The 69793-nt window shown below is 43.1% G+C and overlaps 6 protein-coding genes across 8 annotated transcripts in view; 3 read left to right on the forward strand and 3 right to left on the reverse strand.

Moving 5' to 3' along the window:
* Nucleotides 1-9861, reverse strand: part of ptger2a (prostaglandin E receptor 2a (subtype EP2)) — a 12813-nt gene extending 2952 nt beyond the window's left edge. Inside the window, exons 1-3 of one of the 3 annotated variants that reach the window (XM_034098555.1) lie at nucleotides 9712-9861; nucleotides 9288-9335; nucleotides 7328-8238 (exon numbers count right to left, since the gene is read on the reverse strand). In XM_034098555.1, coding sequence (XP_033954446.1) covers nucleotides 7328-8152 — 825 coding nt within the window. In that variant the 5' untranslated portion in view covers nucleotides 8153-8238; nucleotides 9288-9335; nucleotides 9712-9861. Of the gene's footprint in view, nucleotides 1-7327; nucleotides 8239-9287; nucleotides 9449-9711 lie in introns of all 3 variants that reach the window. The other 2 variants (XM_034098546.1, XM_034098536.1) reach the window with 2 other exon arrangements.
* A 4179-nt stretch (nucleotides 9862-14040) lies between these two features.
* Nucleotides 14041-51908, forward strand: nid2a (nidogen 2a (osteonidogen)). The gene is made up of 44 exons (XM_034098567.2): nucleotides 14041-14308; nucleotides 15631-15816; nucleotides 16226-16342; nucleotides 24675-24776; nucleotides 24902-25041; nucleotides 25556-25688; nucleotides 25782-26114; nucleotides 26639-26750; nucleotides 28949-28988; nucleotides 29197-29306; nucleotides 29393-29526; nucleotides 29670-29781; nucleotides 30408-30608; nucleotides 30695-30925; nucleotides 34662-34808; nucleotides 35234-35362; nucleotides 37007-37132; nucleotides 37242-37375; nucleotides 37457-37562; nucleotides 37717-37850; nucleotides 37948-38053; nucleotides 38245-38372; nucleotides 38460-38565; nucleotides 40811-40944; nucleotides 41040-41145; nucleotides 41296-41429; nucleotides 41510-41615; nucleotides 42211-42344; nucleotides 42440-42545; nucleotides 42696-42829; nucleotides 42910-43015; nucleotides 43442-43575; nucleotides 43665-43770; nucleotides 43945-44078; nucleotides 44170-44275; nucleotides 46384-46513; nucleotides 46597-46697; nucleotides 46790-46962; nucleotides 47117-47246; nucleotides 47323-47494; nucleotides 49237-49394; nucleotides 49608-49731; nucleotides 49952-50064; nucleotides 51331-51908. Exons 1-44 carry the CDS (start codon nucleotides 14102-14104, stop codon nucleotides 51339-51341), a joined length of 5826 nt encoding a protein of 1941 aa, XP_033954458.1. The 5' UTR covers nucleotides 14041-14101; the 3' UTR covers nucleotides 51342-51908.
* A 350-nt stretch (nucleotides 51909-52258) lies between these two features.
* rtraf (RNA transcription, translation and transport factor) lies at nucleotides 52259-54820 on the reverse strand. Its single transcript, XM_034098597.1, has 8 exons — nucleotides 54664-54820; nucleotides 54061-54185; nucleotides 53871-53970; nucleotides 53178-53258; nucleotides 52976-53064; nucleotides 52814-52882; nucleotides 52651-52699; nucleotides 52259-52560 (listed from the first exon to the last, which is right to left on the reverse strand). The coding sequence occupies exons 1-8, from the start codon at nucleotides 54722-54724 to the stop codon at nucleotides 52406-52408; spliced, it is 729 nt and encodes a 242-aa protein (XP_033954488.1). The 5' UTR covers nucleotides 54725-54820; the 3' UTR covers nucleotides 52259-52405.
* Nucleotides 54821-58073: 3253 nt separating this feature from the next.
* sap18 (Sin3A-associated protein) lies at nucleotides 58074-59882 on the reverse strand. The gene is made up of 4 exons (XM_034096885.2): nucleotides 59696-59882; nucleotides 58676-58785; nucleotides 58474-58596; nucleotides 58074-58364 (listed from the first exon to the last, which is right to left on the reverse strand). The coding sequence occupies exons 1-4, from the start codon at nucleotides 59765-59767 to the stop codon at nucleotides 58208-58210; spliced, it is 462 nt and encodes a 153-aa protein (XP_033952776.1). The 5' UTR covers nucleotides 59768-59882; the 3' UTR covers nucleotides 58074-58207.
* Nucleotides 59883-63357: 3475 nt separating this feature from the next.
* On the forward strand, nucleotides 63358-65706 carry LOC117457234 (gap junction beta-2 protein-like). The gene is made up of 6 exons (XM_034097186.1): nucleotides 63358-63439; nucleotides 63925-64096; nucleotides 64176-64328; nucleotides 64683-64831; nucleotides 64909-65115; nucleotides 65442-65706. The coding sequence occupies exons 2-6, from the start codon at nucleotides 63926-63928 to the stop codon at nucleotides 65527-65529; spliced, it is 768 nt and encodes a 255-aa protein (XP_033953077.1). The 5' UTR covers nucleotides 63358-63439; nucleotide 63925; the 3' UTR covers nucleotides 65530-65706.
* Nucleotides 65707-69547: 3841 nt separating this feature from the next.
* LOC117457048 (gap junction alpha-3 protein-like) overlaps nucleotides 69548-69793 on the forward strand; it is a 1649-nt gene continuing 1403 nt past the window's right edge. Inside the window, exons 1-2 of the mRNA XM_034096920.1 lie at nucleotides 69548-69616; nucleotides 69704-69793. The exon at nucleotides 69704-69793 is cut by the window's right edge and continues 470 nt beyond it. Coding sequence (XP_033952811.1) covers nucleotides 69548-69616; nucleotides 69704-69793 — 159 coding nt within the window. The remainder of the gene's footprint in view (nucleotides 69617-69703) is intronic.

The raw sequence follows: 69793 nt of genomic DNA on the forward strand, positions 1-69793 counted from the left end.
TCACTAAACCCTCTAAAGCAGCATTAGCACATGAAGACTAGAACCAGTTCATGGTGATATGGGAGTTGAACAATAGAAGTTGGAACCACTTGTCTGTTTGAAAGGCAAAGCTAATACTCGTCCTGAATGTTTAGATACTGAGAGAAATTTCATACCACTGGTCAATCTTAGCAAAGCGTACCACGAAGGGACACGAACCCTTAGGGTCAACTATTGTCAACTCTAAACAGAGTGCCGGATGGCAAAAAATGTCTTCAAAAACTCAACAGCAGTTGGTGGTCTTTTTCCAGAAATCATTGTCCCGATAATCAACTAAGTTCAAAGACCATGTTTGGAAAGAGTCATGCAAAGACTATTTTCTTTCTACCGAACTACATCAAATCAGAAAGAAAGCGTGCATACTGGCTTTTTTGTCTAATTATAAGGTTTTCTAGCGGCCCTGTAATTTATCATCAAAGCGTTCAAAGACTGGCTGGTATTGCGAAATAGTTATCAGGGGAATTGTACATGTGCAAACCACACAAATGTTGTTTGGGTGTTAGCCTTTGCTCAAACTAACTGTTGCATAATAAATATAGTAGTAAAAAGTTGATTTGGCATGTTCACTATTTGTATCCTCTTCTACGCAGTAAGCGTTAGCACTTGTCCTAGAACAGGATGTTTGCAGATGTTTGTCCTAATGCCAAGAGGATATTTCAATTACTCTCAGGATTTTGTTTGCTCAAACACAGATCGCTTATAAATCATCGAGTGTGTGAACATGTGTGTAATGAGAGGTGTAATGAGAGGATGAGCGGCAGATGTTGAATGTTGTGGCAGATTCACATTTCAATTCCCATGTTTATATATATATATATATATATGGGTTTTTGGATCAGACAAGGAAGACCACAGAAGGAAATTAAATTGTAAGCATCCATATGCAAGGACTACTCTTAAACAAATGTGTATTTCGGTAGTTAGTGTACAATTGTGGAATTCTCAACACAAGGATCTAAAGAATTGTATATGTATTTTTCAGTTAAAGAAGTTGTATAAATTAAGAAAGATGGGACTATATGAAGCAGAATGTGAATAAGTCTGTACTCTGGTCCTTCATGTTTTTGATGTCTTTGATGTGATGTCTCCTCTGTATTTGCGGGTCTCATTGCCATTGTTATTGTTGTTATTGTTATTATTATCATCATGCGTCGCTTTCCACCTTCTTCTCCAGTAGGATTCAGGTGAGGGTGTTGCACTTTTCCTTTCTTCTCCTTATACATGTGATGTTTTGGTGTTGTTTTGTTTCTTTCCGTTAACCGTCAAGTGGGAAATAAGTATTATTTTTTTTGTGTTTCCCTTAGTATCCTAAGATACTGTTATGTTTGGCTGTGAAAAAAATAAATAATTATTATTATGAATTATGAATTTTTTTTAGAAAGGGGCAGGTCACATAAGATGTTATTCTTCTCCCTGCTCCTTTTTGCTCAATGGTGGAGTCATGTTTTGTGGCAATTATTTTACATTTAGTTTTGCGTACCATGAGCGGGACAAATAAAAATGAAATGAAATATATATGTATATATATATATATATAATAATAATATCTAAATATAATTTATATATCTACCAAATTGTGACTTGTCTCCTTGGAAAAGGAAACAGCTTTTAAATACGGCTGTTTTTAGTAGCACCATAGAGGCCAAGAATGAGCAGCTGATTTCATTCATTGTTTCCCGTCTTTGGTTCAAATATGAGCTCATGAAGTGAGTAGCAGAAAACTCCCAAGGCTGATGTCCACAAAGTTGGGAACCAGCGCATTATTACAATCCATGGAAGCCATGACTAGCTCCAAGGTTCAGAAATCCCTGCTGCTGCTGCCTCTGGGGTTCAGACAGGAACAATATCCAATGAAATGTGAAGGTGAAGTGACCCAACAGGTTGTCAAGTCAATGAATGCATTATTTGATGCCATTAATTATATTAATGTCCAAATACTCCTTTACAAGCAAACATCTGTATAATATATATATATATAAAAATAAATGTTTAGTATATGTAAAATGTTTCTCTTAAATCTGCACCATCTATCCTCACACTTATCTCTCTTCCATGAAATCATTTTCTTCTTAGTTGACTTGAAAATAAAAGCACCTAATTTTGTGAAAAGCAGTAGTTGGTTGCCCCAACGTTTTTGTGCCAATGTCATAAAGCTAGCTTCCTGTTGCTCAGTCTCTCAACGCGGTGGCTCAATTGTTTCCGGGAAGCTGAGAATGGCACTTAGAAAGTGACTTCTGCAACCTCATCTGGGAAGTGGTTAAAGATACAATTATCTCATCTGCATATAGTTAAAATATAACTCTACTTATCAAGCTACTGAGGTGTGCAATGTCGTTTTGTATCTTTAAGTGTTGAACAGCTTCATGCTAATCTCACTTTCGTTTAAAACCTATCCGCATGAGATCATGACTGGGATTGACTGGCCAGGCGTTGGACCAAGTGTGCGTGTGGAGACAGATTTTTTTTGTTTAGCCAGGCTCTACCGTGAAATCCAACTCGCCCTGTGAAACACATTTTCTTCTCGTCTCTCAGCAGCAGGAAGCATAACACTAGTGTTAATGTGAAGTGGGAGGCGTGTGGTGCAGTGGTACAGGTTCAAACCCCACTGCAGTCAGCATGTCGTTGTGTCCCTGAGACGCTTCACCCCAAATTGCTCCTGTGGGGATCGCCCACAGTGTTGAGTATGTAAGTGGCTTTGTATAAAAGCGTCTAACAAGTAACACGTCATGTAAAGTGTTTGTCAGGGTTGATCCTCACAAACTGCAATGTGAAAGTGATCTGTGTGCTGAGCAAATATGCCAGTCAGAGATGACAATCTCTCTAAATCTCTGCTTGCGCCTGTTTTTCATTAAGTTTCCCACAATGTGAGAGTAGTTAAAATATTCCATTTCAAAGATGCATAATTGAACCCACATGCCTTAAACTCATAACACTGGTAGGAGGTTTAACTTAACAACTTATTGAGGGTTTGTCAAATATGCCTAACATGTCCTAGTGTCTATGACCTTATTCTTCTTAGAAAGGCCAAAATTCCCCCAAAATTGTTGTGGGATTTAACTGCAACATTCAAATTCCATTACTGTATTTCCAATGTCATCTTTCCACTCTCTTCCTGGTTCAATGTGCGTTTTTTTCTGTCCCAAAGGGGCTATTGTTTGGCCTTTTCAATTAGTAATGCACTCCCAGATAACCAGAGGCACATTATAAAGAAACACACACACACACACACACACACACACACACACACACACACACACACACACACACATATAACCAGCTCCCAGTTTAAACTTGAGAAGGCACTGAACGTGTGTGTGTGTGTGTGCGTGTGCGTGTGCGTGTGCGTGTGTGTGAACTCTACGGTATCACATTGCTGGTTGGAAACCAATGAATGTTTATATAAGGTTCGTAATAAATAATGCATTCATACTCTTTGTTAGTATGATTGAATGTGTAGCCATTGAAAGTGTGTGACCACAAAGCGGATATGAAACACCTTCAACATTTTTGGCAGTCGCCATCTTGTTTTTTTGGAACCGGCAGTGGCACACGTCAGTGGAGTCAAACTAATAAAACCATCATAAAGTTAACATTTTCTTTCATGACGTTAAATGCACAGTGAAGGTCGCAACAAACAGCAACAAAGTCAGACTCAAACCTGGTAGTGGCCTGTCTATCACGAGTCGGCCCCACCCTTCTGGCAATGTAACTCTAAATTGGGCGATACCTTACTAAATGAACAACATGCTGCATAGATAAGGACTCCAAACGACGTTTATTAAAATATGAGACCGCAGCACCATCAGCACAATCACTAAGTGTGCTCTTTGAGTGAAATATGGTAAAAGGTTTTCTTCATCTTCCCGCAGGGCAGCAGATGGAAATGTCTTCCAATAAGTTAATGCGGCCATTCTGTGGATATATGAGGAGAGGAGAGCCGAATGTGCCTGGCGCAAGTAAGTGATTTCCCAGTGTGTGCGACACAGGATTCCCATAGGAGGAATGAATCATATATGAATGACGTTAATGTCATGACGACGGTTTGCCCGCAGTGGGGAAAGGTCTGCTTCCCGTCACTGGGTATCTGATAGAGAAAATGTAAGACAGGCTATTAGCCGGACACAGACAAGATGCACATCAACAGCCTAACGAGTAAAAGGACCTATGCACTGACTGGTCATCAGTGGGTGGAAAGATAAAGGAAAGGATCGGGGAGTCTCTGCCAAATGTAGAACTCATTTTCACTACTGCCAAAGTTGAACTCAACAGGGATTTAAACAAATAAGGAAACAAAAGCAAAGTTATTTCAATTTCAAGTTGATGTCACACAGTTATGTCAGTGTAAGTCCCTCCCTCCAGACAAGACAAGACAACACCACATGCTGATTCAATATAAAATGATGTCTGATATTCCCTGGTAACATTTGAGCATACGTGTGGAAACAGTGTAAAGCTTCTGAGCTTGTTTTTAAGTATCAATGCATAAGGCCTGTTGTAGGTGAACAAAATGACCATGGGGGAAGGTGGGTCATTTTCAGAGAAAATAACTATTTCAAATCCTGGTGTTGCTGGCAAGCACGCTTTATAATAAGGTGTTTTTTCCACATAGTTTCACTACTATGTCCACACTGTGGATAACAGTAGGACTGAAATGAATCCTAGCCTATGTGGCTGATGAGTTTAAGAGATATAAAAACAAAAATGCATGTCTCCACTAATGTAGGGATGCCGTCAACTACAATTAAGACCAAATAAGAACACAGGTAAAACAGATGGTTTTAGTGATTTCTTAGAAAAATTGAAATCAGTTTGACCTATGTTCAATGTAGGGCCTCCTGTCTCCTTCCTGTGTGTCCTTGTTTCACCTCACTGTACTGAGTCATCTGTTTTGCTCCTGATGAGGCCGTGAAGACAGCTAATGAAGTAAGGTGATACCTACTGTGTCCTTTACCTGCCTGCAGAAGTCTGCACCTGATACACGGCGCACAGAGGAGGGCGATTATAATAAGCCACCACTTTCAAACGGACACAAATGCTTCTCACAAGATCATCTCGAGGCGTACGTACACTGTACTCATCTCTGTCAGCTTGCTGCTATCGCCTTGGGGATAGTTTGGACGTTTTTATACTTTTCACTTCAGGCAGAAATAGCGTGTCAAATACATTTTCTTTACCATAATAGTAGGCAGTGGAATAAAAGTGAATGGCATTATTCAGCACTGATTCATGTGATACATTTTCTAAGAATTAGAGATGATTCAAATCGGCCCACAAAAAAGCACCTGAAGCCAGTAGCTGCCTTATGATCTTTATCTTTTCTTTTTAATGACTGATTTTAAATGCCATTGTCTTAATGTCTTTCGTAAAGCACTTTGAATTGCCTTGTGTTGAAAGGTGCTATATAAATAAACTTGCCTTGCCTTATGATGCCATAAGTCCTTTCAGAGGCATAATCAGCTACTGTTTGCTTTGCTTGGTTCAGTGGCTTAGTGTGAGGTGAAATAGCTGTAACACTCAGCAAAAAGTAATACAAAGATTTGCACACACTTAATTTACTTAGATACCCTCAAATGAATTAGTGTGTGTGTTTGTGAAGTTGTGGATGCTATTATATGAAGCGTGATGCAGGAGCTGTCAATCATAGCAGGCATGCAGGTTGTGACTCTGCATTTAAGGCCACAGCGGACATGCAGACCACGGCACGTTCATTAGTGCCGTCTGTGATGAAGTGCACAACAATATACACGGCTAGGGAAGTTCTTGATGTAACCTTTGAAATCCAAAGTGACACTTTCATACCAGAGGTGCTAACAGATTGCCCAGGAGTCTTACAGAGACAAATGATTGGATGATAGGTCAGCTGTGGGTTTAATTTGTACTTACGTCCACCCATCTTTACTGTTATAGTCTCCAAAATCTACTTCCTAGCTTCTGTTGTGTGTTTTTCACGAGCCAATTCAATTAGAAATATGTCAAAGTTCACTTCACGGTCTGCCAGCACTGCCGTTAGCTAATCGCAGTCCTCCCTACAGTATGTATTTATCCTATTGGCTCAGGATCATAGTATACAGTAACCCAGCAGGATGGAGGACAAGGAGAAGCTTAAGGACCTCTGAAAAGGTGGTCTTGTATTATCTTCTAATTACGGCCTCTGTCCAAATGACATCCTGATAACATAGCTGATTGCATTCTGGACCAATCACAACAGAGCCGGCCAGCTAACCAATCAGAGCAGACTGGGCTCTGGTTTCAGACAGAGGGTGAAAAGAGGTGCTGCAGCACAGGCAGTATGAGAACAATAAAGAGCTTTTTGAACATTAAAGCATGAGACGTGTATACCAGTCATCAAAAAGAAGTAGCTAAAAAGACAAAGTCTATTACTTGGCATCAGAGCAGCCCAGAGTCTATTGTATTATTTATGAATAGCTGCAGGTCAACAGAATGCCACAATATGCAGACAGTCATACAAAGATATATATCAGATTGCATTACATATACGGCTAAATGTATATGCTCTGGGTGATATGTTGATATACTTTGTTACTTGTTTTGTTTGAAAGCCCGTAAATGTGTTCCAACACAATGTATATCACTTACAGTACAGTAGCTACATTTCACTCTCTGTAATGGATATATCCTAACAGGAGATGCTCCACTCAGTATGATATATTTCTGATTCCACACACAAATATCATGCATACTCATTTTCCTTAATATTATTTATTTAAATGTGTTCTCCATTTTGAATATGCTTTTATCTTTCTTGGATTCAAGAAAATTACCCAATTTCAAGATATCTCATGATGTACCATAATGTAATTACATTTTCATATATTCTCTATTTAAGTTCTTCGTCTCTTCTTTATGCCAAGTTCTTTGCTATTTTATCCATTCACTTATTTTTGTTATTTATACTGCACAACTATCATTCTGTCCCCTGTAGGGATGGGCCTGCGGGCGGGGGTTAAGGGGGTTTTAAATCAGAAAAAAACAGTGCTGTGTCTTCTTAAATAAAGCATTGTTTAAAATACAAAAGAAAGACTTATGTATCAATGTCAGGTAAGACCCTAGTCTGAGTAATCAATATCTGACCCAACTCCTTATCTGACCCATTAAGCTAATTAACACCAATTAAGTCAATTAAGTGCTGTTGCTTTCAATGACGAGTCCTTAGTAGATTCAATTTAGCCAAACATGAAGAAACAAAGGTCAGCTGTCAGCAGTCAAATTGGACATAAGGGTGTATTTATGATGAACGGGTAAAAGCATGCATGTGCTGTCATCTTACCACCAGGGGCAGCGTGCAGATGATGAAGATGATGGTCATGAAGACCAGCAGGATGAGATGCTCCACCTCCTCCGCCATGGACATGGCCTTGCGTTCGCCGTTGGATCTTGTGGTGCCCATCACAGACCCTCCATTCCTCCTCCTCCGCTGGTACATCCTGAACAGCTGGTACACCACGAACCCATTGCACGCCACTATAGCTAGCACCAGCACCAGCATCAGGGTGGCGTACAGGTTAGCATACACCCGGTCCTCCGGTTCCATAGGGTTCATGTCGATGAAGCACCACGTGCCGGGGCAGTATTGTACATATTCACCGAACCCAGCGAAAGGGAGGAGGCAGAATAAAATACATAGCAAAAACACCACTGGGATTGATATGTAGGCACATTTCTTGGTGACGTGCCGGCTGTACAAGAAGGGGTACCCAATAGCGAAGCACCTTTCTAGAGCCATACAGAAGAGGAGCGACATGGTGGCCAGGCTGAAGAAGGTCATGCTGATTCCAAAGTACGAGCACACGCTGTGAGACTCAGGCGACATCCCTATCAGGGTGGTGTTGCGCGCATACGACAGCTGCACCAGCGGGCTGACGAGGCAGGTCCCCGCCAGGTCCGTGACCACCAGCGCCGTGATGAGGACGTGAAACAACGAGCGCCGCCAACCATCCCCGGACCTCATGGCCCTGCGTCTTCGGATCTCCAGTATCACCAGGGCAGCCACGTTTCCGAAGATGCCCGCGGCGAACATGGTGGCGCTGATCAGCGGGCTCATGATGCCGTCGATGTGGTGCTTGCTGTGGCACAGATCGGTATCTGTAGTCATCGTGGCTGAATACGAGCTAGATGTAATCAGAAAAACTCGCCCCAGGGCGTCAGAAATGTGTTCTTAAAAAGTTGTCTGCAGCCATCCTGATACAGAAAGGGAAAAAAGGAACATTTATTTAGATTTGCAGCTTTTAAAATCAGTCTGTTCTTAACTTCCTTTACCCACAGAAGATTAATTGTCAACTCCTACATTTAATTTAGTTGCAGCTCTAAGAGAAACCTAAAGTGAAAACATATCACAAGTGATAGCAAGTTTCAGATTTGTTATGACATTGTTACTGCTTCCTAATTTGTGGCCAATTTTGAAACCAAAGCTAAGCAAACATCTGTTGGCCACATCTGCCGATTCATCAAAAAAAACATAGATTAGATTGCGAGTCAAATTTAGAGAAGGCTTCATATGAGTGCTATGCTCAAGTAGTTCCAAATGAACCCTAACTTGCCTGAGGAGATTTGTCAAGGATATTGTCTCGTCTCCCGTATGTGTAGACTCTGTTTGGACTCAATGTCAACAAAGTCCGCTACACACGCCACTCTAATTCCATGTTTGCAAGTCTAGTGTCTAGTGAACTGATCCCATGCAGAACATCTTCTTCCTCTCATAAAAAGGAAAACGTTGTATACTGAAAGACTCAAGGCACGAACTGAGCTGCCGTATGAGATGTGAAACCCAACATTGTTCCTCTTCTGTCCCACCACTTATTCAGATATCGGCTGAACGGTCTGCTGCCAAGTGTTCTCACACAATTTCATGCTCTTATTCCCAGTGTGCTTAATCTTGAGACATGTTGCATGACAAGCTCTCTCATGAAAAATGTGGAAACCTTTATTGATTCTAAATTCATGGATATATAATATGATTAACGGATAAAAAGCAGAGACAGATCATAACCAGGATCAGACCCAGTGACCACAATCGAATAATGACACACAAATCATAGCAACGGGATGAATAACAAAGAAAAGAATAACAAAGAAAAGAATAAAACGCATTGTCTCTACAAAACATTCAATGACATAAGAAACATTTACTTGACAAGTCTTTGATTTCAGAATTTAAAGTAGTACTCCACCCTTAAAATCACTATTTGCATATCATGTACTGACTTTTTTTGGAAGGATAAGTAACTCACCTACTTGCTCTGTTCAGTGTCCACCCTGAAGCTGTAGTGTAGGGCTCACTGAATCGGTGAGAAAAGACACCAACAACCGTGGAGATGTTAGATGTTTGCCACACAGCGGAGGAGACAGGTGTTGGGTCCGCGTTTTGGAGAAGTTAAGGGCACGAATGATACTGTAAAGTCAGTAGAGAAAAGTTGTAAAGTTTAGCTTTATTTGGGGGAAATGCTGTTGCATGCATACAATGTGTGCCGAGTGTAAGATTGATTACAGACTTACAAAATGACTTAAGTTCAGCTCTGACAGAATGAGCGTTTTTCTGTGAGAAAGGACATTTCACATTTGCGAGTTTTCTTAATTGAGTTTCGCAGTAGAGCCGCTGTCACATCCGCGTGGACTTATCAGCGGTGAAACTCATCCACATAATAAAGTTCTTACCTATTTGACAACCTTCTCCCCGTAGTGTAGACCTTAAAGTCAGTATGTTAATCCAGCTTTAGTCGCACGGCTGATCAAATGTATCCCAATGTGTCCTTTGTTCCACTTAAAGAAGCTCTAGTGTAAAGGTGAGCTGTGCAGAGGGCGAGGCGCGCGCGGCACTGTGCTGCGGCAGGGATGACTGGCCCGGGTTACAGGGAGCGAGGCGGTGACGTCACAGGGAGGGTTACACCCACCCCAAGATTCAAGCCTCCTTCAAAATATACTAGATAATAACAAAAGCGCAACCTGTAGTCAAATGTCATAATATACAACAAATTCAAGAATAGTATAGAAGCGCTATATAAATTAAATATATTATTATTATTATTATTATTATTATTGTTTCTTTGAATCAATTAAGGATTTAGTCAATAGAATGTAGTAAAATAGTAAAAGATTGAAATTGAGAGTACACAGAGCCCAGGATGCTGTCATCAAATCAACAGTTGCAAATCCTGAATATTATATTCACGATGATAGGAAACAATAATCAGCATATCTGCTTACTGGAAGACTATATTTGTATTGTCTTATTATATTAGCCATCCACACTGTTGGCAGTTCATTTCCTGTTTTAAAAGGAATTAATCATTAATCGCCTCATTGTTGCAGAACACAATGTTATTCTTTTGCCCTGTAATCCTGATGGACACAAGAAAACTCCACATTGGCAGCAACCTCAAAACTATAGAAAAACTACAGTTGTAGGAAGTATACTGTACACTAGTCATTTACATATGTATAACTTTGTTTGTTTTGGATAATAACAAAATCTATATTAAATTGTTAACAGGGAATCTGTCTCCCAAATGTGCATGGCTCTGTGCAGAGGTCCTGGGCTGTTAATATTACAATTATAACAACAATATATGATATCTTGGGAATGTCAAGGAATGTCTTGTACAGTATGTGAGGGTGCATGCGGCAAACTGTACAGTATGTTGACATAAGTCCTGTTTTCCTCCCCTATGACTATTGAATTCAAAGGACCCGGCATGAAAGATGTGTGTTTTCCTGTGTGTCTTCATGTGTGGAGATTGCCTATTTTCCTGGGTTTCCTCCCACATGCACATACAGTAGATATGAGGCTTTATTTCCCATTGGGATCAAAGTGTTTGTTTTTCTATATGTGTACTTCCTGCACCATTGACACACTGGACTGTATCCGTGTTTAAACAATGTTGTGTTTTTCTCTTCTTTGCAGGCTTGTGCCAGGCTTCCTCTTGGGGGATAACATTAACCGTAAAGGCATACTGCAACTAAATGCGATTAAATGATGTTGTAATTGCCTTATTTCACCCATTCTTTTCAATAGAAAAGGCCAAAAAGGCCATAAAAAGGGCCATGATGAATGCTGAAAGCTCTTGAGTGCTGTTTCAGACCCATTGATGCACGCTTAACTGTGACATACTGCCATTATGCCATCATTGCTTCCTTACATCTTTCTATCTTGCAGTGCTTCGGTTGTTGAGGTATCCATTGCATGACACAAACACGCAGTAATTCATATACAGTACATTTTACTGCCTGACAAGTTTATTTCTAGTTTCGACAGCTCTCGTCCCACAGGAATCCTACTCGCTTTTTCTTCCTTCGCCTCCCTACCTTTTTATCTTCCTGTTGCTTCTCTTTCTTTGTTCTTCTGTCAATCTCACCCTTCACCCGTCTCTCTGCCTCTTGTTACCATTGCTCTATTTTTGTTTCCTCACCCGGCAGAGGCCTCTTTTACCTTGTCCTCTGCCCTCGCTGACGACAACATACCTTCCATCTCCTTTGCCTTACTTTACCCTTGTTTCCTTTCCTCTTTCCTTTAAAAAAAAATAAATCCAATTAGTTAACTTCCCTTTTCCTTCCTTTCTCCCCCTCCTTTCCTTTGCTCCCTTTTCCTTCCCTTTTCGTTTTTCTCTACTGTCATTTTATGTTAATATCAAGTCCTCTCCACTTTTGCATTCCTTTCTTTTTTCTATTAAATTCCTTTTTACCATTTTTTTCTTAAAATGTATTAAATCACTATTGTAACATTATTTGTCTGAAAATTGGCTTTTAATCAAAAGTGTTCTAGAAGATAACTTTAAACAGAATCAGAAAACCAGTTGACTCGTGAATACTAAATCCACACCCTTAGAATTCTGCTAACACTCCAGATTTGTGAGACTTCCTGATCCACCCTTGAGTCAATATGGATCCAGGTATCCAGGTGATTATGGAAATACTCTACTGAGAATCTTAAAGTGCTGAACAGTGCTGTATCCCCCCCCCCCCCCCCCCCAACGCACACACACATACAGGGTCCCACAGCGAGGCTTCATTCCTCTCATCTCTCCTTTATGTCAACATGATACATGGCGTTGTGTCTGTCCTGCTGATGGCCCTCGTCTGAATTATTGATGAGTTCATTGATTGTTGCTGAATATCTGATGTCACAAATGAAGCCGGTCAGCCTGTAATTACACACTGAAACCCAGAAAAACATACCAGAGAATAAACATCAACACCATTACTTCTCAAACTGTGTGGGTGACATTTGATAAATTGTGTATTCACACTACTATCCAAATGTAAACATGATCAGTCTGTGTATTCTACTGAATGGTAGAAATGGTAGACTGACTGTTAACACGTTTCACATATTCAAAACAATACATTTCGGTTTTCACAGGCTAAATTAATATAGTAAGATATATTTGATCTCACGCTGACCTTTGGCGCCACCTACAGGTTGCTCTGGGTAAGTGCAAGCATCAGCTGTGATTGATTCATGAACATTAGATGGTAAAGTGTGGCTAACCTGAGAGTTAGGTCCTAGGAACGTCTCAATACCTTTCAAAAATGTTTGTCTAATTTAGCAAATAATGTGTATATTCTTTGGGTTATTGTGTGTAGAACCATTGCCAAAGGTATTATTATTTCTAATAAACACCATTTAGCATGCAAAAAGTAATTGTAATTGAATGAAATAGGAGTTGTGCGTATAGTTTTAACAGATATGTTACATTTAAAAAAGAGATTCCTGGCAGACATGATTTAATGCTCGGCCTGGCCTGGGCTATATCCATCTGCCCTCAGTCTGCTCTGCAGCATGCTCAACAGTTTCAAATTCAAGTTCCCTGAATTTTTGTTTGTTTTCTTCCCCCTTGTCCCCTGTAGGAGGCTTTTCTCTCCTCGGACCCTTCTTCCCTGGATGTACCTACCCAGTCCAGCCGTCCTGTCTTTCACAAGGCTCTCCTATCTCTGCTCCCTCTGTTTGAATGTGTACTTTAGCATTGCCTCCTGTGTTTGTGTATCTATCACAGGTCTTTGTGGTGGAGAGGAGGTTGTGTGGCTCAGGAGCTTCCTGTTTCTACAGCACCTGGAAGTTGCTCAATGTCCTCCTGTAATTGTCCCAACAGTCAGGGTCCAACATTATATTTTGGACGCTTTTCTTTATCCAAATGAATGGATAGTGTAAAGAAAAGCGTCCAAAATATAATTAAACAGGTTAAAAAAAAAGAACTGTCCAAAACCCCAGGAAGAGCATCAGAGGAGGGAGGAGCTGCCATATTTTTAAATTCCTTCGAACATATGTTTATAATTACAAAGAAAAATTATTGTACGTTTTTGTTTTCTCTTACAAACAGACCAAAACCAAAAGAAGTTAATTTTACATGGATACAAAACAGAGAGAAAAGCAGTAAATCCTCACCTTGAATATGCTGCAAGCAGAACATTATTATTTTGTAGCTTTAAATATGACTGGAATACTAGTTTAATATTAATATTATTAAAACATTTATTTAAATAATACATTTTAAGCTTTAGTTTTAACCCTGTACGTGTTGCATGCTGCTATATGCTGTTTCGGCCAGTAGAAGGCGCCCAAGTTTAAGTATTAGAAACTTGCAGCCATTGCCTTTAATGAGAGAAAAATCGATTTCATTAAAAAGTAAGTTTTAAATGTTAAGTGCTAAAAGAAAAAGCCTAATCTTTGGTGATTAAAATATTATTCTTGATATGTATCTGTGTTAAGGAAAATATAAAGTGTACAGGCGTTTTCACTTTTATTTTGATAAATGTCTTTCAAGGAAATTCCCACGTGTGCGTAAAAATTAAACAATGTCTCTTTTTCATTGTTGTGAAACAGATAGAGTTACATCCGGATTAAAAACACTATTTGTCTTTTCTCTAATACGAGCCAGATGTTGCGTGCATGCTGTCACTCAACCCGAGCCCGACCAATCAGAGCGCGCCTAAGCTCCTCCCTCCCTCCTCCTCCCTGCCGAGGCTCTGCGGAGAGGAGGAGAGATCTCTCTCTTTCTGCTGGCCTCTCTCAGTCCATCGGAACCTCTCAGAGTGTCAGCCCGGCTCTACAATGGAGAGAGGGGCAATGCTGGCGGTGTGTGTGCTGTGCTGGAGCGGTATGGTGTGTGTGGTGACGGCCATCCAGAGGACTGACATGTTCCCGTACGGCTCTCTGAGCGGAGACCAGATCCTGGCAGAGGGCGACGATGAAACCTCCAGAGTGCTGTCCCTGCCCAGACCCGTGTACTTCTACGACTCCCTGTTCTCACAGCTATATGTAAGTTCACTTCATCCGCACTCATCTGCATGCTCGGTACTCTCAGAAAGTTATGCAATCAAAGCGTGAACACTTTTTGCAGGAGAGGTTTGCAGCTGTTGGATATTTTTATAGAGCGATTTATTAGCATGTGTAAATGAGAAAACTCTAGTTTTTCTTCTGGTGTAAAGTCTGTCAATCGATCATAAATTAATCCCCTATGCAGTATGTTAGAATAGTAATATATAATATAAATTTCTCGAGCATGTCTTAATTTGAAAATAAATGGATTCCACAACTGTCAAAATTGATTGATACTTAACAGATGTTGATCTGGTCAACTGGTGGTGATAAGAATAAATCGTGCTTGTAAATGATTCCCACTGCACTATGTATCAATATACACTTCTTGAGAAGGTTTCATTTAGAAATAAGTGAATCTCATGTCTGTGATTGATGGATTGATGGATTGATGGATTGATTGATTGATTGATTGATTGATTGATTGATTGATTGATTGATTGATTGATTGATTGATTGATTGATTGATTGATACATACATAACAGATGTTGATAGTCAACTGGTGACATTGACAAATCGTGCTTGTAAATGATTCCCACGGCAGTATGTTTGATTATAAATGTCTATATTGGATTTAATTTGAAAATAATATAATCTCATGTTAGAATAATTGATACACAATGTGATTAGGAATAAATAGTGTCTGTATCAAATTCCAGCTAATTGCTGTTAGCCCAGTGGTGGAAAGTAGCTGTACTCAAGTATTGTTCTTGAGTACTAATTCAAGATATTTTTCCATTTCAGAGGGATGGATATAACACATTTAACTTCTCTGCATTTATTTGGCAACTATAGATACAGATTCAAACTACTTATACAAACAAACAAAAATCAACTAATACACTATGTTGTAATACTATAGGCTTAGTACAAACCGCTGAGTGTCGCTTTGAATGACACTTGCTATACACATCACCGCTTCTTCATCATTCTTCATTACACGGAAAAATACACCAAGAGGAAGTTGAGTTGAATGTGGTTTGAATGTTTCTACATCCTTGAAGTCTAGGGGTTCATTATGTGGTTCTCGGGGTCCCTGAGGGGCCTCCAGCGGTGCCAACGGAGGTTCCAGTGGTTTATGAGGGGGTGCGGGTTCATTGGGAGGTTCTTTGGGTTCATGATGGTGTTTTACATATTTACAAGAAGATTATGTGTATGTAAAGACGTTCACTTCTTATTTTTAATGGGCTATTTCAATCAATACCTTCTAGTATTAAACTGCTTGTGGTGATTATTAATAATTGTCTCTCTTTGTCTATAGGTGGCTACCAACGGTATCATATCAGGCCAGGACCTGCCGATGGAGAAGCAGTACGTTGACGATGGCTTCCCAACGGATTTCCCCGTGGTGGCTCCATTTCTGGCTGACATTGACACCAGCGGAGGGCGAGGACAGATCTACTACCGCGTGACCGAAACTCCCAGCGTACTGAACAGAGTGGCCCAGGTCTGTGTGTCTATTGAATATCCATTGTCTTCATGGCGTTAATGTTGCTCCCTCGACTATCCCTTTGCAATCTGGTGTCATATTTGACGTGGGGGTTATTCCATCCGAAATTTGTATTTCATAATTCAAAATGGCTGCTTTCCGGGCATGCATTGCTAATGAAAACCAATTTCAAATATGTTCGCAATCATAAGAGCAATGTGTGTACCAAATTTCAAAGATGGGAGAAACTTTATGTGAAAACTCAGAAAATGACATGTTGAGATGAATACGTTCTGAAAAATAATTAACCACGGATCTGAATTCTTTCCTTTTGTCAGTTCATCCATTAGTTCAATCCATTGTACACTCCATCTTGTTTCTTTTTTTACTTCATTTCCATCATTCATTCATTCATCTGCTCACCCAGGAAGTGCATCGAGGGTTCCCAGATGCCAAATTCACGCCCACACATGCTGTGGTTGCAACATGGGAGAACGTGGCTGCGTACGAGGAGCCGACCCGAACCAATGGACCTTCAAACAAGGTAAGATGGATGGAGGGGTTGAGAGTTTTAGCTCCAGCCCCCCCCCCTGTCTCTCTGTGTCATGATTTATGACTGGATGAGTTCATCGTGTAATCCCACAACTATGTTTTGGTCATTGTGAGAGACACAATCCCAAATTCCTGGAGGATGTGCATCACTTGTAATCAGCCTGGGGTGGGGGGTCTATTTGTAATTCCCCTTCCCCTCCTAATCTGCCTCTTAACCTTTTCAAAAGGTCAGAGGTCATCTTAAAGGGTCATCAAAGTGCCCCCTCCCTGACTCGTTATCCCCTCACACACAGGTAGACACAAACATGCCTGGACCATTAATGCGTTCATGCTCTGTTGGACTTCACTTCCCTGTCTGTCTGTCAGCCACTCAACAGTTAATAACCTGCTTGACCATTAAAGCGCTCCTCTTCAGCTACACACATTACACTTAGTTTAATTAAACGTTTTACATTCTAACACAATTCGACTTTTCTTTTTGCTGTGGATGTTTTACGCAGTATGGCAGGAGAATCTTATTCCGACTAAAAACGAGCTAATGCAATACACAATAAACAGAAAGTAAAAAATCAATAATAAGATTAGTTATATTCGTGAGTACCAGTTTTAATGAGGCTAAAGCAGTGCTTTCTGAACAGTAATAAGCACCTGTCCCTTTCCCTTCAGGCAGCTATTCTCACTCGACATCCCTCTTTAAACTCTCCCGCGGCCCCCTGGGGAGGCACGCCTTACAGGAGGCGGGTAACACTTCAATTTACACATCCGTAATGTTCTAGGAATTCTCCTGGAAAAAGGCGTCTGATTTGTCACTAATTATAGGGGAAATTGGAATTTTCTTGCACTCAAAGCACAAGTAAACGCTTGCTTGTAGACATATGTCGCATTTTTAACATGTTTAGCTTACATAAAGGGGGGTGGCTCAATGAGACTAATAATCGTCATCACGATGAACATTAGCCGCCTTTAGCTTAGCCATGCCACCGTGATGCAGTTTGTTTATCGCCTAACGGTACGTTTTACTAAGAGCGATTGAATGTACACTTAACATGTATGCTATGTTGCTACCTTCCAGGGTTGGCCTGTGCAAACATGTAATCTCAACACACATCTTTCAAACTTAAACTTACCGTGTGCAATGCAGTCTTGACCAAACACTGTTACCCTGACGACATCACAATGACATTTTTAGGGTCATTTGTGGACCCATGGAAAGCTCCCTCCAAAGCGGCAGAGGACATTGTGCAACTGTCTTCAAAGGCTGGATTCATTTGAAGTGTATCAACTAACAGTTAATCCACGTTCTTTCTAATGAATACTACATGTGTTGTTCGCAGAAAAGAAGTGTCACCGAAAGCAGCACTGAAGACTTTGTTTGCCTTAGTCTTTAGGAGGTCTCCAAGTAAAGCACTGGACTTATCGATTAAACAAACAGTGCTTTGTTGTTCCTGGTTCGCAGCAAGTGGGAGGGAGGGATGAAGGGAGTGGGAGACTTAAGGAAATACCCCCAGGAGACCTCTGGGTCCTCATCTGTTTGTCCTTCTTCTTTACTCTCTTGGTCTGGTTTCTTTTATGCCTCCCCCTTTCTTCCTGATTGATTAAAAGCTAAACATTCAAACAGCATTGAGCTTCTTAAGACGCTTCTCAGGGGCTCTTTTTGATGGACTTTGAACCTCAAATATTGGAATCAAGTCCAACCAGTGTTCCTAATTCAAGACTGGTGTCCACCTACAGTATAGTATAGAGCACAATGTATTTCCATGTGCTAAGAAAGAGTGGTGTTGTTGTTCGAAAGGCTCCATGGTGCTTGTCAGATCGCAGCAGTCTGGGATTTGCTTCAGCGGCTCTTTCTTCGGACTGATAGCATCTTCCTTTGAAGCGATTAGCCAGAGGTGCTGGGTGGGGTGCTTTGGGGGTAGAGTGGTATGTGTGTGTGAACTGATTAACCTGAGGTGTGTGTGTATGAGGGGCTGGGGGAGGGGGCAGGCTGTGTGGTGTTTGGGGGTCGGATGTGGAGGTGCAGGAGGGAAGAGAAAACAGGGAAATAGAGGAGAGAAAAGTTCACATCCCCAAAAAAGAGTTGGATGAAATTAGTCCTAAAGAGGCTATTATCGTAATTGGAAAGTAATTGCTTCATTTGAAACCTATAACACACACTCTGTTGTATATCCTACCATGTAGCCCAATTTGCTAATGACCAGAGGTATTTACTCAGAGAATCTGGCCTTCTGTGTGGCGATGCTTTTGGAAGTGTCGACAAGGCTTTACTTTGAGCAGCATATTGCTAATCCTCCTTCACACGAGCACACCTGTCATGTTAGTGGAGCAGCAACTTCCCCCACCGTTAACGTCATTATTCTCAGCAACAGAAAAGAACCTCTCCATCCACCGAAAGACAAAGAGAATGTGCAAGAATGTCCATGTTAAAAAAAAACACGCTAACTTGCTTTGGTTTATGTTCAAAAACCTGCAAAACTGAAACCACTTCAGCATATGTGTGATAACATGATGACAAGTTGTAATCATAAGCCTGTCCATATCATTTTGAACATGTTAGTATGTTGATGCTACGTTAGCATATAGCTTAAAGTAACGCTTGTCTATGTATTCCCTACAGAGCTGCTAGCATGTCTGTATGCCAAATCGTAATATATTTATTTTACATCGGATAACTTGGAATATAGTAAGAAGGACGTTTTTAGGTTATGTTTATCTATGTTATTTAAAAGACAACGCAGTACAAATTAAACTTCATTAAAGAAAAATGTATATTAAATATACCCCTCTTCGGATCCAAAATAGCTACATCTAATGCAATAGTTGCAACATTTGAAAGGAAATAGTACTGAGTGATGTAAAAGGAATGCTACAACATACACATTATTGCACATCTAACCTCAGGTGCCCTTCCTGTGAGACATTCTTGTATATGAGCAGCAATTTCAAGTGGAATGTGATTTTAAATTTGACCACAGTAGACCATTTAAAAAAAAAAAAAAGATTTGTATCTAGCTTCCCCTGGAATTCCCTACAAAGTTATTTGTGCAAATAAGGAAAGTGTTGTAGGCTTTGCAGCATGTTACGCATTGGCTGTGGGAGGGTCAGGGGAGAGTGGATGAATGAATAAATGGACTCCTCTGTTAGATTCTGCCCTCTCTGCCTCTCATATGGCCTCCTCTCCTCTCTGTCTTTCTTCTTCTCCGTCTGTTTTCTTGTCTGTAGCACAAAAGGAACTTTTGTTTCGATTAGTGTTATTTGTTGTTTCTGGGGCCCCCTTGCAGTGACACAGGGGGCATCCCTGGAAATATGCTCATCCGGGGTTCAGAGCGGAGTCTTACTGAAATGCAGCTCTCATAATGTGTTGTTCTGAGCTTTTGCTTCGGGATTGATTTGTTTTTCAGCCAGATTCTGGTCTTTTTACAACATATGCAAAAGAAAAGGGTTTATAGCTCCATAATAGCCACTAAAACGAGTCAGAGTTTGACTTCTAAGACTTGGGATCTTGACGGCATCCTAATCACTAAGCCATAGAGCTCTGGTTTGTAGCTGCGGGAAAGACATTCATGTTCGCAAAACTTTAAGGATCTAAGAAAAGCAGCTCTGGTTTTATCCACCATGTGTTCTGGAGTTGATCAAAAAGGCTTTGCAGAGCGCTCATAAGCCCTGAAGTTGTACAATTTCCTCAAGCTTAAGACGAGCAGGGAATCCTTTTGAGCGCAGCGCTGAAGTTATAACAGGAAAGCCACCCCAAAAGATTGGAGCAAACGACAACAGTGAAAGACTGACCGGATTGTTCCTTGCCACAAGCCTCAGCCGTGTGTGTGTGTGTGTGTGTGTGTGTGTGTGTGTGTGTGTGTGTGTGTGTGTGTGTGTGTGTGTGTGTGTGTGTGTGTGTTGTGTGTGTGTGTGTGTGTGTGTGTGTGTGTGTGTGTGGTGTGTGTGTGTGTGTGTGTGTGTGTGTGTGTGTGTGTGTGTGTGTGTGTGTGTGTGTGTGTGTGTGTGTGTGTGTGTGTGTGTGTGTGTGTGTGTGTGTGTGTGTGTGTTTTGTGCCAGTTCCCACGCTGTAGGCAGTTCCGTTTGTAGCACTCTGGTGAGGTTGGCAACTGGCCTGCAGCTGCTCTCTGTTTCTTTCTCCCCGTGCAGCTGTTTTGCGGCCAACTAGCTGAAAAACCGGCAACCAACAAACAAGTGTTGCACATTCGCCCGGACCTCCCTCAACCCCCGTCTTTCCTCGGGATGTTCCTGCCTCACCAAAGTGGGATCCAGCTCGAGATAATTATAATGTCATTTAGAACATTTGTTACAGTGATGAGTCACTGATTCGAAACACAGGCACGATGGGAAGTCAATTAAACCTTTAGTAGTGCAGAGTAGACTAAACTATATCAAGGCGGAGCAAACCAGACCAATAAATATACAGATACTAAACACGACCGTACTAAAGTAAACTGAAAGAGAAATGATACACGCCTGCAGCTGCTGTAGGGTTTACAAAAAGTAGAATTAAGTCATGTTATGTTATATATGCAATAGTGTTATATATTTTATGTTATATACTTCCCAACTTCGATTGAACTAAAATGACCCCTTTTTAATGGGTATAAGTTCATATTTGTAGCAATACTTGTCCTTATTGTTGTAGCAATGACGGTATACCCAATATAAAAGCCTTTTAAATTAAAAGTCTGAACACAAAGAACGGAAAACATGCTTGGAGGCATTAAGGCTTCTATTTGAGTTTGCTACAAAAAAAATAGACATAACTTTTTACCCATACACTTTAATAGTTTTTAAAGCCATCAATTAAGGATAACTTTAAAAAGAAAAGATTGTGTTTAATTTTTTACTTTATTGGGACATTTTTGATAAAAATTCGGTGCCATACTCAAATGTAATCTAATATTGACTGAGAGAGTACATATTTATTTTGGATGAACTGTCCCTTTAAGCGGTTGGGTATTACCGCCCCCCCACCAGTTAATCCTAGCAGTCTGATGATGTTACCACCAAAACCTTGAAGGACCCCGACAACAAACATGTGTCGGTCCCGGAGACCATTAAGGCCTGTGCATGTGTCTGCTCTGCTAGGAGTGTGAGGACACTCTTAAAAAAAGGTGCAACAAAATGCCTTTCGGGAGGTCGAAGGTTGTGTGTGCTGTGTGTGTGTGTGGGGAGGGGGGGGGTTGCCGGAGCACACACACATTCTGAGCTACACACTGTCTGAAGGTCTTTGATGTATGTTGGCTGCTAGTTGTTGTCTTCCAGCTGTGAGTCTGTAAAGCACACCGGGACAGACTCGCACAGCAGATGACCACACAGAAAGAGAGAGCCTGAGTTATAGTTTGTCATATTGGGAAATTTGATTATTTGGTTTCTTTCCAAGACTTAGATGAGTGGAATAACCAGTTTCAAGTTTGTATGCTTAATATTAAGATAGAGCAAGCTTCGTAATGAGTGTGCAAATATGAGATTCTCCTCTTGTACTAAAATAAGCACATCTGCCTTAAAGTCAAGCATTGCATCGTACACACTTGAAGGCAACAGTCTGAGGTGGTCTAGAAAACTTCTTTGTCTTGTAAACACTACAATGGAACAAGGCCATTCTCAAATGCAGCCACTACATGTGGCATAAACATCATTTAAAAAACATTCTTAACGTGTTCTGAAGGTGTCTGTTCTTCTCTATCTGCGTGTCTCTTTGAATGAGTTTCAATCTGGCTGTGTCATGAACAATATGAAAAGTAACCCGAGAGAAGCAAAATATTGCAAATCATGTTCACTGAAGTAGAAAAGGATTGTTGTGGGTAAAACAAAGACTCTTGGGTGTGCTTCGCCAACCGCTTCTTCCTTTTCAATTCTGGAAAAACCCCAAACGTAACTAATGTGTTGGTCTATCGTGGACTAATGAGACTTTTGTCATATCGTAGGAAACAGAAATGTTAGATTTGGATGGAAACACACACTATTTCCTCTTGTTGTTTTAACTTTGTATAACTGTTTGGATGGAAATATGTCCTCTTCTCTGTCTCCCCGTACACCCTCTGTAAACCAGACCCCAACCCCCCGCATGCTTTCATCTCTCCCCTCGCCTTCTCCTCCGGGGAAAAAGGAGGGATAGCAGGAGAGAAAAATACAGACGTTTAGAAAGGATGTCAGGGACAAAGAAAAAAGCAGATCCCCTCTTGAGCTTCGGCCTCTTCTCCTCCCAAAGAGAGACAGAAAGAAAAAAAAAGACCCCCTCCCCAGTAATTACAAAGCCCGGAGGCTACAAAGTCCTCCCCGCCCACAAACAAGATAGTTTAAAGATGTTGATGTAAACAATTAGGAACACACACACATACATTCCCATGAGTGGAATATAGATGGAGGGACATCTGTGCTTGTGTGCGTGCTAGTATAAGTGTGTGTGTGTGTGTGTGTGTGTGTGTGTGTGTGTGTGTGTGTGTGTGTGTGTGTGTGTGTGTGTGTGTGTGTGTGTGTGTGTGTGTGTGTGTGTGTGTGTGTGTGTGTGTGTGTGTGTGTGTGTGTGTGTGTGTGTGTGTGTGTGTGTGTGTGTGTGTGTGTGTGTGTGTGTGTGTGTGTGTGTGTGTGTGTGTGTGTGTGTGTGTGTGTGTGTGTGTGTGTGTGCACCCCACGTCTCACATTGTAACGAGGTCTAGTTTGCCTGTACTAACATCATCGTGAAAGATGCCCAGACACACAGGAAGACAGCTGTGGAGATCAACATCTGGGCTGGGGGTTTAGAGACCGAGGGGTGTGTGTGTGTGTGTGTGTGTGTGTGTGTGTGTGTGTGTGTGTGTGTGTGTGTGTGTGTGTGTGTGTGTGTGTGTGTGTGTGTGTGTGTGTGTGTGTGTTCATGTCGCGTGTGTGTGTGTGTGTGTGTGTGTGTGTGTGTGTGTGTGTGTGTGTGTGTGTGTGTGTGTGTGTGTGTGTGTGTGTGTGTGTGTTCATGTCGCGGTGTGTGTGTGTGTTCATGTCGCGTGTGTGTGTGTGTGTGTGTGTGTGTGTGTGTGTGTGTGTGTGTGTGTGTGTGTGTGTGTGTGTGTGTGTGTGTGTGTGTGTGTGTGTGTGTGTGTGTGTGTGTGTGTGTGTGTGTGTGCACAGATAATCTGATTGTGTCCCTAAGGAAAACAACTTGGGATCACTCAGAGTCTTCCCCTCAGTCACCAAATCTGTGTTTTTTTAACCGTGGTTCTGGAAGACAGAGTGGGCCGGACGCCAACACATAAACGTCCAGAAGAAGTTCCACAAGTTCTGGTAGAAAAGGTGCCCTGACTCAGTTCATTTAAATCACCCTAATTTGTGCAAAAGAGATGTTTTAAACCCCAGATGCTCAGTCTGTTAATAATTGGTGGTGGTCGGCAGAAGGGGAGCGTGAAGGGTGAGAAGTCTCAACATGAATCCCAGCAGAGGAAGAGGAGGAGACAGAGGGAGGAGGAGGAGGAGGAGGAGGAGGAGGAGGAGGAGGAGGAGGAGGAGGAGGATGAGGAGGAGGAGGAGGAGGAGGAGGAGGAGGAGGAGGAGGAGGAGGAGGAGAGGGGAAGCGAGGTGTGAAGTGTTAATTGAGGGTGGTTAAGCTAGGCTGTACACAAAGACGCTTATCCCTCGAGCTGAAAATGAACAATATCTTAATGACCAGTGCCACGCTAAAGGTACTGCCATCAGGGGCAGACAAAAAGACATGTTGAAGAAAATCGGTATTTGAGGTGTGACGTGTGTATGAAGCGCATCGAAAAGCGAAGGGAAGGTCTACAAGGAATTATAAGCTAATTTCTTATTTCACAATGTCTGGAGATTTCATTATATTGTTGCCTGACGAAGGTGTTGGGGTTAAGGCTAGCGCGTTGTTGCAATCATGTCGCTGCTTAGTCAACAGCAAGGTCTTTTTCAGCGTTGGCTGACAAGTTCCCGATGACGATGCCATTTTCTTGATTTTGCCCATTCTTTGACTCGTTTGTTGAAATGATGCCTCTTCTTTACCCTCAGATATTTGTCTGTGTGCCAGCTGCAGGGAAATATCATCAACACTCCAAATCACTCGCCCTGCATTCTCTGTACAATAAGCAGTTCTATTCACACATGGGCTCCACCAGACATTACACAGACTTACCACTGGAGAGCTGATCGGGGGGGTCTGTTTAAAGTCCGGTCTCAATGATTCAGACATTCGAGCTGTCGCATACAGGTCCTCCGGTTAGTGTTAGATGAATTCAGGTGTACAGTCGTGTGAAAGAGACTATAGAATACAACTAGGCTATGTTTTAGCTGTTGGCTCAGTTTTGTCTCTGTTCTTATCTGATTGTGTTTCTTCTCTCTCGTTTGTTTAGGTCAATACCTTCCAGGCAGTTATTGGTTATGATGAGACCGATTCGTATGTCCTGTTCTTGTATCCTGAAGGTGGCCTGAACTTCTTTGCCACACGCCCCAAGGTAATTCGTAATGTCGGTTCGCTCGGATACTTTGCTACTGCAAAACGTCTAGGCATGCAGTCACAAGTGTAATGTGTATGTAACAGCTAACTATTTGATTTCCTCATTTTGCATTTTTCTTCTAGGAGTCTTATAATGTTGAAATAGAGCTTCCAGCTAGAGTTGGCTTCAGCAGAGGAGAAGTCACATATCTGATCTTCTCCAGAACTGAAGGGCCGTACTACAGCGCTACAAGTGATGAGCAGAGTGTGAAAAACCTCTACCAGTGAGTACAAAAACCTCAAGGTTGCTTATTTTTACAACTGACACAAATGTAATTAATCAGAGAATTAGCTCTGTGAAAGTAGTGGCGTGCAAAATAGCCAGAAGGAAACAACAAATATCTTTTAAATATTGTTATACGTAAAATGTAAAATATCTGAAAAAGACCTCTTTGTGAAAGGTATAGACCAATTTATAATGTTGTTGGCTATTTTTTTCGAAAAGGACGCACATTTTGTGACACAGACAGCTATATTTAGCTCTTCCAAATTGTAGACAAAGAAGAAAGTTAACTTTACATTTTAAAAAGAGGAAAGCAACAGCAGCAAGCGTTCAATCATTAGCTAGCAAGCAAGGTAACTAAGTAGCCGTTTTGTAATTTAGCAGTTACTGTTAGATGTTTTTGCAAGCTAAAATAAAGGGGGGGGAAGCACAGGTGTAATTAATAAAACTGATGACTAAAGTAACAATAAACCTGTGCGTTTAGAAATGCTCTGACACCAGACTGTTCTCTTTAGGGTTGGTAACACAGGAATTCCAGGTGTCTGGCTTTTCCATACTGGGAACCGGTACTCCTTTGACAACATTGTCCCTGCGTCCATTGGTGGCCAGCTGAACACTCCGCCGACCGGAGGACACGGCCTCTCCCTGGTAATTTAGTGTCCGTCTTTAATTCAGTGTATGTACAGTCAAGCGGTGTTTTGTGTGGTAAAACTCCTAACCCACACATGCGTTCTGCTTTAGGACACCACCACCCCCGAGTACAGTGACTTTGAGGAATATGAAGACAATAATTTTGACGGTGATAACCAGGAGGAGGAAGATGATTACCCTCATCCAGGCGGGGACCCTGACTTCCAGCCTGCCACTGCCGGTGGGGACCACTCAGCGCCCGTTCAGCCAGCGAGCCCCGATGCTCCCTCCTCGCCCGCAGAGGATTCTGGTCATCGAGATGTCCCGTTGACCTCTGAACCCAGGTACAATCCAGAGCCAGCAGAGAGGCAGTATTCCAACCCTAATCCTTCAGAAAGAGGACCAGAGGGACGTGATGAGCGGACTCAGGAACAGCAACCACAGGTAACGCATGAAATGAACTAACATGTTAACATGAAAGGATTGTAAAAAAGTAGTTAGGTTCATTTAGATGTGAAGATGGCCCGATGCTGTTATTACTAGCATTGTAAAGCTACCCCTAAATTGCAAACGTTGCAAAGCTAGACTAAAGGAATTCGTTATGTGACAAGAGACAGCTGCACTGTTTGCCAATCTGCAACAACTCTCATTGTGGTGTACTTTTAAAAAACAGGAATGTATCTGGCAGTGCTCTCAGTACTGAGTTTTGTAATACCAAACTGAAGTTGCAGCCACGTTTTGTAAATGCTGTGGTGACAATGGAACGCTTTTTCTGTAGAGTATAGCAGTGTAACAACGGGGAAAGCTGCGATCATTCAACCCTACATACTGTATGCGCCATGTAAAGTATGCACAGATCATAGCTCTGTGGTTCATAGCATCTGGAGAGAGTTACAAAATATTGGCTTGGCCCTGAAGACAACAGGAGAAAGGAGTCTGGAGTTAAACACAGTGTATTCCCTGTGCAGCTTCCTCTGGAGGTGGTGGATGTCTACCCCCCTCACAGAAATGAACCCAATCTTTCCCCTGGAGGTCACGTGGTCAGCGTGGATGAAGACGACATTGATTTTGACACCGGAGGTAAGAGACAAACTCTGCGATGTATACATATATATGTACATGTACTAATCAGCTCAACTGATGAAAGGATGGCCCTTTGAGAAACCTGAGGGTAACGTTACCTTGCCCTCCGCTGCAGAGCCGCTCAGCAGCTGGCAGTACAATACTGCCGTTGTGCTGGGCAGCTCCCAGGTGTGTGTGTGTGTGTGTGTGTGTGTGTGTGTGTGTGTGTGTGTGTATGTGTGTGTGTGTGTGTCCAACAGTCCCTCCCCTGCGACTTCTCCCTCAGGCTCTTGCCGTAAACAAAAAAGTGTTCTCAGTCAACTTGGCTGGTTACATAAGAGTTGAGAAGTCAAGTTCTTTGACTCAGCTTGGAGTGTTGAAATCCAAGGTTTCTTAGAAGAGGCCAAGAAAATATCTTTCACCGGAAATGAATTGAATGAAGTATTTTTGGAATAGGGATAATTTAATCTATCAGTAACTTGGCATGCACAGTTACAGTATTAAGTGTGTGTGTACATTCCTCAAAAAAAAGGCGTAGTTTACGAATAAACATGTGCACTTTTCTGCTGTGCTGTCATGGGTTTGATTTGTATTTAACTTAGACAGCACATAAGAGTCATTGTGATGTAAGTGTGTGGGTTTCCTTCCTGTGTGTGTGTGTGTGTGTGTGTGTGTGTGTGTGTGTGTGTGTGTGTGTGTGTGTGTGTGTGTGTGTGTGTGTGTGTGTGTGTGTGTGTGTGTGTGTGTGTGTTGTGTGTGTGTGTGTGTGTGTGTGTGTGTGTGTGTGTGTGTGTGTGTGTGTGTGTGTGTGTGTGTGTGTGTGTGTGTGTGTGTGTGTGTGTGTGTGTGTGTGTGTGTGTGTGAGAAAGCAGAGTGATTTGTCTCCTGTGTGTGCGGTTCCTGAGAAAATATCCTGACATCCTGTGTGTGTGTGTGTGTGTGTGTGTGTGTGTGTGTGTGTGTGTGTGTGTGTGTGTGTGTGTGTGTGTGTGTGTGTGTGTGTGTGTGTGTGTGTGTGTGTGTGTGTGTGTGTGTGTGTGTGTGTGTGTGATGCCCCTGTAGGATGATAGAATGCTGCATTCAGATCCCAAATCAGCCATTTTTGGAAAAAAGAGCAGGCACTTATTAGGTTAACTAATAGTTCTATTAGTACTATTAGTTTATTTGCATTTCAAATATTTTATCCCTAGTTTTTTATATCAGTACTAGTTTTTTATATCAGTAATGTTGGTGTCGTTTATTTTGTCTGTCTTCTCAGCAATGGTGACTGTCTCTTTTCATGCATTTTGTGTCTGTTTATTCAAAAAATAGAAATAGAAACGGAGCATATCACTTCCTGTGTGTCAGAGGATATTTCTCTGGAAAGAGTGATCACTGTTTAGATAAGTGGAGAGAGCAGCATATTTAAAAACTTCTCACAACTTGTAATATACATCCTGTTAGTTTATTGTAATACCATTTTATTTAGACTTCCTTATTTCACATTTGGGAGATCATGATGCAACAGTAAAAGTGTTAGTTTGTGAGTGGATTAGTGGGTGTGGGAGGCAGGACTGCAACAGCTGGTTCGTCTTCAAGTGGTGCCTTGACATGTGTATCTTCGTGTGTGTGTGTGTGTGTGTGTGTGTGTGTGTGTGTGTGTGTGTGTGTGTGTGTGTGTGTGTGTGTGTGTGTGTGTGTGTGTGTGTGTGTGTGTGTGTGTGTGTGTGTGTGTGTGTGTGTGTGTGTGTGTGTGTGTGTGTGTGTGTGTGTGTGTGTGTGTGTGTGTGTGTGTGTGTGTGTGTGTGTGTGTGTGTGTGTGTGTGTGTGTGTGTTCCTTTCCCTGTATCTTGTCCGCCTACTCATTCCTTCTGTCCATCTGTACTTATGTGGAAACAACTTTACATACAGAAATAGTATCTGCTAACTCCTAAAGTATAGCTTACCAACATAACTGCAACCTTAAATCTTTCTATTTCCTATTTCTATATGAACGCTCACTTGAGGAAAGATACGGTAAAAGCCATAAAATAATATACAACAGAGACCAAGTTCAAATCTTTGATGTGAACATTTCAAATGGTGTTTATAGTCTGCATGTACACCCCTTTCTATATTTTGTCCTAATGCTGTTTTGTGAGGATCTTGGATAGGAGACACCAGGGAGTTTATTTTATAATTATTGTATTGTATATGTAATGCAAAATAATAATACGACTTTTTTTTCTCTCTCTCAGTGATTCAGTACACTACAGAGAATAAGGAAACATGTGCGAGGTATGTGAAGACCTGCTAGCATTATGTTCATGTTGTTGAATAAGAAACGTGTCATAACTGTTTGTTGTGGTTGTCTATTGTTTTATATGACAACGGGACAGAATCTGTCACTTGATTCTACATTGCTTTTGTATCTGTGTTTCTGCTCTATCCATTGTGATTCTACATTTTAAGGCATTAAACGTCTGTTGTTTTGCTTTCCTTCTAGATTCCAACAGCATTGCTCCCAGAATGCATTCTGCTCAGACTACGCCACAGGCTACTGCTGTCACTGCCGCCCTGGCTTCTATGGAAACGGTCGCCACTGTCTACCCGACGGTTAGAGCCCTACCATGTTTTCATGTAGTAGTACTGTATTTCAAATCTTACATTTTTCTGTTGTTATAATCCTTCTTCTTCTTCAGGTGCCCCTCAGCGTGTTAGTGGTAAGGTGACCGGAACAGTGACCGTCGGTTCCACTCCAGTGGAGATAAACAACATCGATCTTCACGCCTACATCGTGGTGGGAGACGGCAGAGCGTACACTGCCATCAGTGAGGTACGAGTCGGAAAGTTCAAACATTCAAAATTGTAACTTATTTAACTATATATGAATTCCACTCTTCTAATTCACGTTGAAATCAATTTCAATTTCCTGGTTTCTCTGATTTGTAATCTGTAATCTTTGTGCTGATTGGTCAGGTACCCGAGCCAGTGGGCTGGGCTCTGATGCCGCTTGCACCAATAGGAGAGCTGTTTGGATGGCTATTTGCTCTGGAGCTGCCCAAGAGCCAAGCAGGGTTCAAAATCACAGGTACACGTGTGTGTGTGTGTGTGTGTGTGTGTGTGTGTGTGTGTGTGTGTGTGTGTGTGTGTGTGTGTGTGTGTGTGTGTGTGTGTGTGTGTGTGTGTGTGTGTGTGTGTGTGTGTGTGTGTGTGTGTGTGTGTGTGTGTGTGTGTGTGTGTGTGTGTGTGTGTGTGTGTGTGTGTGTGTGTGTGTGTGTGTGTGTGTGTGTGTGTGTGTGTGTGTGTGTGTGTGTGTGTGTGTGTGTGTGTGTGTGTTTAGCTAAGTATGTTGCCTTGTATACATCTTGACTCTTGCGCATTCTGTAGAGGGTTGAGGAAACTCCTCTACGATGGATGTGTGTGAGTATGTGTGTGTGTGTGTTCTTGGTCTCCCAGCCAGCTGTATTTTCTCCAGGGATGTGATGTGATATCAGGCTTCCACCTCCCCTCTCTAATAGGAAGCAGCTGTGTGTGTCGGTGTCGGTGTGTGTCTGTGCGTGTCTGTGTTTGTTCTATACAGATGTAGCCATTGCAGACATTCTGCTGTTTATGATATCCAACTGCTGAACTGCTGGAGTGTCTGCACTCAGTATTGTTCAATGAGCATAATCAGAAAATAGTCAATCAGAAAATAATTGAATGATTTATCACCAGGTGCTGAGTTCACTCGTCGCGCTGAGGTGATCTTCTATCCCGGCAACCAGCGCCTGTCAATCATCCAGACGGGACGCGGCCTCGATGACCACAACCACCTCACCGTGGATACCGTACTCAGCGGAGACGTGCCCTTCCTGCCCCCTGGATCTGAAGTTACCATGGATCCCTTCAAGGAGACCTACCAGTACTACCCATCTGGTAACCTTAACAACCACAAGAAACACATTCTGTGTAACATTTGAGGCCTTTGTCTTCCTTTAACCTTTACCTCTCCCTTTCTCCAGTTGCCACCTCCACCTCTGTGAGGGAGTTTTCTGTCGTTTCAGCGGAAAAGGGCTCAGAGTCCTTCTCCTTCCAGCTGAAGCAAAACATCACCTACCGCGACTGTCGCCACGACAACCGCGCCACTGTCCCGGAGACGCTGCAGATCACCATGGAGAGGGTGTTTGTGATGTACGTCAAAGAGGAGAGGATCCTGAGATACGCCATCACCAACAAGATCAACCCGGTCGGAGGTGAGTCCCACTGAAATGTTATAGAATGTGTCAGCATAGGCTACCTGGGGTCAGGCAGATATACCCATCACATGGAGGCCAGCATCAGCCATCACGGAGAACCGAGCGTTTGAATCCAGTCCAAAACATCCCTGTCAATCTGTAAGTGGCCGAACACACTGGAGGCGTTACAAAGTGAGGTTTTCCCTAGGACCACAACTAGACATCAGACCAGCTTGTAATTGTTGCAGCGCTGCCACAGAAACCTCAGCCAAATGGACACAGCTCGGGCTATGAACACCCACACTGTGCGCTGAGGGGTCATTTACATTGAAACCATAGAATATAATGTCCAAATGTGTTTAGATATTTAACTAGTGCAGTGTTTTCATCTGGATTGGCATTTATGACTTAAATGTGGACTGTTGGCAGCGTCTTATGGAGTGATATACAGCAATTTTCGGTATATCCAGCACTTTGACCACATCATCCTGTTTCTTTTGGCAAGTTCCCAGCTGTGTTTTTATAAAGTGTATTATTTTTCTGTCAACACACAGTGGCCGTGCTTTCTTCAACCCACTCTATCTGATGAAAACCAGATAGAGGCAAGAGACCTGAAATGATGGCGGAAAAGAGCGAGATACTGTTTTCCTCCCCCTCAGTTTTTGAACGCAGACCAAGTTTCTGTCATTTAGACGTCAACACGTTGATTAAAAAGGTTATGATGACACATCTCACACATGACATGCACACACACTGATACACCCGGAGCACAGCTGGAAGAGCTTTCGGGGATCAGGGGATTTTGTAAACACGGGTTAAGTGGTGTGTGTGTGTGTGTGTGTGTGTGTGTGTGTGTGTGTGTGTGTGTGTGTGTGTGTGTGTGTGTGTGTGTGTGTGTGTGTGTGTGTGTGTGTGTGTGTGTGTGTGTGTGTGTGTGTGTGTGTGTGTGTGTGTGTGTGTGTGTGTGTGTGTGTGTGTGTGTGTGTGTGTGTGTGTGTGTGTGTGTGTGTGTGTGTGTGTGTGTGTGTGTGTGTGTGTGTGTGTGTGTGTGTGTGTGTGTGTGTGTGTGTGTGTGTGTGTGTGTGTGTGTGTGTGTGTGTGTGTGTGTGTGTGTGTGTGTGTGTGTGTGTGTGTGTGTGTGTGTGTGTTCAAGGGTCTTACACATTCTGGGAAATAATATCCCAGCCAATGACAGATTTTCTGGTGGGGGGGTTGCCGGGCAGAATAGCTGCCCACTGATGTCATGGGAATCAGAGATTGCAGACGAGCGAGAGACACTGCACAGACAGACAGAGAGGGAACTCATTTAGCTGATTTCAGTCTCCGTCAACATCGTCATGAACAGCTGTCAGAAAGGATAAATCAGTGTTGCTATATCTCTCTTGAACTATTTTAAGTGAAGGTGTTGGGGACAGCTTTTCATACATAGAGTTCCATGTGCGACAGCAAATGGAAACACTGGTTTGGGCTTTTTAAGATGTTCCAAGATATCGAATGAGTGGAAATGGAATAAAAAAAGTATTACTACAATCGTAACAATCCTACCCTACTCTCACTGTTCAACAAGACCATACGTTATAACCCTAGGAATAAGTGTCTGGCCTTTCTATTCAGGATTCGGCCCATTTTGGCGGTGAGTATCTTACAAAAGAGAGTTTTTATTTGAGGAACATGTGCGGCAACACCTGAAAAATAATGTACTGGGTTTCATTTCAATCAGAAAAAAGAACACGAAACGATGGTGGGCAAGTTCTGTAATCGGCGTATTGTCAAAACTCGTGTAGCACTGACGACTCCGCTAAGCTCAGCTTGAAGCTGCAGAGGCTTTGGTTCTGACCGCCAGGCACTGAAGGGCAACTCGTATGCTGCCTTCAAACAACACTCTCTTAAATCCCAGCTCAGTTGAACGTGTGAGTAAAAGTCAGGGTCCATTGGATTGGCAGAGTAGCCCGTGCACGTCGGCCGGTCTCATAACTAGTGCGGTGTGTGTGGAGGAGTTTTGTAAAAGGCAACAGGTGGGAAACTGTACTGGTTGCTTTGATGGTGTGTAGCGAAGTGTGTGTTTACGTGTGTGTGTTCTCCACCTCTCTCTCTCCCGCTCGCCTTCTCTGCCTACCTCTCTCTCTCTAATTATCCCTCAGTCTTTTCTCCCATCCATGTGTATCTCACCCTCTCATCTCCCCTTCTTCCCGGGCCACATTCAGGACTTTGAAGAGTCCCAGTCCCCCCCCCCCCTCGCTCTGTCTTTGATAAGGAGCCAAAATTGGCCTCTGGCCTGAGGAGATGGAATCAAGCTGTGCCTAATGGCTGTGTCTGTGTGTTTCATTTGGTTTAGGTGTAAGTGTGTGTGTTGTTGTTTATAGTGGAGGATTGTAAAGAAATGTCCATCGTAAAACACTTATTATTAAAAACAGATATTAGTCGTGAGAGGTTTTTTATTTTGTTTTAGGCGGTTTTATTTTTGTGGATAAATGCAATTAAATAGATATGGAATAAGTGGGAACACGTTTAGTAGGTGCAGCAACATGGCTCTCTGGTGAAAACCACATTACTGTCGTGTATTTTCTAGACATGTTTAGACGATGTGAAACAAAGCCATCCATCAGAAGTGCTGTGGGAAGATTCCGTAAAAACACAATATGTATGACATTTTGAAAGCATCATTTCAATCATTTGTCCACAACCAAACCCAATCTGTTTTTAAATAAAAGCTTTTAAACTGATTCTACTAATTATTTGTAGGTTGATTAGATAGAGCTGGAAGAGAAAGGGTTCCCACTGTGCCACCCACCCTTTATTTGTCTGGAACATTTTCTTAAGCCGTCACTTAATTCTGGGAATATGTATAAGTCCTTCACATTCTTTTCTAATGGTTTCCCATGGTTTTCTTCACTCAGCTGTTTGTCTTCCTGATTCTCCAGAAACCAGTCGAGGGTTGCTCTTTAAGTTGTCTGTGCGTTGGTATGAGGAAACCCCGAACACACATCCACTCACTCATCCCCCTGTCTGTGTCGCTCTCATGTGTGTGTGTCTAACATTATCCATATGGGGAATATTGAGAACATGAAGGAAGTCACTTCCTAAGAGGAACCGTCCTTTGGGAATCTGGAGTGATTTTACATGTGTGTCTGGTTAGGCTGTCCTGGAATCAACGCTGCAGCCATTGAGACTTTAACTGTCGAATAATGGAATGAATCTCGATTCAGGACATTCCAAATGTAACATAGTCTGTGCAGTAGATTGGTCTTGCCTCTAAATGGTTACAGTTTGTCTATTTAGATGAATTGCACTGTACAAATGTTAGGACTCACTCCAACATTTTTCTGAACGTTTGTTACTCCAGTTTATACGCCCTTTGCTAATTTACCCTCCTTCTCCGCTACATTTAATTGGTCAATGGACTGCATTTACGTGGCATCTTATCCAAAATGCCTCACTAACTTACCCGCTAATGCACAAACACACACACAGCTGCTACTTCTGTTCTTTTATTAAGTGTTTTACATGATTGTTAAGCTACTTTGTACCAAATGAAAGGATCTCTGTACATTTTACAGGACTATAAAGGATGGTAAACCATACCATGTGCTATATAGACGCGCACCAAGGTGCATGATTACCCATAAAGCCTTCAGACCCAATCCTGAGCTACTGTAGATTGTTCCAGTCCAGGCAGCCTGTGTGCATTGATGTATAATCCAACAACCATCCCTATATCTATGTTATCCCTGTCATGTGTCTGTGCCCTCTGTAGTGGAGCCAGCGGCGCCGGACCAGGTGAACCCCTGCTACTCGGGGAGCCATGACTGCGACACCACGGCCCAGTGCCTCCCCCAGGAGGGCCAGGCCTTCCAGTGCCAGTGCGCTACCGGTTACAGAGGGGATGGACGCAACTGCTACGGTACCTGTCACCCCTTTATATGGACATGCATGTCCAGCGTCCTGTTAAAGAATCTGGAACATTGCAACTGCTTTTACAACTGTCTTTATAACAGTAACACATTTAGACAAAGTTGAAGGCAGTGTGTCTGGGATTCATCAACATCTGTCCAAAAAGCATAAAGAGGTCGAGCTCTCCTCTCCTCGTGTAGTTGTGCCCGGTGTATTGCACAACACATTTCAGAAAGCAGCCGAGAATCCAGGTGTGGGTTAGAGGAACTCGAACATGCAGGCACTCACTGTATACGACCTGAGAGCACCAGTGATGACCCCTTATTTACAGCTTTTACACTCACACACACACAAGCAGCATGTGGTGAGAAACACTGTCTCACTGCCTCACCCCCCTCTCTCTCTCTCTCTCTCTCTCTCTCTCTCTCTCTGCAGACATAGATGAGTGTGCTGAGGGCCTGAGCTCATGTGGTGCTCATGCTCAGTGCATGAACCTGGTCGGGAGCCACCGCTGTCAGTGCCAGAGCGGCTACGAGTTCGGCTTCGACGGGCGTACCTGTGTCGGTGAGTGCCATGAACGCAGAGCTGTGTTTTGGGATGCTTAAATACAATTGTCCTCACTGTATTCACACAGGAGATGGGTTTGGGTTCTGAGCTCTTCCTGGAAACTATTTTATTAGCACTAAACAAAAAAAGAGTACAGCTGAGGCTAAGGCAAGGCAAGGCAAGGCAAGTTTATTTATATAGCACTTTTCGACGCAGGGTAATTCAAAGTGCTTTACAAAAAAGAAATGAAAGACATTAAGCATTAACTAGGCTAAGAGGAGTAAGGCAGTTATTTGGTCTTGAAAATTGCATTAAATGAAACGTTAAAGCAAGAAACTTTGAAAAGGTAGTGCAATATTTCCATTCCACTTTGTTTGTCTGGTAGCTTATCGTGGCTAATGTGAGAACAAGTGAGCTTATTCCAGATGTTGTTAAACAGACATCTAATTTGGTTATTTGATTTCTCTTCTTTGCTTTATTTACCATTATCCCTGCAACAAGTGAACCCGTTTTAAACTCAGAGGACTACTAATGTAATTCGCATTTGTCCTTGAGGCAACGTGAATGTCTGTGCCAAGTTTCACGGCAATCCATCCACAGCAGAGACATTTCACTAAAAACAAAAATGTTAGTGGTGGTGGAAAACCCCGGGAGATCACTCAAATCAGGAGGAGTTATCCTCTGCGGTCCGTACCAAATTACATGGCAATCCATCTAATAGTTGTTATATTTCAACATGGAAGAAAGTGGTGGTCCGACCGAGTGCCTCGCAGCGATGGTAAATAAAAATGAACCAAAAACAGATATTCACTAGCCTGATATTTTAATGTTATCGCAGGTGGTTTCATAATTCCAACTGTTCCGTACGTAAAAGCAGAATCACGTGATCTCCGGCATGTGTTTGTGTGTCTGTTGAAGATCTTTCAATACCTTGTAATAATTGTTTAAAAGTAATAACAAGCCCATTGCAGTGGTTTGTATTTGAGCCCCGTTACATCTGTTATCTGAAATACTAGACCGACAGAGATATCAACTCCAACCACATACCACGCTGCTGTCTGCTGAACCAGCGGCGTCCGCCTGCACGCTCTGTAGTGTGGTAGATGGGATGCTTTGCACGTGCAGACAAATGAACACTCTCTAAACAAGTCCTCTATCCAAATGGGAGCCATGTTTCTGGAGCACGTCGTGCTGCATGTTCCAGACTGAGCTGGATATTTGGAGGAGATCCACATTTCTCCAACAACAGTAACGCACAGCTGCAAAAGCTAGGAAACACAGCGAGAGGGGAGGAAGGGTGACACATGCTCCAACAAGGGTGGGAATGGGAGGACCAATGTGAGAAGGAGAGGGTGAGGTGAGACGGGAGAAAGGGGGTGAGAGCGGAAGACAAATGGAGACACGACACAATGTGTGTTTTGCATTGGAATGTGTGGAGGAGAGAGGTGTGTGTCCTCCTTTCACCCTTCAGTGTGAACTTTTCATGAACTTCTTCATACCCTCCCTACCTCCCTGCTTGGCAGAGACTTTACACAAGGCGGTGCAATCCACACAAGCCAAATAAGATAACTGACAGCCAGTCAGTTCAGATTTATGAACGTAGTAGAATTTGAATTGATTACGACATTTCAATTTGAAGATGTGTTTATCATTTCCCCGTAGATATCGATGAATGCAGCTCCTCTCCCTGTCACGTCGGTGCCAGGTGTATCAATGGACTGGGCTCCTTCCAGTGTCAGTGCCAGCCCGGGCTTTATGGGGACGGTTTCCAGTGTTCCCAGGAGGAAGGTGAGTAAAAACACCACGTAGGGATGCACGATATGAAAAACAAGTCATATCCAAAAGAAACGACAAACGATATGGAAGAAAAAAAACACATGTGATTTTCTTTCTACAGCAGAGACAGGTCGCCCGAGGAGCCAGTGTGAGCATCACAGGGACAGCCTGCAGAGTGGAGGGGAAGCAGGAAGGCCCAGTGTGGGAGCCTTCATCCCTCAGTGCGACTCTGACGGACGCTACCGGACTCTGCAGGTGGGTGGGCAGCGAGTGGGGAAGCGCTAGAGTGCACGGTTGAATTAACGTGTGGATTTAAATATAAAACACTTGTTACAGTGTCACGGCTCCACTGGACATTGCTGGTGTGTGGACAGCAGGGGACAGGAGAGAACCGGAACCAGGACTCTACCTGGAACAGCCCCCTATGAATGTGACAGACCAGGTGAGACACACACACAGAAACACAATCACTGCCTGTTTTATTGAAACACATCAAAGAGTGATTGTTTCATTCTTTCCCAAGTTCCCAAAGAAGTTGGTATTTAAGAGAAGAACACGACTAATGTGTAATATTCTGTTCATCTTTATCTGTCCAGATGAGCCAGAGCGTCCTAAGACTCACTGTCAGCACCACAGAGACGGTGTGCAGACCACCAGTCCAGAGGGGTATCCTGTCGTTGGAGCCTACGTAGCTCAGTGTGACGATAACGGACAGTACATATCATTACAAGTCAGTCTTTATGATGTGTTTAATCCATGACGTTTTATATTTGCATCGGTCGTTGGACTGTTATTTTGAATACATGTTGCTGTTATTGTGATTTCAGTGTCATGGCTCGACTGGACATTGTTGGTGTGTGGATAATAGGGGGCAGGAGAGAGCAGGAACCAGGACTTCTCCTGGTACACAACCTAGAGACTGTGACAGACCAGGTGAGATTCATTGGAATGATTGCTTTTCTAAACACTACATGTATCGTACTCTGGTAAAACTCTCAACTCATTATCCATTTGTAGCTTTGCCTTTTCAAGCTTTACCTACGTTGAGGTTGTGGTATCCCATTTGCGGCATCTCTTAAAGACTTCTTGTGGAAACTAAAAAGAAAAATGCTGTTCTTTCTCAGATGAGCCAGAGCGTCCTAAGACTCACTGCGAGCACCACAGAGACGGTGTGCAGACCACCAGTCCAGAGGGGTATCCTGTAGCCTACGTAGCTCAGTGTGACGCTAGCGGGCAGTACATATCCCTGCAGGTCAGGATCTAAAGAGTAATACGCGTATTGACTGACTAAATGGTGTACATCTGGCTGTTTGGAATGAATAACATGTGTTTTCTTCAGTGTCACGGCTCGACCGGACATTGCTGGTGTGTGGACAGTAGGGGACAGGAAAGAGCGGGAACCAGGACGTCACCTGGTGCACCGCCCACAGACTGTGACAAACCAGGTGAGAAAGCAACATGTACACAAACAGGCAGACCTCTCCCTCTAATCAGCCTCCAGTGAGAGCTCCAAGCGGTGTTGGTATGTGCAACAACAGAACCGGCGTCAGCAGGTGGATTCTGTCATGCCCATCTAAGGATTTCTCGCTAAACATTGACCTTTGTACCCCCTAATTCCTCAACTCAATGACAAGTCAAACAGACAGCACGTTTACGTGAGTGCTTGTCTAACCTTGTAAGTGGTGCACTGCTGAGGTCATTGGGTCACAGCCTTGGAATGCCTGGAAAAACAGGTGATATCATTTCAGAGAGTTTGTGTGTGTGGTGGGAAGTTGAGCTGAAAGGCGTCCAGTAAAACAGTAAGATGAAGCTAAGAAACGTGAAACAGTACCTTCTGTGTATACAGTATTGTTGCAATCGTCAGACAGAAATTGCTAATGTGTTATTTGTACCTGCTGAGCGGATTGTATGACGTTCAGCCCTTTTAACTGTGAGATGTCAGAAAAAAACACTTCCCCTAACATCTCTTTGAAATCTGCTTTTATAAAGTACATGTGTCGGTCTTTACACAAAGCTCAGGCTAAACAACCAGCAGTAAGTAGCAGCCTATGCGTGAAGGACATCGTTATTAAAACACTAAATGATTAAAGACATCTTTTTATTCTTGTAGGGACAAACATTCCAGATGTTAAACAACTTTACAAAGATCAAGAAAACATGACTAATGTCTAGCTGTTGTCTAGTCCAGTGTTACCAGGGTTTCCCACACATAGACTATACTTGGGCGAGCCGCCCAGGTATATTAACGGCCGCCCAAGTATATTTCGCGACCCATTTAGGTTTGTTTTTTTTTAATACTTTTTTTTATATACGTTTTTTTTTTTATTCTTCCGTGACCACGACGCCATCTGCGATCAATTAACTTGTGGACAATGATCCCTCGCTCCCTTGCACTGATCTCGCCTCCTTCTGGCCTGTTAAGTGGCCTGCCTCACACAGGGTGACTGGCTGTCCACATGATGTGGCCTGCCGACATGGCCACTGTAATACAGACCATAAATCAAAGCCCTTGATTGGTCTCTGTGTGTCATTCAAGCTCGGGATAAGCTCAGCTCAGGTGAGGTAAAGGACTCTCTGAGTGTTTAGATAGTTAACTTAGTCTAAGTTCTCAGTGGGTCTCAAACGGTGTGGTCACCAGTTATGCAAACACATATTAAGGTGAAAAAAGGTAAGATACACTTTTAAAACTTGTTGAGAGAAAACTAGTCTTTGCTGCTGCCTCAAAGAGGAGCAGGGGGGAGAGGAGGGAGATAGGAGAGGCTGATTCAGGAGCACAGACACACTCACAACTATAAATGAACCAAAAATAAATTAATAAACAAGTTTCAGTGTTTTTTTCATATTGGAAATGATATGTTATTGGTTATGGCCATGATTTTATGATTATTGAAATGTATACAGTTCTGTTTAATATAGGTGTTTCATAGATCTAGTCTCTATATTTCCCCCTCAAAATGCACCAGATTGATGCATTTAACTCCAAAATAAAAAATAAAATCTTACCGGGGGGGCATGCCCCTGGACCCCCATAGAGGACTTGAGGTCGACCCCCACTAAAAATCACATGGATAGGTTCCTAAATACATTTATAAATACATTAATTTTTTTTAAATAGTAACCCATTTCCATATGTTCATGTGTGGGTAGTAGATTTAAACTATAGGGCTATCATTATGGGCCCTGCCTGAACCTGTTCGCTCTGCCATCGCGTGAAGGGTCTGCTAACAAGCGACCAACAGAAAGGTTAATGTTGTTGCACGTCACCTCACACGTGCAACAACGTCACCCCCCCCCCCCCCCCCCCCCTGCTACCGCTATTTCAGATATGTGGGAAACAGATCTGTGGGAAACACTGGCAGTTAATGGACCAGCACCAGAGGTGTTCCCATACACACAGGCATTGGAGCGGTTCTTCATGAAATCCCAGAAGGATGAAGTGCTCTGACAAACAGTGCCATCTTTGCGCAAAATGATTATACAGGAATGAAAAGTCAATAAATAAACATGTTGTTAAAACTTTTTTTTTTTTTTTTTTTTCGGGCACCCCCCCCCCCCCTCCCCCGCCCGCTGCCACCACCCGCCCAAGTATATTTCAGATCTGTGGGAAACACTGGTTACTCTATGTATTTTAATAACTTAGAGACAAGAAAATGCATATAATCCTGCAACTGTTCACCTTAATCTGTCCAGATGAGCCAGAGCGTCCTAAAACTCACTGCGAGCACCACAGAGACGGTGTGCAGACCACCAGTCCAGAGGGGTATCCTATAGTTGGAGCTTATGTTCCTCAGTGTGACGCTACCGGACAGTACACACCATCACAGGTCAGCGTCTGGTGACAGAGAGTTTCATCTATACATTTAATGCGACCTTGAGTTATGTGATGAAAATAAAGCCCTATGTTATTGTGTTGCTACAGTGTCATGGTTCCTCCGGACATTGCTGGTGTGTGGATGAGAGGGGACAGGAGAGAACAGGAACCAGGACTCCACCTGGTGCCCCACGTAAAGACTGTGACAGACCAGGTAGGGGAAGGGTCTATTCTCTTTGCGTCCCTTGGGCTCCAACACAACATACACTGAAGTAGAACTTGTGGAAAGGTCTAACTGGTTACATATTGGTTATTTCTATTGTGTTTTACTATGTTTTACTATTGCTGAATCTGAAATCTTCAGATGAACCAGAGCGCCCTAAAACCTACTGTGAGCAGCACAAAGACAGTGTTCCAACACACGGCCCAGAGGGATACCCTCTGCTGGGAGTGTATGTCCCTCAGTGTGACTCCACCGGACAGTACACGTCTCAGCAGGTAGGATCTGTTCCTCATGTGGAGACACACGGCCTCTGCTTGTGCTCTGCTATTGTTAAACTATCATTGTTTCTTTCCAGTGTCACGTTTCCACTGGATATTGTTGGTGTGTGGACAGCAGGGGACAGGAGAAAGATGGAAGCAGGACTTCACATGAGACACAACGTGTGGACTGTGACAGACCAGGTGGGACTCTTAAGTCTAGCTGCTGGTGCATACACACTTTGAAGTATTGGGTCCTTTAACTGTTTGAAAGCAGTTGACCCCGTGATGGCTTGGGTTTGTGGACTGTTGTTAGAAGCTTTCATGTTGGCAGTAATATGAACTAAAAAACGTGAAACAGTACCTTCTGTGTATACAGTATTGTTGCAATCGTCAGACAGAAATTGCTAATTTGTTATTTGTACCTGCTGAGCGGATTGTATGACGTTCAGCCCTTTTAACTGTGAGATGTCAGAAACAAACACTTCCCCTAACATCTCTTTGAAATCTGCTTTTATAAAGTACATGTGTCGGTATTTACACAAAGCTCAGGCTAAACAACCAGCAGCAAGTAGCAGCCTATGCGTGAAGGACATCGTTATTAAAACACTAAATGATTAAAGACATATTTTTATTCTTGTAGGGACAAACATTCCAGATGTTAAACAACTTTACAAAGATCAAGAAAACATGACTAATGTCTAGCTGATGTCTAGTCCAGTGTTACTCTATGTATTTTAATAATTTAGAGACAAGAAAATGCATATAATCCTGCAACTGTTCACCTTAATCTGTCCAGATGAGCCAGAGCGTCCTAAGACTCACTGCGAGCACCACAGAGACGGTGTGCAGACCACCAGTCCAGAGGGGTATCCTATAGTTGGAGCCTATGCTCCTCAGTGTGACGCTAACGGACAGTACACACCATCACAGGTCAGCGTCTGGTGACAGAGAGTTTCATCTATACATTTAATGCGACCTTGAGTTATGTGATGAAAATAAAGCCCTATGTTATTGTGTTGCTACAGTGCCATGGTTCCTCCGGACATTGCTGGTGTGTGGATGAGAGGGGACAGGAGAGAACAGGAACCAGGACTCCACCTGGTGCCCCACGTAAAGACTGTGACAGACCAGGTAGGGGAAGGGTCTATTCTCTTTGCGTCCCTTGGGCTCCAACACAACATACACTGAAGTAGAACTTGTGGAAAGCTCTAACTGGTTACATATTGGTTATTTCTATTGTGTTTTACTATGTTTTACTATTGCTGAATCTGAAATCTTCAGATGAACCAGAGCGCCCTAAAACCTACTGTGAGCAGCACAAAGACAGTGTTCCAACACACGGCCCAGAGGGATACCCTCTGCTGGGAGTGTATGTCCCTCAGTGTGACTCCACCGGACAGTACACGTCTCAGCAGGTAGGATCTGTTCCTCATGTGGAGACACACGGCCTCTGCTTGTGCTCTGCTATTGTTAAACTATCATTGTTTCTTTTCAGTGTCACGATTCCACTGGATATTGTTGGTGTGTGGACAGCAGGGGACAGGAGAAAGATGGAAGCAGGACTTCACATGAGACACAACGTGTGGACTGTGACAGACCAGGTGGGACTCTTAAGTCTAGCTGCTGGTGCATACACACTTTGAAGTATTGGGTCCTTTAACTGTTTGAAAGCAGTTGACGTGTGAGGGCTTGGGTTTGTGGACTGCTGTTTTGAAGCTTTCATTTTGACATTTTGGATGTCGCCATCTTGGTTATTCAACGCCAGAAATTACCATATTTGGATGAGAGGTTGAAGATTAGTAACCAGCTGATGCTAGATAGCAGGCAAGTCGGTTCCATCTGTAATTCATATTTGCTGATATATTTCTTTGAATGCTAATTACGGCTAGCTAAATAATCTACTGTGAAGATTTGATAATGAGCCTATGGACTGAGGAGAACATCTTTAAGTAGCCCATGCAGGATATGATCTTAAAATAACACCTGTGTTTCCTATGGACTTGTAAACATGTATCACTCTTTTCCAGATGAGCCAGAGCGCCCTAAGACTCACTGTCAGCACCACAGAGATGGTGTGCAGACCACCAGTGCGGAGGGGTATCCTGTTGTTGGAGCTTATGTTCCTCAGTGTGACGATAATGGACAGTACATATCACAGCAGGTAAACATTTTCAGACATTTTGTGGATAAACTTGTGGAGTAAATTGAAATTGTGGACATATAACCTGAAAGATCTTCCCCCTGCTTTAGTGTCATGGCTCTACTGGACATTGTTGGTGTGTGGATAATAGGGGACAGGAGAGAGCAGGAACCAGGACTTCAGCTGGTGCGCCACCTAAAGACTGTGACAGACCAGGTGAGACTGCGTATGAAAGCCATAAATGCCCTGATGAATGCCATGTATTCAGAGTGCTTGAGGGATTGTACAAAGACAGAATAATTGTAGGTGATATCATAATATATGCGACTTGTGATTTCCTAGACATAATGTATGTGTAATAACTTTGTTTAACTTGTAAATGTTTTCCAGATGAGCCAGAGCGTCCTAAGACTCACTGTGAGCAGCAGAGAGAGAGAGCTCAGACGACCATTCAAGAGGGATATCCTGTGGTAGGAGCCCATGTGCCTCAATGTGACGCGAACGGACAGTACCTACGACTGCAGGTTGGCATCGACAACACACCTGCTTTGTTATTGTTTGTTGCCATTGTTTAATATTACTTTTTACCTACATTTTCTTTCTTTTTTGTTTTAGTGCCACACTTCCACTGGACATTGTTGGTGTGTGGACAGTACGGGACAGGAGAGAGCAGGAACCAGAACTCCAGCTGGTACACAGCCTAAAGACTGTGACAGACCAGGTGAGACCGTCATCACTGCATCAAGTACTTCTGCACCCAGGCAAAATGCAGCTCAGAATAAATGGGAATGGAAACTATGGTGATTTCCTTTCTAGGAAAGATTCAAATGAGAAGTGATCTTCTCATCTAATTAAGAATGATTTCTTTGTGACGAGACATTGTAGGCATAAACTTTGCGATTTTGACTATTTTGCTTCCATAACATAATAATATCTTGTTTCAGACAAGAAGAAAACTTCGCAAATCGACATTAAGCTGTTTGCATTGCTACTAGAAAGCACCCAGTGATTACAGTTGAGCTTTAGAACAAGGAGCAGTGTAAAACCCTTTGAAAATTCACAACTTTATTATTTGCCTCTCTCTCTCCCTCTAACCCTGTCTCTCTCTCGCCCTCTCACTCACACTCTAATGTACACAGAGGCCTTTCTATAAATTCAGCTCTGGCTATAAATTCTATTTATGACTCTCCAAACATCTGAAGTGGTCACTTCGTGGTAGGATGAGCTGCCAGCTGTTGCTAGACAACCAAACCAAAACAAGACAGGCTGCTCGACCTGCTGAGTTACAAAACAGTGTTACACCCAGACACACACACACACACACACACACACACACACACACACACACACACGTGCTCAGCATTTTTGTTAGTCTTATCTGAAGTCATTACTGCTCGGTCTCATATTCAGCGGCACTCATTCCCACCTGGAGGCTGCACAGCACGACCACAGACCAATAGTCCACGATGAGGGAGGCGAGCGCGTTTCCTGCTCACATTCATATCCTCTGCTCCAAATCAGGGAGGAACCCAGAAACAGGATTTGCATGAACGGAAACCCATAATTTGACAATTTCAGATGGATTCTTAAATGACATCTGTACCAAATGTAGAAGTTTACGTGATGCAGGCAAACATAGACATTAAACTCGTGAACGTGTGTACCCACATAAGTGATGCAGCTCACTGCCAACACACTAAGTCAGCCCTAAGTTGAAATATCATTGACTTAGTTACTGGACAGTCCACATGCTGTTGATTTCTGGGAAGAACGTCACGTGGCCAAACAGTAAATTGAAGTAAAACCAAGTGAATCATACGACTGGAAAAACATCATTCTAACAGTTCAGTCAGTATTATTCTCTCTGAACTCTCACAATAAAGCTATTCTCACTGTCCGTTCACATATTACGGCCCGTCCACACTACAGCTTCAAAAAAAGCTTGGAGCTGGGCGTGTCTGAAGCTCGACCAACAACCAATCACATGAATCTCCCGCCCCTGACACACAAGTAGCGGTTTGATTGGCTAGAGCTTGTACTGCATATGATTCGATTGGCTGACGCTTCCACCGAAAGCTTCGGAAGCTTCAAATGTTGAACATTGCTCAACTTTTGCAGCCTGAAACGCCAGGAAAGCTCTGCTCTGCTTCCCACAATGCAGTTCGGCGAAAAGTGACGTCACCCCATTCAAAGTGAATGGGCAGACGCGTTGGAAACCGTTTTTGAAGCTGTCGAAGCTGTAATAATAATAATAATAATAATAATTCCCTACATTTATTATAGCGCTTTTCCAGATGCTAAAAGCACTTTACAAATACACACTACACATACATGCAATGGTCATGTACTGTGGACAATACCCACAGGAGCAAATCCGGGTGAAGTGTCTTGCCCAAGGACACAACGGCCTGACGCAGTGGCAGCGGGAGCGGGTTTCGAACTGAAGTTCCCCAGCACCCCCCTTGATCTGATGATCAGATGCACAGACCACTGCGCCACCCGTCCTGTAGTGTGGACGGGCCGTAAATCTCATCTCCTTGGTGTAGCAACTGCACTCTCACATTGGAAATGCACAGAGGGCCAGTATAAACATTAGTGGAGGCCTTAAGTGGTTTCAGGTTTACTTTGAAAGCTCTCCTATAAAGTGAGTTATTAAAGAGATTTTACAAGGTTAACAGTATTGACAAAAGCAAGATGTGTGTGTGAGCTTGAAAACAAACAAGTTACAGCAGAATGTGATCTCAATTGTCATTTTACAACAATATAGAATTAAATGTAACTTTAAAAACATTTACATCATTGGGTTTGTTTGGTTGCCGCCCCCCTCAGGCCCCGTGGCTCCGACCCAGCGCCCCGAGAGCGTGTGTGAGCGATGGAGGACCAGTTTGATCGAGCACTATGGTGGAACACCAGGGGCTCAACAATACGTGCCTCAGTGCGAGTCGGACGGACAGTTCAGGTACACACCGCAGAAAGAAAAAACAGCAGATGAAATTGTTTATTTTAATGACAAATTACGAATGAAAGCAAATTGTCTCTCAGTCCAGTCCAGTGTTACGGAGATACTACGTACTGCTGGTGTGTGGACCAGGACGGGCGCGAGGTTCCTGGAACCCGATCACACGATGTGGTCAAACCTGCATGTAAGCCTCTTTCGACCTGTCTGTTTATATGTGGTCAAAATAACTGATTTTCCAATCGTGGCTTTTTTTTAACCAATCCACTCGTGTCCCAGGCCTTCCCTCAGTGGCCCCGCCCACCGTGCGCCCCTTGCCCCGCCCAGATGTGACGCCTCCGCCAAACACTGACATCACACTGCTGTACGCTCAGGGACAGAAGATAGGAGCGCTGCCTCTCAACGGGACCAGACTGGATGGAGCCCGCTCCAAAACACTACTGACTCTACATGTAGGGATGAACATAGCCAGATTTGATTCTATTTTTACTTCTGGTGTCTATTTTAGTTAAACGTAGATCATTACAACATTGTGTTGCAAAATATTGACATTATTTCCCATTTTGAAAGCCTCTTATCTCTCCATGCTCATATGTGTGTGTGCAGGGTTCCATTGTCGTTGGCTTAGCATACGACTGCAAAGACAACCAGGTCTATTGGACAGATTTGTCTGCAAGGACAATCAACAGAGCTTCGATTGCGGCCGGTGCCGAGCCAGAGATCCTCATTAACGCGAGTAAGGACACTCCTTCATTTCTTTCATATCAGTTGCATGTTTGAAATGATTTCTAAACCCTCTCTGCTCTGCGTAGATCTGGTCAGTCCCGAGGGTTTGGCCGTGGATGAAAAGCGCAGGTTGATGTTCTGGGTCGACTCGAACCCCGACATGATCGAGAGCGCCAACCTGGACGGCAGCGGGAGGCGGACGCTGTTTGACTCCGACTTGGTCAACCCCCGAGCCATCATAGTGGTCTCTTCCACTGGGTAACCACCATTCTATTGGTCTCTTCACAGACACCAGCTAATCAACTTACCAACGCTGCACCTCTGAAGCCTTGGGACGGTGTATTGTGGATTTGCAAACATCTCTTACCTGAGCAAGAAACAAACAAAGTGCCACACACTCTCTCCACGATCAAGTGTACCATCCTGGAGGTGCTCCGCAGAGGCCCAGTGAGGCTGCCCCGCACACACAGGGGTATTACATGAGCAGCGGAACGCACAGATGGGTTCAGACCTTTATCCAGACAGGCCTGTGTCCCATTCATTAGTGCAGTGCCCGTAACGATATGCAAAGCTATCTGGCAGAGGTTCCTGTTGAGCAACACGACTTCCTCAGAGTGAGACAGACGCTCGCGGGAACACGGACGTGTCCCTTTAAAACACATGTTTGATAATCTGTCATAGAAGCTAATTATAGTGTAGCACCAAACCAAACATTTACTGATGCTATTAATCCCACACACACACACACACATCTTTCAGACTAACAGGAACAACATCTGCTTTTCGTCATTGCAACTAATCACATAATAAACAGGTATGCATGTGTTATTGTGTGTGTCTTTGTGTGAGAGAGAGAGAGAGAGAGAGAGAGAGAGAGAGATGATTAAATGATTAAACATCGAAGCTATAACCCAAATCATAAAACTTTTAATGTGTGTTTCACATTATTGGTTTGAAAGTTTGCAGTCTGACTGAAGGCCAAGTACGTGTGTGAGTGTGTGTGAGTGTGTGTGAATGTGTGTTTTCTGACAAAAAGCCAAGTCCTAAAGGTAATTACTGCTTCACACGGGTACGCTTATGATTACGCATGTGCTATGTGATTTCAACACATGTTGCCATTACACACACACACACACACACACACACACACACACACACACACACACACACACACACACACACACACACACACATACACTAAGGGAGACATAACCACACACATTGAAGCAGACACACAGAAAGTCCACGCGCACACACACACACATATAAAAGCACGTACATGTGTGTAATGCAAAAACATCTGCTCAGCCATACGTTCAGATTAATGAACGTACAGACTCATACACACATGGTGCCTGTGTGTGTACGCTGATTGCTCATGTGGTGTGTGTTACCTGCAGTCCCCAGCGGACTGCTCACATGTACACCATCATCTACAGGCGGACAGCAGCGTGGCTTCATCAGCAGCCCACACGCACTCCGCCTGAGGCTCGCTTATCATCCTGCGGTCCAACATGTTGAAGCTTTTGAAATATAAAAACAATTTCACAGAAACATATCGTGAGAAATAAGCCGAACCTGCTTTATCTGAGATTGGATATTGTGCCTGTTTCCGTCAGCTAGTGTGGTCTAAACTAAACTGCAGGGGGGCAAAGGTTGCACGTTGCTCAGAGTAACCTGACCGTGACCTCATCAGCGCGAGACAGCTGCTCCCTAGGGCCCTGTGCCCTTGTACCTTTATATACCGTGTGTGTGTGTGTGTGTGGGTGTGTGTGTGTGTGTGTGTGTGTGTGTGTGTGTGTGTGTGTGTGTGTGTACAGGTGTGTGTGTGTGTGTGTACAGGTGTGCGGTTTTCCTCTTGTCTCCTTATATTAGCCAGATCCCAGAGGTTGTTTAAAAAAAAAAATGCAAAGCTACAAAACGTGTTTCTCCAGCCTGGATACACTTGGAATTAAGAGTGATACATATTATAATCCCTCCCCCCCTTTTCCTCTCTGCAGCACTCTGTATTGGACCGACTGGAACCGAGAGGCTCCGAAGATCGAGTGTGCGTCAGTGGACGGACAGAACCGCAAGGTGGTGGTGTCTGACGGCATCGGTCTGCCCAACGCGCTCACGTACGACTCTTCCTCCTCTCAGGTCTGCTGGGCCGACGCAGGTAAACACCGTCCCGCACCAGAACGGGCATAAAGTGTCTCCTGTCGATCGGAAATGTGGCCTTCCCTTTGGGTGTGCATCTCGTTGACGCATATTCCAGCCTGCCACCTCGTATACTGTTTTCATTTCTAATATCTGAGCTTCAAAAGACATTATCTCAGAAACCACGGATAACAGAAGGACCATCCACGTTTCTGTTCCGCTCTGTTCGCAGGTACGAAGCGGTTAGAGTGTGTGTCCCCGGATGGTTCCAACCGGAGAGTGGTCCACCCCAGCCTCAACTACCCGTTCAGCATGGTGTACTACAGGAACCACTTCTACTACACTGACTGGAGGAGGTGGCCATCTTCATATATCTGTGTGTGTGTGTGTGTGTGTGTGTGTGTGTGTGTGTGTGTGTGTGTGTGTGTGTGTGTGTGTGTGTGTGTGTGTGTGTGTGTGTGTGTGTGTGTGTGTGTGTGTGTGTGTGTGTGTGTGTGTGTGTGTGTGTGTGTGTGTGTGTGTGTGTGTGTGTCTGACCAGTGTCTGTCTCTGCTCACGCTGTCTGTGTGTTCTCAGGGACGGAGTGATCGCAGTGAACAAAGACAGCAGTCAGATCACGGACGAGTTCCTGCCTGACCAGCGCTCTCACCTGTACGGCATCGCTATAGCAACCACCCAGTGTCTATCAGGTATTGTGAAATGCTAAACACTATCACTCTCTGTCACTTACACACTCGGATGTGTAATTGTATATAATGACACCCCCACTGACTTGGAGGTGCAGCAGACAGTGAGCTCAGTGGCTTGTGTGCAGTGTCACCACATCAGTCGACTCCCACCAGATGCCACCTTAACTCTGAAGGCTGCATTCACACACACAGCTGCAGGACACACAGGAGATGTGAACTTCTTTAACAATGTCTACACGGGCTGCTTAGCTGGAGAAACGATTTGAGTGAGGTGGACAACACACACTCGCTGTACAAGTATTGTAGCAAAGTATATTTACTCAAGTACGGTACTTAAGTACAATTTTGAGGTGCTTGTACTTTTCGTGAGTAAAGTTAGGAATACAAATGAAGTAAAATAATTGAGAAACGAACCACATCAGATCAGGTTAGATACATAGTGAGTGTCCTGAAGAGACAGAGGTTGCCGTTTCTTCACCCTGCTCAAAGACAACAGTGACCACACAGCTGGCTCAGCCGTCCTGCACCGTGTGTGGTGACTTCACCTCCACTCAGGACCAGTGATTACACAGCTGCCTGCTGCGACCCTCCGCCTGCATTTTGTGTGTGTGTGTGTCATGTTTGATGTGTCGACGTCTGCAGATGGCTCCGAGTCATTTCAAAGCCTGGCCTTAAACACCTTTAAAGTACAGAGTAGCCCCCTAAGCACAGGATAATCCCTAAAGTAGCACCTTGGCAGATGCCGTCGGAGCTACACACATCTGCAGAGAGCGTCAAAATCTGCTCACGATAGAAGAGATGCACACACAGGCCAGTTTGTGCGTCTCAAAATGGCTGTGTGTTGCTTGCTGTGAATGTCCTCTCACACTCTCTCAAGCCTCAGACTACTACTTCAAAGTGTGGACGCGTGGTGTAATTGTGCCCATGATGACGGCTCTTGAACACTTGTTACAGGTTAGGGAGCTGCTTGCAAGAGGCTTAAAAGCTGTTATTGTTGAACGCATGAACACACATGCTCCTTACGGAGATAATTCAGTCACCACAGGCTGTAAAGTGCAGCTCTCTGTTCAGCGCCGAGGCTGTTTGTTCTGGCATTAGGACACGGCAGCACTTAGGCTCTCATCCTGTCCCGTTTGGATTCACACAGGAAGAGAACATCTGTCCTTTTACTCTTCATGTCCACAAGCGAGAAGAAAGGGAGGTGTGTAACTCCAGCAGAATGTATCTCGTGAGTTCCTCCTTTAATGTTTGCCCCGTGTGATTCAGGGAGCCACTAACGACAGAGCGGCAGCTGCAGGGTCCTCTGGTGCTAAAGTTCGGGGACCACTCCCGACCGGAGGGTAGGACCTCCTGAAGAAGTGTCTCCAGTGTCCCGAAGAAAAGGGGATGGTGGCTGCCAGATCGCCTGTCAGCAAATTAACATCCCCTCCTCCCCCTGAGCCCATTATCTCACCGTAAAGATATAACCCCCAAATAAATGTTTTGTAAATTTGTTTTATACCTCATTTTTAGTTTGTTTTTTTACTGTATTTTTGTACGCCAGTTGTTTATCTTTCGATTAAAGCTACAGGACAATGAAACCTGATTTTTAAATGTGAGAGAGAACGTGTGTTGATGAGACGTTGATACCACTGTCATTTCCATGTCCATTGTTGAGTGACAGATTGTAATGTCTCCCTCAGTCAGATCGCAGCAGTCTCTCTGCACTCCATCTGTATTTCACACACCATGAAAAGACGTTACAATCTTTTTTTGCCAAATATTTTTACTACTACTACTTTTTAAATCTTGATCTTTTTATAAGATGTGATATTTATAACAATAAAATGTGATTTGGTACTTGACGGCTTTTTTGTTGTTGTTTATTGTGTGTCTTATTTCCAGCCGCGATGCTTCTTTAAATATGAAAAACCAAACCAGGAGCACAGATGCCAATCTCTTCAGCTGTATTTATACATTTCCCGCACAGCAACAACGTTTTCAAAATAACCTCTAGAAACAAAAGATACAAATATAACCGTTGGAATATTTCATCAGCTTCTGTCATTTCCACTGAGGGCGACACTGCGGCAACCAGGAGGTGATCAAACCATTCTACCTCAGCATGAAGAAATTAAGATGTTAACGGAAATCTGCTAAATAACGTGTCGTGTGAACTCCTCCATGCTGCAGTACAAAAAGGAAAGACAGCATGTGAAAATTTGGCATTTACTTCATATCTGATCAATTAAATACAAAAGTCTGACAAAGGCTTCTCCTCTCAAAATCTAATTAAAACTCCCGTGGTTCAGCCCCTCCCTTCTTCCTCCAGCGTCCCTCCTCCTCCTCCTCCTCCTCGCTCTCATCTGCCGACCTTGCCCAGCCGGTGGTCTGTCTTTGGGTCGGCGATGATGGCCTGAACGGCGACGATGGCCTCGTTGATCTTCGTCTGTAGCTCCCTCAGCTCCTCGATGTGCAGCAGGCGCAGGATCTGAGCCGCTTCGTTCAGAACGGCATCTGAGAGAAAATGCATTTGAAATGAATAAACCGTGATTGTATCTTTTCCTCTTACTTTCTTTTTGAATCCTTTTCAAAAGCAGCACTCACCTCCAGTGTCAAAACCCAAGACGTGCTTTTCTAAAGCTACTGGAATACCCTGGGAAACAGAGGCACATACAAATGTTACAGATATATTTCATTAATTGGAGGGTTTTAATATAAGAACTTGTGAAATAGGAATCTTTAGATATGATACAAAATATTACAATACCTCTCTATTATTGCTGGCTTTAGTGATGGCTTCTGGGGAAAGTCTCTCCTGAATCAGAATACGAATAGCCTGGCAGGAGTACATGAAAACTGGTAAGTATGACATGTACATATGAAATAAGTATTCTTAAGCCATGAAGACAGCAAAGAGAACATATCTAACCTTGAGCATCACCAGGTAGTCGTCATGTCGCTGTATCTTCAGGATGTTAGCCAGAGCTGTCACTCCTGCTTTGAAATCTGGCGAATCACCTGAAAAAGACAAACAACTGTCGTCTTTCACTCCGGATCAAAGGCATCGTGAAGAACAGAGAAAGAATGCGTGAAAGCAAAGAGCAAGGACGCAAGGAAGTGTTTCTACTTACCGTCAAGGTTGAGGAGGGGGTCCACTGCCTTGTCGCTGTTGGTGGGGGCTGCCAGCGGCTTACAGTTCTTATACTTGTCCACTGAGGAGAGAAATAAAAACAGGGTGAGAATCTAACCAGGAATATAAAGATTATTTTAACATTTTCTATTGGAGCAAATTTCTGCGATTGTGATCGGGAAAAAAAACACTGTAAGTCGTAATGTGAAACTTTCTCAAAAGTTATGATATATATCATTAATATGTCACTATTTTGGGAGACTTGGGCATTATTTTGCTATTCCAAGTCATTCTTTTTATGGTACCAAGTTATTGTATTTTCTACAACAAGTCATTTATTTGCAACACCAGTTCATTATATTAAGAGATACTTCAAAATAATTTAGAGAAATGTTGACATTATGTTAAGAAACAAATTCATTATTTAGATACCGAGTCATTGTCATGATAAATGTTGTCAGTATATTGACTTCAAGGATGATATCATTGTATTACTTTCCATTACTGAAGGATATTGGGTTCCATAGATTTCAATACAATGTCTAACTTTACTGATGAGCTGGCATTACTAGAACATATTATTCCTTTTATAATGTCTCCATCTGCTGGTCACCATCAGTATTACATAGAAGAAGTAACGACGCAACAGTGTGTCAGAGTTAAAAAAGGAGACACACACATGCTGCCCTCTCACCATTGTCTCCATATTCGTATCTTACAGCCAGGCCCAGCAACCAGTCCACTGCCTCCGGCTGCTGCTCACCGCCGAACGGACAGTTCAGGTCCTGCAGGTACTGCACACAGGAAATGGCACTCCATTCATGATACAACTCACAACAATAGCTCAACACAGCAGGAGTTTTCTTCATGTCAAAGTGTCTCACCTGGTGGAAGGCTTTGGGCCAGTCTGAGCTCGGGATGTTCCTCAGGTTTCCTCTCTCCTCGATCTTATAATGCCGAATCTTCTGGTCCTCCAGCCACACGATGCAGTTTCTGTACTGAGTCTCATCTGAGCAGAGGAGATACAGTTTGCACAAATGGCTTCATGCAGTACAATAATAGTAATAGAGGCAAACTGAATACATTGATCAATCCCTACAGAGCATCACATTTACGTTTGGGCAAGCTAGCATTTTACTTTACATATTAACATTGATTAATTGATATTTGCAGCCCGAAAATTATTAAAAGTGAGCGTCATTTTCAAGTTGACTTTACAAAGTATGAGAGTAAACATATGCCAATAAAAAGGTAGACCCAAAGTAATACATTAAGCCGAATACAAGTGTGAGGTGTATAGAAGTTTTACACCGTGTCCTAATAGTCCTACAGGTTTCTCAGTCAAAAAGCTACAATACATAAAAGTTTTATGAATAGAGTCTGGCATGTCGTCTTCAGTGACAGGATCTATCTGCATACACGTTAGCCAGCTCCACGTTTAGCCCACTGACCCACATTAAACAGCTCCTTGAAATGTTTAGGCTCACCTGTGCAGTCAAATCCACCGGGGTTGTGATAGTCTAACGCTGTCAGTTTTCTCTTAAACATTTCAACGTATGTTTTTGTGTGAAAATAGCTGCTTTCTTTAGCTAATAGTTGACTAGCTTGGCTGTTTTCTCTGCTAGCTGTCAGTATGTTGCAATACGCATGCGCAGCCATACAACTTCCGGTTATAAGTATCAAAATAAGATCCTCCCTCATGCCCATCCGTACAACACGCAACAACGACCAAAGAGCTGGTCATATTACAGCAATGCCAAAAGACGTTTTCTTTGAATTATTATTGTCGTTTAAGAGCAGATTTAAGTGTGTATAGATTCCTAGACTTAACATTCCTACAGCCTGGAGTAGCATTTTACACTTGTTGTAAATTGATCATAATTGATTGTGTTGCTGACACTTCATATTTTACACTACATTACATTACATTTAGCTGACGCTTTTATCCAAAGCGACTTACAATAAGTACATTCGACCAGGAAGACACAACCTTGAAGAAAACAGAATCATATAAGTACATCAGGTTTCATAGAGCCAAACATTTCAAGTGCTACTCAACTGGCTTTAGATAAGCCAGCCCTTTATTAGTATATAAGTGCTTTGTTAGCAGTTCTTTGTTAGTAATTCTATCGCTCGAAGTGGAGCCGAAAGAGATGAGTTTTCAGTCTGTGCCGGAAGGTGTGTAAGCTTTCTGCTGATGTCAATGGGGAGCTCATTCTACCATCTTGGAGCCAGGATAGCAAACCCATGTGTTTTTGCTGATGGGAACTTGGGTCCCCCTCACAGCGAGGGTGCAGCGAGTCGTTTGGCTGATGCAGAGCGTAGTGCACGCGCTGGGTGTACAGTTTAACCATGTCCTGGATGTAGGAAGGGCCAGATCCATTCGCAGCATGGTGCGCAAGTACCAGTGTCTTGAAGTGGATTCTAGCAGTTACCGGAAGCCAGTGAAGGCAGCGGAGGAGCGGGGGAATATTTTGGAAGGTTGAAGACCAGACAAGCCGCTGCATTCTGGATGAGCTGCAGAGGTCGGATGGCACATGCAGGTAGACCAGCCAGGAGTTGTTTTCTGGGTCAGCTGGGGACGTATCCTCCTGATGTTGTAAAGCGTGTATCTGCAGCAGCGGGTTGTAGCAGCGATGTTTGCAGTGAAGGACCGTTTGTTATCTAGGGTCACACCCAGATTCCTTGCAGTCTGAGTCGGGGAAACAACAGAGGTGCCGATGTTGATTGTCAGGTCAAGAGTGGGACAATCTTTTCCCAGAAGGAAAAGCAGTTCAGTTTTGTCAAGGTTGAGCTTGAGGTGATGAGCGGACATCCACTGAGAGATGTCAGCTAGACAAGCAGAGATGCGTGCGACGACCTGGGTCTCTGAGCGGGGAAAGGACAGAATTAATTGGGTGTTGTCAGCGTAGCAGTGGTATGAAAAACCATGCGGGCTAATGACTGATCCGAGCGAGTTTGTGTACAGGGAGAAGAGGAGGGGACCAAGAACAGAGCCCTGAGGGACCCCTGTAGTTAATTGATAAGGGTCGGACTCGGACCCTCTCCAAGTAACCCTGTAGGTGCAGTCTTTGAGGTATGAGGTGAGGAGGGAAAGTGCAGAGCCTGAAACTCCAAGTTCTTGGAGAGTGAAGGAGGATCTGATGGTTCACCGTGTCGAATGCAGCAGACAGGTCCAACAGGATGAGGACAGAGGAGAGGGATGCTGCTTTAGCAGTGTGCGGTTCCTCAGAGACAGCAGTTTCTGTGGAGTGACCTGCCTTGAAACCAGACTGGTGCGGATCCAGAAGGTTGTTCTGATGGAGATAGCAGGAGAGTTGTCTAAAGACAGCGCGTTCAAGTGTTTTAGACAGGAACGGGAGGAGAGAGACAGGCCTGTAGTTTATAACATCAGACGGGTTGAGAGTGGGTTTCTTTAGGAGAGGGTTTACTCTTGCCTCCTTGAGACTGTTTTGGAAAGTGACCAGAAGTTAGAGAAGTGTTGATGAAATGGGAAAGAAACGGTAGAATATCAGGAGCGATAGTCTGAAGGAGGTTTGAGGGGATAGGGTCCAGAGGACAGGTGGTGGGGCGGGCAGAGGTAATGAGGGTAAGAACCTCACTTGGAGAGATAAGGGAAAAGGAGGTCAGTGTGTGGGTGGAAGGAGGGTCTGGTGACCCAGCGGTGAGTAAAGGTGAGTCAGAAGAAGAAGCGCGAATATAATCAACCTTTTTTTCAAAGTGGTTAACAAAGTCGCTTGACAGAAGGGAGGAGGGGGGAGGGGCTTGGGGGGGGTCCAAGAGGGTGGAAAAGATTGAAAATAGTTTTTTGGGATTGGAATAGGAAGATTGGATCTTATCTTGAAAGAAAGTGCTTTTTGCCTGAGAGATCGAAGCAGAGAAAGAGGAGAGGAGAGCCTGATAGGTTAGGAGGTCGTCATGGTGTTTGGATTTCCACCGTTTCCACTCTGCTGCCCGAAGGACGGTTCCATTAGCACGCAGTGCATCATTTAGCCAGGGAGCAGGAGGGGACTGACGAGCCTGCCGAGATGTGAGAGGACAGAGAGAGTCCAGAGAGGATGAGAGAGTAGAGAGGAGTTTCTGCAGCAGAGTTTGGAGGCAGGAGTTGGAACGAGTCAGAGGAAGGGAGGGCTGAGAGCACCGATGAGGCAAAGGTTACGGCGGACAGGTGCAGGATGAGAAGAGATTAGTTTGTTATGTTTGGAAAGGGGTAGAGAGAATGAAATGAAGAAATGATCGGATGTGTGGAGCGGGTTTACACAGAGGTTAGAAGTAGTGCAGTTCCTTGAGAATATGAGATCAAGGACATGGCCAGCTTTATGAGTTGGTGGGGACGGAGACAGTGAGAAAGCAAAGGGGGTTAACAGAGATGTTAGTTCATCTATTTTCCCTGTCTGGAGTATCCGAGAAGTACAGCGGGAGGGCCAGTTTCAGGGATGTGTGAGAGGAGATGATCTAATTCCCCCAAGGCGCCTGGTGGACGGTAGAGAACAACAATGGTTCATTGTATAGGATGGGATACTGTGACGGCATGGAATTCAAAGGTGGAAGGAGTGAAGTTAGGTAGCTTGAAGAGGGAAAAGCTCCATTTGGGAGAGAGCAGGAGACCAGTGCCACCTCCTCTGCCAGTGGGTCTGGGTGTATTTCAACTAGTTTCCAATTTACAGAATCTCAGGAGTTACAATTTCATTAATCGGGCTTTCAAACTTTAAAATGTTAAACATCACGGTGGTGTTACCTAGAATTCTTACTCCAAATGGGTTTAGTTGGTATATATACTGCCTTAAATATTATACAATTGTGATTATTTTAAAATACTAGTGCAGTTTAATAAACAATTTGAAAAAAAGTAAATTATTGCATCCCCCAGCATGTTACACAGAAAAGGACAGACACGTTGTAAAAATGACCATTTTATTATTACACGTCACATTTTATAAAATGAAGCTAAACAGCATCCAATGGACAAAAATTAAACAAAAAAAACAGAATTATGTTGATGTGTGTTACATTATGTGTCGGTGTTTATGTTCAGAAGGGCCTCATGCGTGGGTTGATGGGTGGGGCTCTGTTTGGGGGGGTGATAGCTATATCCAGGTAGTCTCCAATCTGGAAGCGCTGAGACTGCAACGTCATGGAGTCGTCGGCGCCCTTCCTGCCAGATAAAGTGTTGCCGATATCTTTCAACCTGTAAGGGGGGACAGATACAGGTTTAATATAGTTTACAAAAAATCACCAGGGTATAAAGAAAGTGTTCAGCTCCATGAGCCAAACAAATGTTGTAGTGGGATACACACCTGTACACTTTCCCTCTGAGGTCAGGAAAGACAATGGCAAAGCTGAAATGGGTCCCTTTTTTTCTAGCGTCAGGATACACTTCCTTCACCAGGCTGGTCAGCTCCTTGAGAGTAGCATCCATCCTGAAAAACACAGTCTTATAATCTCAACATTGTCAAATGTTCAATTGACACATCAAAATAAAAGAGTTTGCAATCTCACCATGTGTATATCTGCAGTTCGCTGGAGGGAACATTGCCACGGGCAAATTCATCTGCTCTGTGGTGTCGGCCGCTGTTGGTGGTGAATACTCGCAGCAGAAGAGGGCAAGTCTGCAGCAAAAATAAGCATCAAATTAACAATATAAAGAGAAGTCAAGCTGATATGAAAAGTTAAATTAACTAATCTAAATATTTAAAATAAAGTGATTCCTTTAAATAACCCAATGTTGTCTCACTACAACAATTGACATGAACCCATTACACACATTAATATTGAGATAACACAGTGCATTATGAAAGATGGCCCTGAATAATATGGTATGCTCATGTGCATTGTTTGCAGTGGTGGGGTTTTAATAGTTAGCTGCCCATAGTGGTTACCAACAACAAAAGATAACATGACAGTTTTTAATACCATTAGTTTCCATAGAAGGTGTTGAACTTGACTAATAGTCTTGATAGTATCTGAATGCTCAATTATACACAGTGTACTCATTGAACCAGCTTTGTCCACCACTAATTAATCAGTGAATATTAGAATCACCTGTGGATATCTCACTAATGCACGACTGTAATTATCGGGGGCACTACATTAACAAAATGCGTTAAAACCCACCATGACAACTGAACTGAGGTAATCTACAAATATAGAAAAGTACTCGTGTTATGACATTTGATATATATATTATTAACTTAATATAGCAGTTGTATTTTGCTAGCTTCCCATAGCATGCTAGCACTTACGTTAGCACGCTAGCACTAGCACGCTGCAGATGCTAAGTTACTATTCAATCACCTTGTATTTACCGGTGGTGAAGAGACCTAAATAATATTTCACGGAGGAAAAAAATGCATGCATATGTCCTAATTGTTTGCGGTCTTCAACATATGCTAACCAGTCTCCAAACAGTTAGCACTTTTGGCTAGCAGCGCCAGGTAACGTTAGCTCACCATAGAGCTAATGAGCTAACGTAAACAAGCTAACGTTGTACCGGACTAGGCTTGAAATCCAGCTGTATACCTTTTCTCGGTCAATGGGCTTCTCTGGTTCCTTCTTGATTTCTTCTTGTGTGATCCTCGATTCTAGGGCCATTGTTACTTTCTGGCGGTATACTAATGCACTTAGGTAACGTTAACGGATTTCTACCACCTTGCTTGGATATTTTTTCGTAGCAACGATGGAATGGCGGTTTGGTTTCCGTTTCCGCCGTGGTTTTAGCTGACTCTCACCAGCGCAAAGTTACTGCCCTCTATTGTTTTGGAGTGAGAAAGACTGCAAAGTAAGATACACTGAACAAAAATATAAACATAACACTTTTGTTTTTGCTCCCATTTTTCATGAGATGAACTCAAAGATCTAAAACATTTTTTATATACACAAAATAACCATTTCTCTCAAATATTGTTCACAAATCTGAAAAAATCTGTGATAGTGAGTACTTCTCCTTTGCCGAGATAATCCATCCCACCTCACAGGTGTGGCATATCAAGATGCTGATTAGACAGCATGATTATTGCACAGGTGTGCCTTAGGCTGGCCACAATAAAAGGCCACTCTGAAACGTGCATTTTTGCTTTATTGGGGGGGTCTGGGGAGGTCCGAAAACCAGGCAGTATCTGGTGTGAGGGGTAGGATTAGGGTTAGGGTTAGGGTTAGGGTAATGTTGTGAATCGAGTGGCCCATGGTGGTGGTGGGGTTATGGTATGGGCAGGCGTATGTAATGGAGGACGAACACAGGCCACTCGATTCACAACATTACCCTAACCCTAACCCTCACACCAGATACTGCCTGGTTTTCGGACCCCCCCAGACCCCCCCAATAAAGCAAAAATGCACGTTTCATAGTGGCCTTTTATTGTGGCCATTCAAAGGCACACCTGTGCAATAATCATGCTGTCTAATCAGCATCTTGATATGCCACACCTGTGAGGTGGGATGGATTATCTCGGCAAAGGAGAAGTGCTTACTATTACAGATTTTTTCAGATTTGTGAACAATATTTGAGAGAAATGGTTATTTTGTGTATAAAGAAAATGTTTTAGATCTTTGAGTTCATCTCATAAAAAATGGGAGCAAAAACAAAAGTGTTGTGTTTATATTTTTGTTCAGTGTATCTTACTTTGGAAAATCTATGTGTATGTGCATGAGAAGTTATATTGTTTGGGCTTTCTTGCCAGCATCTTCCCGCTCAAAAAGAAATTCCCCTGTAAGGGATTAATAAATTCTTCTTCTTCTTCATATTAAATGTCTGCCTAGAAATCCTCTCCAAATTCGACCCTGCAAATAGTTTTCTGTTCAAGAGAAAATAATCTGTAAATTGCACAAATCATTAGGATGTCTGGCAGACTTTAATTCAGAAAGTGTCCAAGTCCACCAACAGAACTGAACAGTCACATGCTGCTCCCCCTCACTCATTAGTGTGTGTGTGTGTGTGTGTGTGTGTGTGTGTGTGTGTGTGTGTGTGTGTGTGTGTGTGTGTGTGTGTGTGTGTGTGTGTGTGTGTGTGTGTGTGTGTGTGTGTGTGTGTGTGTGTGTGTGTGTGTGTGTGTGTGTGTGTGTGTGTGTGTGTGTGTGTGTGTGTGTGTGTGTGTGTGTGTGTGTGTGTGTGTGTGTGGCTTTCTTGGAAACACATATGTGAGTACAGTGTGTGTATCCCCCCTCTGTTCTCCTCTTGGCCAGGCTAATCAGGATCTACTCTAACAATCAGCTCTATTTACCTCTCCTTTTCATCCTTCACTTTGTGTGAGCCGTTGCAAACAATCCTCCAGCCTCTCTCCCTCTGTTTCTCTCTTTTGCTCTGTCCTGGCTGAGAGATCAGACAGTGGGTCTTTGAGTCCGGTCTTGCCACTAATATCCATTCATTGATATGCATCAGGACTAAGTGTTATTCTGATAATGACTCCATTAGAATCACTGACGCCCTCTCTGTCTCAACCTTAGCCGTGTTTGTTTACATTGTCCAATACTCCGCCGACTTTATTAATGAAAACTAATATTAACTGTGGTGGTTCTTGTGACTGTTCTTAGCTACTTTGTGTCTTTTTGTAGTCATTATTTAAAATCTTTGAAGGTACATTTATATCTCTTTGTAGTTGAGTTGTGTCCTTTTGTGACTTTTTGTAACATTTTGTGTCTGTGGTCATTTGTTTCGCCTAGTGTCTCTTTGTCGCCATTTTAGAGTTTTATTGTAATCATTTTGTCACTGTGGTCATTTTGTGTCTCTTTGTGGTCCTTTTGTATCTTCCTGTAATGATGTTGTGTCTAATTGTAGTCGCTTTTGTGCTTATTTTAAATATCTTTTTAGTTGATTCATGTTTCTGTTCTCATGTTGTGCATCTGTGTAGTCATTTTGTTTCTCTTTGCAGCAGGGGCGGTTCTAGGGGGGGCCAGTGCCACCCTAACACTGACATCTGACCCCCCTGTGGCCCCCCTAACAATGACCTTTTTTTTTTTTTTTTAAATGTATATTTTCTGGTACTCGGTTTGCCAAAAACCGCAGGATTTTGTTGCTGTAATGTGAGATTATGCAGACACCCTTATGTAAAGTAGAGATGTAACTGTTCATTGCCTTTATTTTTATATAAATATGGTGTTAGTGCAAACATTGCACTATAACTTAAGCTGAAGCTAACAGTAATAACTATAAGATCTATCTGAAATAAATAAGTGTACTGAAACAAATACCAATAACTGTATTGCATTGTTTTCTTATGCGCAATTACTTCATACTGTCTAGTTCTCTTTTTCGTCATGCATTTATTGTGCCCCCCTCAGAAAATAACTGGCCCCCCTGTGGCCCCCCCAGTCAAATTGGTCTAGATCCGCCACTGCTTTGCAGTATAGTTTTGATCTCTTTGTAGTCATTTTATATATTTGTGTGGTTACTTTACGTCTCTTCCTGGTTGGTACGTGTCTCGTTGAGCCTTATTGAAGGTGAAGGCCACGACGGCCCCTAACCTCCCTAAAAGTCTTCATTTGGATTTGTGAGAAAGCACAATGTAAACGGAGGCAGTTTGCGTTCCTCCCACACTTCAACAAACAGTGGAGAAATGTCATCAGCCACAGTCATTAGCAGCACACAGAGCGCACTGTCCTGCAGCCTGCCAAGTCCTGGTTGGACTCTGAAAAGTCAGTTTAACGCTACCTGTGTCCTGTTACAGTCACAAAGGGATCTCACACACACCTACCTTAAACTCCAATACAATTGTGTCCTTTCAACCCTACAGTACGTTTCCTCTTTTATCTCAGAATCAGGGCATCTCAACTCTGCTTCTTTGATTGTGCCCACCCACTATCTTCTTCATCATGTTCCACTAACATGTAGCTGCTCTCATCATTCACTGAATATCTCAAAAACAATCCCACCATCCCATTCACAGTGACAAACCCAGTATAGTACAAGTTGTCTATAATCAGTGACATTGAAATAAATTCTAAATCCCAAATGTTTGCGTTGCTGCTCCAAAACATTGGAACACAACGTTCCAAATGTTTTACGTGCGAAACATTCCAACTGCAAGGTTTTATTTTGAAAGTCTCATGGGAAGTCTCCTCATACTGTTCTGGCAGACTTGGATGTGTATCTTTTATTCCCCGCAAAGGAAGGAGGAGCTGCAGGTTAGTGTTTTCTCAATATTTGAGACTCCGTACATTCAATTGCAATTAATTTCCATGATGTGAGAGTGATCGGATTGTTTGTTTCTTTGTAAGAAAAGGACAATGTGGAACATACTCCTGCAAACAACCTGACTCTGCAGACACAAGGTGAGAAAACAACTCTTTCTTTTTGGTTGACTTTTATTCATCATCAATTTTTCATATGTTTTGGAGAGTGTTTAACAAATGGAAACTCTTCATGAATATTCTATGGTATCCATACAATAGTCAGTGAATCAATGGTTGTATGTGAATGGTGATGCTCAGTGTAGTAGTGTGGGTCAGTACAGTGTGTTCAGTGTTGGTACAGTCCACAGTGGGCAGAGCGGTTCATCAGTTCACATGCAGTCTGGCACCGGGCCTTCTCTCTTCCTCCTCTCACTCTCATTCCTTCACATCCTCTTCTTCTTTCAACCTTCTCTTTTGTTTCATTGCCTGTCTCTGCAGCTTTTATCTCTTGCCACTGCCAGCCTTCTCAATTCCCCTCAGTGCTGTCAGATGTGTAGTTCAAAGAAACCAGCCCAACCTGGTACATAAATCCCCTTTATGCTGACAAGTCATTATTGTGTAATCATTCTATCTTCTCCCCACAGGATGTCTTGGCCAATTCTCTACGCTCAGTTAGTCGGTGCTAACCGCCACTCCACCAGCCTAGGCAAAGTCTGGCTCTCGGTGCTCTTTATCTTCCGAGTCATGGTGCTGGTTGTTGCCGCTGAGAGCGTCTGGGGCGACGAGCAGTCTGACTTCACCTGCAACACACTACAGGTGAGAAAGCATGCAACACGTATAAATGAACTTAACTGATCTGTGTGGTTGAAACAATCTGTGTCTGTCTGCGTTGCAGCCCGGCTGTGAAAACGTCTGCTATGATCAGTTCTTCCCTGTTTCCCACATCCGTCTGTGGTGTCTTCAGCTCCTCTTTGTCTCCACACCACCGCTCCTGGTCACAATGTATGTGGCCTATCGGAACCAACGCGATAGGAAGAGGCTCCTAGAGGTGTGTGTACTGTTGGATTTGTCTGCTGTTGTAGCAGGAGACAAACATACTGTCAGCCCATGTCTCGTCTGTCCTGACATGGGTCATCTTGTCTTATCTTGTTCCTTTTGTGTCTAGTTCTCATGCTTCATTGTTCAAGTGTTGTCTTTTCGTGTCTCTTCTTATCTTGTCATGTGCTTTATCGTATAATCTTTTTACTTTTGTTTGCCATTTCCTGCTTTATTTTGTCATGTTATGCTTCCTCTACCCATGTTATACTTTGTTCTTGTCATGGCATGGTTGGTTCATTTGGTCATGTATTAGTGGGTCTTAGTTGTATCTTGTCATCACGTTATGTTACATCTTGTGTTACAGGGTTCAGGTAGATCTAGTTTCCTCAGCAACAAAAGCCAAGAGGAAGATTTGGACACTCTAAAGAGACGGAGACTCCCAATAGCTGGCGCCCTCTGGTGGACGTACGCCTTCAGCCTGTTGTTCAGGCTGCTGTTTGAAGGAGGCTTCATGTATGCTCTGCAATTTTCTGGGTGCCATTGTACTGCTTTTGGTATAATCGCACCAGTTTGCATCTTTGTCTCTCCAGGTATGCTCTATACGTAGTGTATGATGGTTTCCATATGCCTCGACTGGTGCAGTGTGACCAATGGCCGTGTCCTAACCTGGTGGACTGCTTCATCTCACGCCCCACGGAGAAAACCATCTTCACCGTTTTCATGACCACCATTTCTTCTATCTGCATGGTCCTCAACATGGCTGAACTGTCATATCTTGTTGCCAAGGCTGTCACTAGGTAGAGGCCTTAATCAGTCAGGTGATTCATTAAAGTCTGAAGTCTGAAGTGCTGCTCTTGCTCTTTTGCATATCATGTATTTATTTGTTGCTATGTTTATAAATGTCATGTTCTTATATGTTGTATGTCAGGGACTACGGGTGGAAATTAGCTCGAAGCTCAAATCCAGCATATTTACACTTGAAGCATTATTTGTCTAAAGTGTTCATTAATGTGCGTTGTCCCCATTCAAATAAACGATTACATGAAATGAAGTCCTGCATCCTTTCTCTTGGTCATCAAAAGGCAGGGAGTCTTTAAATGCTTGAAAACGTCTTCTTTTTCAGGAGTCTCTGTGGTCAGAAGGAGAGAAAAAGAAGATCCAGCAGAGAGAGGATGCATAATAAGTCAACTCGGACACTAGTCTCAGTCTGAGGAAGCAGCAACAAGGTGGACAATACATGAAGAAGAAAGACTTTCAAGCTGAATGATTACAACTCATATGAATGATCAAGAACATTTTTAAATGCAACTCAAAAAGTGAAAATGTTCTATGATACTTAGTGTAACGTTCAAGGGGTGGAGAGAATGGAAACTGTATTTTTTACATGATATTGACAAGATTGTATGTTAAAACTTTAATTCACTCAATGCACTTTTGGTTTCCTACTTTTGTAGCACAAATAAAGTTTCATCTTATCTTAACCATGTGTCAGTCTAAGTGTTTGATTAAATCACTGCATGATAATAATGATGCTCCTGTCTGGGAAACTGACTAACTATGGATTGACTTTGTTGCAAATTATTTAGTGGCACAGTTTCAAACAAATCACACAGAATATAGACAAATGCAGTCAAAACCATTAACATGCATTTAACCATGTGACTCTTCAATTACAAAAAACCAATGTAACAGGACACAACCTGTACTGTATTCTCATTTATATCAGATGCCTGGAGTGGTCTACTGTTTTGACCTGTGTTGACCTCTGCTGGCGGCCCACGGTGACTGCACCCCCTGAGCGTCACTGACACACAACAGCAACTGATGTCACCTCCTGACAACTAACCATGGTGAGACTACAAAAACCTTACCCATGTATACAGGTGCACAATGATGACTTTGTTACTTTCTATGCAATGCTATGCGTATTATATATATATATATATATATATATATATATATATATAATTTTTTCAAATAATTTGTACTCATTACATTCATTGTTGCATATTTCAATCTCAATCTTGGTCAGATAAGAGTATGGGATAATTCAGATATTCTTACTACTGCAACTTCAGTGCAGTGAGGGAAAGTAACTAATCCTATATGCTGCATTAAAATAGTTTAAGATAAGTAGAGCACACATAATGATCACTTTTACTTTTGGCACTTTAAGTATTTTGATGTTCTTTTTTATTCATCACTTTTACTCATAATAGAGTATATTTACACTTTAGTACTTCCACCTAAAGTTTTCCTACACTGCATTCATATAATGAGTTTTAAACGATGTATTTGATATGAGGCATGTCAGTGTTGCGATGGAGTGCCTCTTCTTTCACATACACACGCGCACGCAAAAAAGCACGCACCTCCCCCCCATCACCCCCCTCGTGCGCCCCATGCACGGGGACACCAATGTGTGACAGCAGCGGATGGCCCTGGCCACGCGGGACGCAGCCGCTCCGTTTCGCCTTCGCTAGACTGGCCTCGCGTCTTTTTTTACTCCCTCTCTCACCCTCCCTCTCTCCCTCTGTAACTCTCTCTCTCTCTTTCTCTCTTTCTCTTTCTCTCTCTCTCTCTAATCTCACCTACTCCTCGTTTAGCACGCCGGTGGGAGTAAAAACAGAAGAAGAAGAAGAAGAAAAAGAAGAAGAGGGAAGGCGCTGCGGGAGGACCCGTGTTTCAGAGGAGAGCGGTAAGCAGGTGGAGGCCGCTGCAGTGATGGTGTTGGGGAGTGGGAGGGAAGAGGAGGGATTATCACCCTTCCACCTGCTGGATTAGGAGCACCTCTCATGCTGCGGTCACTTCCCAGTGGGAAAGACGGCAGACAGGAAACCACTAATATTTCCTAGAATCATTTTTTTACATAGAAGCTCGGACAGCTGTTAAGTGTTGAGATGTTGTGTTTCCCAATTATTAGTAAAACACACCAAACTGAGTCCTGCTTATTGCATTAGGACGTGTTAGACACTGTCAATTGGCCTCTGAGCTTGTATGAAGTGTTCATCTTTTTGCTCATTTTGGAATTTATCATACAAGCTAGCCCATCAAAGTTGTTAAAGCCAAGACTTGGTGTAGTACAAAATATGTAATCTTGATATGTTCTATGTAATACTCAAAACCAGTGTTCCTAAAGGGTGATTTATGATTCTTCTTGCAAATAATGTCCATCATAACGCATTGCCGCTCTTAACCACCCTGCGGGTTGCTCAGTTGATGTCTTTCTCTGGGATCAAAACCTCACATTTGGACACCCTGATTGACTCTTGCTCCTCGTAGATCGTTATCTAAATGTAAAGAGCTGTTGATGTGCTTCTTTAAACTGTATTGTTTACACGCATCTCTATTTATTTGTGGTATTGCACGCATTTTAAACACATTTACGCTCCTTTAAGCTTATGTATTTTCTTACGTCACCTCTGCGCACCTTATGCAGCTTAATGAATTGTTATCAAATATTGTACTTTTTTATCCACTAAATGCACGTTTACACGTGTTCTTTCTGTTAATTCCTCAGCACTTGTTGACCCTTAGTCATTATCAAGCTCTAGCACCATTTCCTTGTGTAAACCAGCTATGTGAGCCTACGTTAAAAAACCTAATTTATAATGTGCATCTAACCAACATCAGGCTATATGGTTAAACATAATAGTGTTTCATGTGAGCATTGCCTCTGTGCTCATATCTTCAAAAGGTTTTCGGGGTGCAAGCGGCAAGCCAAGAGTTAACTGTTTGGGCTGTTTTAGCACAAAGACCTCTGATCCATCAAAAGCACACGGCAGCCAGGACAATGTCCATCTGGCAGCTTCTCTATTGTCTGTCTTGACAGATGGTATTTCATCAGGTCAACACATCATGTACATGTTCCCATGCCACTGTTAGATTGGCGTTTCAGTAGACAGTTACATCGGTCCACTCACAGACTGAGCATTGAGCCGCTTTAGGGTGTGGTACCGTCAGACTTTTTCTGGACTTAAGCAGAGATATATCAAATACTTTTATTGTATTAAAGGGGCAATATTACAGAACGCAATTTCATTTGACTATCTGATTTCCTTTTGTTGCTTTTCCCGACCTCTGATCTACTTATTGTGAGTGTAAATAAGAGAGAAGTCTTGGGATTACCTTAAATATGATATGTTATATAGCTTACAAATAGCTTCAGATTGGTGTGGTACTGTACATTTGAGTGTGTGTGTTTGCACATGTGTATATATCCGTCAATCCCAGGCAAGCATTTGCCCTCCTCAGCATTCCTGGGCTGTGATGAGTCCAGCATTCATCCGGGACAGCCTGTTATCCACTCATTCACTTCCCACAGATGGCCGGCCATTGTCCACTAGCCAGCCTGCTCACACACATACACAAATAGATGTCTGTAAGCAATTTAACATTTGGATAAAGTAAGAAAGGCATGCACAAACCAAGTTCCCTTCCATGCATAGATACACACACATAGGATGACATACAGTTGTACCAAGGCTCCCTTATAGTATTTGCATTAGTGCCCGTACAAACTTTAGGCCCTGCTGCATTTTGATGTTTGTGGTGTAGCCAGAAGATATGTTGGTCGTTCTTTACTGTCTGATAAGCAACCAGAGAGTTTAGAGATGACTTCTATGTTCCACACGTTTCAAAGAGAGTTTCAGCTAGCTCATCGTCAGGCCATAGCCGATGAGTCCTGAGAGTGCATGTTAAGCCAATGTGTTACGCCTCTTCTGCTCTAAACACAGACTGTTGCAACCAATGCTTGCTCAAACCTGATGACCCAGAACCCTTCAGAAAGCAACATCGTCTACTGTCGCCAACATATGTAGGCATCTGTTTATAGAGATGATTCTTTAAGCAGTCAGACAGTCACTAAACATGAGCAGTAAACATTCAGTTTGGTTGTATCCTACAATAAGAGACTCCATACAGATGAAGAGAATTGGTGATATTTATTCTATGTATGGACATTTGATCCATGTTTGAAAATGACATATAATGTTGACCAGAGCATTTCTTTCTCCTTTCCAGATCAAGAGTTTTTCTTCTGATATCTGGTCGATGGATTTATCACTGACAATACAACAATATTTTAGTAAGTCTGCCTTCCCCTGAGGAATCCCAATCTGGTGCCGTAATTGGCTTTCCAGCAACCAAAGTGTGTATTCCACAGCTGAAAATAACAAAACTAAAAGTTAAAACTCTTGTTTTCCATCCAGGCTAGAGATCGAGTGAAGCATGGGGGACTGGAGCTTTCTGGGACGGCTGCTGGAGAATGCTCAAGAACACTCCACTGTGATTGGAAAGGTGTGATTGACCTTTGATTAACTAGATAAATATGAAACGATCACATTAACTGCGGTGTTTTTTAATCCCTCCATCCTTCCTCCCCAGGTTTGGCTTACCGTCCTCTTCATCTTCCGCATCTTGGTTCTGGGCGCAGCAGCCGAAGAGGTTTGGGGCGACGAGCAGTCGGACTTTACT

This window comes from Pseudochaenichthys georgianus, chromosome 2, assembly GCF_902827115.2.
Source record: "Pseudochaenichthys georgianus chromosome 2, fPseGeo1.2, whole genome shotgun sequence".
Taxonomy (NCBI): domain Eukaryota; kingdom Metazoa; phylum Chordata; class Actinopteri; order Perciformes; family Channichthyidae; genus Pseudochaenichthys; species Pseudochaenichthys georgianus.

Bases quoted from the DNA above. Each gene is read 5' to 3' on its own strand.
- nid2a (XM_034098567.2), top strand. From the start codon at position 14,102: ATGGAGAGAGGGGCAATGCTGGCGGTGTGTGTGCTGTGCTGGAGCGGT. The intron at 38,566-40,810 runs GTGAGAAAGCAA...TAATCTGTCCAG, and splicing joins CACAGACTGTGACAAACCAG to ATGAGCCAGAGCGTCCTAAA. The intron at 43,576-43,664 runs GTAAACATTTTC...CCCCTGCTTTAG, and splicing joins GACAGTACATATCACAGCAG to TGTCATGGCTCTACTGGACA.
- rtraf (XM_034098597.1), bottom strand. From the start codon at position 54,724: ATGTTTAAGAGAAAACTGACAGCGTTAGACTATCACAACCCCGGTGGA. The intron at 54,186-54,663 runs GTGAGCCTAAAC...TCCTCTGCTCAG, and splicing joins CGGTGGATTTGACTGCACAG to ATGAGACTCAGTACAGAAAC. The intron at 53,971-54,060 runs GTGAGACACTTT...TCCTGTGTGCAG, and splicing joins GGCCCAAAGCCTTCCACCAG to TACCTGCAGGACCTGAACTG.
- sap18 (XM_034096885.2), bottom strand. From the start codon at position 59,767: ATGGCCCTAGAATCGAGGATCACACAAGAAGAAATCAAGAAGGAACCA. The intron at 58,786-59,695 runs GTATACAGCTGG...TTTTTGCTGCAG, and splicing joins AGCCCATTGACCGAGAAAAG to ACTTGCCCTCTTCTGCTGCG. The intron at 58,365-58,473 runs GTGTGTATCCCA...CCCCCCTTACAG, and splicing joins CTCAGAGGGAAAGTGTACAG to GTTGAAAGATATCGGCAACA.
- LOC117457234 (XM_034097186.1), top strand. From the start codon at position 63,926: ATGTCTTGGCCAATTCTCTACGCTCAGTTAGTCGGTGCTAACCGCCAC. The intron at 64,329-64,682 runs GTGTGTGTACTG...CTTGTGTTACAG, and splicing joins ATAGGAAGAGGCTCCTAGAG to GGTTCAGGTAGATCTAGTTT. The intron at 64,832-64,908 runs GTATGCTCTGCA...TTGTCTCTCCAG, and splicing joins CTGTTTGAAGGAGGCTTCAT to GTATGCTCTATACGTAGTGT.